The sequence below is a fragment of the Symphalangus syndactylus genome, chromosome 5 (assembly GCF_028878055.3).
Source record: "Symphalangus syndactylus isolate Jambi chromosome 5, NHGRI_mSymSyn1-v2.1_pri, whole genome shotgun sequence".
Taxonomy (NCBI): Eukaryota; Metazoa; Chordata; class Mammalia; order Primates; family Hylobatidae; genus Symphalangus; species Symphalangus syndactylus.
The window spans coordinates 30,932,968-31,003,454 of NC_072427.2; the positions used below are offsets into that span (position 1 = coordinate 30,932,968).

Here is a 70,487-nt window from a genome sequence, read left to right on the forward strand (position 1 = left end):
TAACCCTGCCTGGCCAGGACTTGGTCTGCCTTTCTGGCACCCCAGGGGACGTGCTACGTCAGGACCAAACAATGGAGTGATTATTTTTTGTGGGAGGTGGGGGTACGCAGCTTCAAATTGGTAAATCTTTAAGAGCTGTTGTCCATTGCCATGAATCTGCCAGAGTGTATTCACTGCACTGTTAGGGGCATACCTGGGCCAGACACACACACTGCCCACCCCCACCACCCCTTGCCCTTCATCTCCCAAGCTGATTAGTTCAGTTTTGGTCATTGCTATGCCCACACTGACCACTAGGTGATGCTCTAGTCCCTCTATTTCACTGAGATGTTGACACTCGCAGGTCTCCAAGAGAATGGTAGTTAGAAAGGCAAAGGAAAGGAAGGAAGGGAAGGAGAATGAAGGAAAGGAGGAAAATGCAGCCACAGGAGGGTCTCCTCGAAGGCATCAAGTTCCTTCCTTTCGGAGCACAGATACTGGTCTATAAGTGTGTCCTCATTAGTCTTATCTTTTGACTATTAGTCACCCTACTAACCCATGAGCCCGTGATTGACTGGATCCTGCCTGCCTTGCTCCCTGCCCAGCTCCTGGCACATGAGAAGCTCTTAGAGAGTTGTTGATTGAATGGACTTGCTGCTGGCCAGGCACAGTGGGTCATGCCTGTAATCCCAGCATTTTGGGAGGCCAAGGTAGGAGCTCTGATCACTTGAGCCCAGGAGTTCCGAGTCTAGCCCTGGCAACATGGTGAGATACTATCTCCACAAAAAAAAAAAAAAAAAAAAAGTTAAATAGTTGGATGTGGTGGTGTGTGCCTGCAGTTCAGTTACTCAGGAGACTGAGGTGGGAGGATTGCTTGAGTCTGGGAAGTCCAGTCTTCAGTGAGCCATGATCACTCCACTGTTTCAAACCAACAAAAGACTTTCTGAGCCAGGTTTCTGAACTGTGTTCTGATGTCACATCACAATTCTTAACCATCCAACCAATGGCCAAAGCTGCCCCTATCTCTTCCACAGCTTCTCATCCCATCTGAGCCCTTGGGTACCCCTGCCTTTGGAGAAGCTAGGGTCACCATGGCAATTGGGTTTGTATATTCAGCTTGAGGATTCCAGTGTTGTTTCTGACACCTGAATATTAAAGGTGCTATGAATTGAATTGCATGCCCCCCCACCAAGACATGTTGAAGTCCTAATCCCTGATACCTTATTTGGAAACTGTGGCGTGGCATGGTGGCTCATGCCTGTAATCAATCCCAGCACTTTGGAAGGCCGAGGCAGGTGGATCACCTGAGGTCAGGAGCTTGAGACCAGCCTGGCCAACATTGTGAAACCCCATCTCTTCAAAAATACAAAAATCGGCCAGGCGTGGTAATGTATGCCTGTAATCCCAGCTATTCAAGAGGCTGAGGCAGGAGAATGACTTGAACCCAGGAGGTGGAAGTTGCAGTGAGCCACCAGATTGTGCTACTGCACTCCAGCCTGGGTGACAGAGTGAAACTCTGTCTCAAAAAAAAAATAAAAAAGAGAAAAGGCTGGGCACGGTGGCTCACGCCTGTAATCCCAGCACTTTGGGAGGCCAAGGCGGGCGGATCACCTGAGGCTGGGAGTTCGAGACCAGCCTAACCAACATGGAGAAACCCTGTCTCTACTAAAAATACAAAATTAGCCGGGCATGGTGGCGCATGCCTGTAATCCCAGCTACTCGGGAGGCTGAGGCAGGAGAATCCCTTGAATCTGGGAGGTGGAGGCTGCGGTGAGCCGAGGTCAAGCCATTGCACTCCAGCCTGGGGAACAAGAGCGAAATTCTGTCTCAAAAAAAGAGAAGAAAAAGAAAAGAGATTCAGCAGATTTAATAAAGATCTAAATTAAGAAATTAGGATGAGGTCATATTAAGTAAAATAAGCCCTTAATCCAATACAATTTAATTCAATGAGGAGTCCTTATAAAATAGAGAAGAGACAGAGACTGATTACACAGAGGGAAGAATACCATGTGAACATGGAGGCAGAGGTTGGATTTATACACCTGCAAGCCAAGGAAGGTTGCAAATGACAGAAGCTAAGAGAAAGGCATGGAACAGATACTTCCCTAGAGTCTTCGGAGATCATGGCCCTACCCCACTTGATCTCAGACTTCTAATCTCCAGAACTGTTAGAGAATACATTTTTTTCTCTAGGCCTTTTTCTTTTCTTTTCTTTTCTTTTCTTTTCTTTTCTTTTCTTTTCTTTTCTGCGATGGAGTTTCGCTTTTGTTGCCCAGGCTGGAGTGCAATGGCGCGATCTTAGTTCATTGCAACCTCCGCTTCCAGGTTGAAGTGATTCTCCTGCCTTAGCCTCCTGAGTAGCTGGGATTACGGGCACCTGCCACCACACCCAGCTAATTTTTGTATTTTTAGTAGAGATGGGGTTTCACCGTGTTGGCCAGGCTGGTCTCAAACTCCTGACCTCAGGTGATCTGCCTGCCTTGGCCTCCCAAAGTGCTGGGATTATAGGCGAGAGCCACCGCACCCGGCCTCCTCTGGGTTTTTTTTTTTTTTTTTTTTTTTTTTGAGACGGAGTCTCGCTCTGTCGCCCAGGCCGGAGTGCAGTGGCACGATCTCGGCTCACTGCAAGCTCCGCCTCCTGGGTTCACACCATTCTCCTGCCTCAGCCTCTCCGAGTAGCTGGGGCTACAGGCGCCCGCCACCACGCCCGGCTAATTTTTTTGTATTTTTAGTAGAGACGGGGTTTCACCGTGGTCTCGATCTCCTGACCTCGTGATCCGCCCACCTCGGCCTCCCAAAGTGCTGGGATTACAAGCGTGAGCCACCGCGCCCGGCCTTCCTCTGGGTTTTAAGCCACCCAGCCTGTAGTACTTCATTATGGCAGCTAGGACTCTAATCCAACAGTGTTCTCACAGCCTTCAGTGGGAATAGGGAAGAGGAATGTGGGGTGTTTGCCAAGGCCCCTGTTATCAGAATTTCCAGCCCTGCACAGTGGGAAGGTCTCTACTTTGCAGTCTTGTGCCAACAAATGTTATGTCTGATATTGTATGGAAGAGATCATAGGCTTTGGAGGAAGTCAGTATGACTGAGGCTTTGGGCAAGTTAATTCTTCTCTGAGCCTCAGTTTTCTTGTTTGCAAAATAAACCAGATTGCTGTGGAGAAAAGGGAGATAATACTACTGGAACTCTCAATCTTGGCTCATTGTCAGAATCGCTTTGGACACTTCTTAAAAATACAGATTACTATCACTTCTCCACCTTTTGGCTAAAATCAAGTGTAAAAATACAGATTACTGGCCGAGCTTGGTGGCTCATGCCTGTAATCCCAGCACTTTGGGAGGCCAAGGTGGGCGGATCACTTGAGGTCAGGAGTTCAACCTGGCCAACATGGTGAAAACCCATCATTACTAAAAATACAAAAATTAGCTGGGACTTGGTGGCGTGGGCCTGTAATCCCAGCTACTTAGGAGGCTGAGGTGGGAGGACTGCTTGAACCCGGGAGGTGGAGGGTGCAGTAGGCTGAGATTGCGCCACTGCACTCCAGCCTGGGCAACAGAGTGAGGCTCCATGTTAAAAAAAAAAGAAAAAAAAAACAGATTACTGATTTCAAAAATTAACTGGGCATAGTGGTGTGCACCTGTAGTCTCAGCTACTGGGAAGGCTGAGACAGGAGGACTGCTTGAGCCCAGGGGTTAAAGGCTGCAGTGAGCCATGTTCACACCACTGCACTCCAGTCTAGGTGACAGAACAAGACCATGTCAAAAAAAAAAAAAAAAAAAAAAGCCAGCACAATGGCTCACTCCTGTAATCCCAATACTTTGGGAGGCCAAGGTAGGCAGATCATCTGAGGTCAGGAGTTTGAGAGCAGCCTGGCTGACATGATGAAACCCTATCTCTACTAAAAATACAAAAAAAAAAAAAAAAATTAGCTGGGCATGGTGGCCAGTGCCTGTAGTCCCAACTACTTGGGAGGCTGAGACAGGAGAATCACTTGAACCCGGGAGGCAGAGGTTGCAGTGAGCCAAGATCGTGCCACTGCACTCCAGCCTGGGCGACAGAACTAGACTCCGTCTCAAACAAAAACAAGCCAGGTACGGTGGCTCACGCCTAAAATCTCAGAACTTTGGGAGGCCAAGGTGGGCGGATCACTTGAAGTCAGGAGTTAGAGACCAGCCTGGCCAACATGGCAAAACCCTGACTCTACTAAAAATACAAAAATTAGCCGGGGGTGGTGGCAGCTGCCTGTAGTCCCAGCTACTTGGGAGATTGAGGCAGGAGAATCGTTTGAACCCGGGAGGCGGAGGTTGTAGTGAGCAGAGATCATGCCACCCCACTCCAGCCTGGGCAATAGAGGGAAACTCCATCTCAAAAACAAAACAGAACAACAACAAAAAAACAAGAAAATGAAACAAACAAACAAAAAACAGATTACCTGGGCTAAACTCTAAGCCAATAGGATCAGATTCTCCCAGGAGGGACCTGGGAATATACATTGTAATAAGATCTTCAGCTGATTTTGATGGCTCACTGCAGCCTGTAAGGCTTAAGAGATCCTCCTGCCTCAGCCTCCTGAGTAGCTTGGACTACAGGTGTGCACCACCACACCTAGCTAATTTTTGTATTTTTTTGTAGAGATGGGGTTTTGTCATGTTGCTCACACTGGTCTCGAACTCCTGGGCTCAAAGCATCTGCGCACCTCAGCCTCCCAAAGTGCTGGGTTTATAGGCATGAGCCACCAAGCCCATTCTAAAATTTAAAATAAGAAAAAAAAATCTATAACTTCTTAAATGGTTAGGGGAAAATAGAGGGAATAAAGAAAACAAGATACCCTCCCTTTTCCAAAAAAGGGCTAGGAAACGAAAAGCATTAAAGTAGAAATACACAAAATAAATAGTGAAAATACATTTCACTATATTGGCAATCACAGGGAATGTAAGTATCTATAAAATAGAAAATCATATAGAAGTCAAAACAAACCAATCAGATCTATACGTATCAACACAAACAAGTCTCAGATACATTGTACTGCGTTTATAAAATAAGATGCAAAAGGATATCATAGTAAGGGATCAGTTTGTAAATTTAAAAAATGACATAAAACAATGTTGTATATTGTTTATAGATACAAATATATGTAGCAAAATTATAGATGCAAAAATACACACCAACTTAATGATAGTGTTTATTTCTGGAGATGAGAGAGGGCAGGAATGGGAGAAAGAGATGAGAGTAAATTTTTTTTTTTGAGACAGGTTCTCACACCGTCACCCCGGCTGGAGTGCAGTGGCACAATCTTAGCTCACTGCAACCTCCACCTCCCAGGTTCAAGTGATTCTTGTGCCTCAGCCTCCCAAGTAACTGGAATTACAGGTGTGTGCCACCACTCCTAATTTTTGTATTTTTTTTTTTAAGTGAAGACAGGGTTTTACCATGTTGGCCAGGCTGGTCTCGAACTCCCAGCCTCAAGTGATCTGCCTGCCTCGGCCTCCCTAACTGCTGGGATTACAGGAATGAGCCACTGCACCCGGCCTATGAGAGTGATCTTAACTGTATGTGCAATTTTTTCCTTAAAAAACAAAAAATAATTCTGAAACAACACATAACTAAAAGTTAATGTGTTACATCTGGGTTGATCACAAATAGGTGTCTGTTATATTTATTTCTGGATTTTTCTGTGCATTTAAATTGTTTGATAATTAAATCTCTGTATTTTCTATTTCTTAATTACATTTTTCTAACGACATAGAGATGATGCAATCCTGCTCACACAGGTGCTGGCTGAGATGCTTATTAAAATACAGCTTCTAAAAATAGTGCCAGAACTATATTGGGTGGGGGGGTGCAGGTAAGGGAGCTGAGTCCTCATCTGTCATAGCAGGAAGACAATGGGTAATGTCTGATGCTGGTTATTTGTGGGCCTAGGGTCCCTCCCAGTTTCATGCTTTTCCCTGCTTCGCTGAGTCCAGTGGACTGCACTGTCCAGGCTTTCTTCCTAGCTGGCTTTTGGGTTCAGCCAGTGGGAGGCTCTGTGGGAAGATGGGAGGGTGGGATTCAATAGAGGTCAGGGTAGCTCTTCCCAGCTCTCTTTCTGCTTTGGCATGCTATATCTGATTGTAGCTGCATCCTAGGTACAACTCTTACTCACTGGGTTCTGGTAAGTGTTTCTTTCCCTTGTCTCAGTAGGCCGTGGAAGCGGGGAGGGTAGTAATAGCTTCTCACCATTGCTAGTCTCTAGGTGTCCTACCATACCTTGTTTGTTACCTTATCCAGTCCAGAAACTCTGTGAATAGTCCCTTCATTAAAGCCTTTTCATTTTAACCATCTGGGATGACACAAGAAACACTGTGAAAAGTAAAAATTGCTTTTGTTTGTTTGTTTGTTTCAGAACTCCTTTGCTGTGGATGAGAAGATAGACTAGGTGACTTGCTCCAAGTTCAAAGCCTGTTTGCATAAAACAACAATGACTTGTCTTTGTTTTGTTTTGTTATTTTGAGACAGGATCTTGTTCTGTCGCTCAGGTTGGAGGGCAGTGGTGCAATCATGGCTCACAGTAGCCTCGACCTCCTGGGCTCAGATGATTCTCCCACCTCAGCTGCCTGAGTAGCTGGGACCACAGCTGCATGCTATCATGCCCAGCTAGTATTTTTAAATGATTTTTGTAGAGATGGGATCTCCCTATGCTGCCCAGGCTGGTCTTGAACTCCTGAGCCCAAGCAGTCCTCCTGCCTTGGCCTTCCAAAGTGCTGAGGTTACAGGTGTGAGCCACCGCACCTGGTCACAACTTGATTTGAGAGCGTGTGGTTGACAACATCTTGATGGAAAGGGATATGGCTGGCCAGGCATGGTGGCTCACACCTGTAATCCCAGCACACTGGGAGGCCAAGGTGGGCAGATCACGAGGTCAGTTCAAGACCAACCTGGCCAACATGGCGAAACCCCATCTCTACTAAAAATTGAAAAATTAGCTGGGCGTGGTGGGGGGTGGCTGTAGTCCCAGCTACTCAGGAGGTTGAGGCAGGAGAATCGCTTGAACCCGGGAGGCGGAGGTTGCAGTGAGCCGAGATCATGCCGCTGCACTTCAGCCTGGGTGACAGAGACAGACTCCATCTCAAAAAAAAAAAAAAAAAGGATATGGCTAATGATACACACAGAAAGATCTACTCTCCTAAGACCTTGTGCCCCAAGAATTTTATGACTTCTTGGATGGTATCAATTGTGTTTTATGATTTATTTATTCATTTACTTGATAAGTTTTGATCGAGTGCTGCTCTGTACCAAGAACTGTGTCAAGAAATGGGGATACATTGTTGTGCAAGAGGAAGTCCTCATGTGCCAGTTTACAGTAGACAGGGGAAGATACGCAAACTCATTACGAAGAAATACGGTAAATGCGAGGGGAATGGAAGCAGAGGGTGCTCTGGAGTACTCAGGAGGGTTATTCAGCCCAGCCTTACACTGTCAGGAATAGTTTCCCAAAAGAAAGGACATCTAACCTGAGAGCTGAAGAATAAATACTAGTTAGCCAAGTTAAGGAGGATGGGTAGATGGGAGGGAGTGAGTTTTAGTTTTAAGGCATTCTAAGTAGAGAGAAAAGCAATTTGGGCAAATCTGGTAGGGGATAAAAATCATTTGGGAAACTCTCTTGAGTTGATTGCAGGAGGAGAGAGTGAGATAAGTTAGGAGAAGAAAAACAGGGATCAGATCACAAAAAGCCTTTTAAGTAAGATTAAGGGTAGGGGTATTATTGTGAGGTCAATACAAAGCCATTAGATCTTTCGAGTAGGTGGTATGCAGTGTAATTGCATTTGTATTTTTTTTTTTTTTTTTCTGAGACAGAGTCTCGCTCTGTCGCCCAGGCTGGAGTGTAGTGGCGCGATCTCGGCTCACTGCAAGCTCCGCCTCCCGGGTTCACGCCATTCTCCTGCCTCAGCCTCTCCGAGTAGCTGGGACTACAGGCGCCCGCCACCACGCCTGGCTAATTTTTTGTATTTTTAGTAGAGACGGGGTTTCACCGTGGTCTCGATCGCCTGACCTCGTGATCCGCCCGCCTCGGCCTCCCAGAGTGCTAGAATTACAAGCGTGAGCCACCGCGCCCGGCCACCTGCATTTGCATTTTTAAAAGATTACCTTGTCTATACAGTGAGAATAAACTGGAGGTGGATAAGAGCAGAGGCAGCTCCCTTAGGAGGTTGTTGCTGTAGCCCAGGGCAGAGATCATGAGTTGGACTTGAGGCTGGGGCTGGAGAGACGCGGCCAGGGAAGAACATATGGCTAAAGCAGGCAACCTGAAACCATTCAGGAAATTATTGTCATTAGAGGACAGCCCGGCCAAAGGCAAATTGTTCTGTGCTTATTTGATCTCAGCTGGACTATGAACTCTGGGGGGACAGGGACTATTTTGTATTCATCCCCGTTTCCAGTACTACGGAAGTACTCAGGAAATGAATGTTCTTCCTAAGTGAGTCTCAGTGACATGGTGTTTGGATAGAGTGGTAACCCTCACGCCTTTGCTGACCCACCTTTATTAGGGAAGTTCAGCAGCAATTGTGAAGTCGATGTGTAGCGCTACTGCGGCAGGGACATTAAGGTGCAGAAGCTTTACCCAGTTCACAGTGCACACTGAAATACCCAGGCTGGTTTTTCCTGACTCAGTTCTCTTCTGCCATCTGCTGGGACAGTCTTTCATAGCACATCAAAGCAAGATCACCAACGAAGACAAGCCTGAAAGCTGTGTGGGAGCCGCGGTGGACAATGCCTTGGATAAGTTTACAACTTAGTCAGAGATGCAAGTATCACATCCAAACCACTGTCCATTTGAAGCTAATCTTCAGTATTTATTTCCCAAAGACAAAATGTCTTTTTTATAAGAATGAGTTCATGTCCTTTGCAGGGACATGGATGAAGCTGGAAACCATCATCCTCAGCAAACTAACACAGGAACAGAAAACCAGACACTGCATGTTGTCACTCATAAGTGGGAGTTGAACAATGAGAACACATGGACACAGGGAGGGGAACATCACACACGGCCCTGTTGGGGAGTAGGAGGCAAGGGGAGGGAGAGCATTAGGACAAATGCCTAATGTATACGGGGCTTAAAACCAAGATGACAGGTTGATAGGTGCAGTAAACCACCATAGCACATGGATTTTTTTTTTTTTTTTTTTTTTTTTGAGATGGAGTCTCTCTCTGTCTTCCAGGCTGTGGCGTGCAGTGGTGCAAACTCGGCTCACTGCAAGCTCCGCCTCCCGGGTTCACGCCATTCTCCTGCCTCAGCCTCCCGAGTAGCTGGGACTACAGGTGCCCGCCACCACGCCCGGCTAATTTTTTTGTATTTTTAGTAGAGATGGGGTTTCACCGTGTTAGCCAGGATGGTCTCGATCTCCTGACCTCGTGATCCACCCGCCTCAGCCTCCCAAAGTGCTGGGATTACAGGCGTGAGCCACCGCGCCTGGCCCTGTGTGCTTCTTATCCCACACCAAACTAAGCTTTTTTCTAGAGTTCTGCAATTTACAGTTAGTATATAAGAGTGGTTCTCAAAAATGTAGTCTCTGGACTAGCAGCTCTAGCAGCACCTGGGAACTTCTTATAAATACAGATTCTCAGGCCCCATCCTGGACCTGATGAAATCGAAACTCTGGAGTAAGGTTCAGCAATCTGTGCTGCAGTAATCCCTTCAGGTGTTCAAGAACCTCCGGCATACAGCAGGTAGAAAAATGTGTTTCCTTCTGTAGGTCCAAAGCCAGCGATACTATATGTTCTGTCTCGATATGAAACAATGACATGCAATTAAAAGACATAAATCTCCTTCCTACTCCCACCCTCCAGCCAATGTGTTTTATTTTTATGAGTTACATAAGAAAACGAGTGGCAATCAGAGATTTCATCTAAAACGTTTATTTACAGGTATCAGTTCTCATCCAGCCTGATCTCATCCAATATCATTTATATTCTCTTACATGTAAAGTTTTAGAAAAGGATCTTCACAGTGTAAGACTCAGGCACACTAGGAGTTCTACAATAAAACACCAAGTAGAATAGAATGTCCAAACTTACTGGAGAAGAAAAGTGGAATCATTGGCAGTATTTTCAAATTGCATTCAACAGGAAATTAAAGTTTTGAATTTTTTTTCACCTTTATCCTTCCAAGTTAATAGAATTAAGCCAAAATACTCCAGTCTTCCAAAGCCTCTAGCCAGGCAAAATTTTACTATATTACTTCTTGCTTTTCCATGGCTATAAAGCAGGACTCCTCGTAGGCACATTTGGTATACCTGCAAAGATGAAGAACTAAACAGTTCCATCTGTTCAACACTGAAACAAAAGTCCTGCAAACCTCGGATGGTGAGTGTAATACTTCAGCACTAGCACCAAAGCCTCAAATATGAAAAGATACCAAGATCACCACTAGCAAACAAAACTAAACTCTCAGCCGGGAGCTCTAGTTCATGCAATAATCCCAGCACTTTGGCAAGCCAAGGTGGGAGGATTACTTGAAGTCAGGAGTTCAAGACCAGCCTGGGCAGCATAGTGAATTCACATCTCTAAAAAAAGTTTTAAAAATTAGCTGGGTGTGGCAGCACACTTCCCGGGGCTGCTGTGTCGTTGCTGGAACCTTCTCTATGGAGAGTACCTAGTACTTCTACCTGTAGCACTTTCCCTGGCTGGAATCCTGCAATTGTCACAGTGGCTCAAGATCCAAGAAGGCAGGGCAGGAGCATCGTGTCCCCTTCCCAGCAGGTGCAAGGGAGGCTGGGGGGTGAGGCACAAGCCCGTGGGAGGGTGAGGGGCAGGAGAGGTGCATGGTGAGCCTCTGTTGACTGCTTGCTGCCTCAGCTGGAAGGTCAGGACCCAATGTCTATTACAGGTTAAATTACATAAGTATTTCAGATTTTGGACTTTTTTCAGATTTTGGAATTCAAAAATCTGAAATCCAAAATGCTCCAATGAGCATTTCCTTTGAACCTGGCCTTCAAACATCATGTCAGCACTCAGACAGTTTTGGATTTTGAAGCATTTCAGATTTTGGATTTTTGGATGAGGGATGCTGTATTATCTTCTGAATGAGGCCACTCATTCAGGAAAGCCCAGAGTTTGGGGACATGGAGCTGCAAGCCAAAGAGGTGATTTCTGAAGTGGCTTTCAGTGCAGAAGGGCCTACAAAGTGGTTTAAAGTAAGCCACAAAATAGGAAACCCAATATTTAGCTAATGGAACACTGATAAAACCTGCTCAAGATGTCTGTCTCTACTAATTCAAATGGAGCCAAGCCAACGCATCATTATTATTTTAAAAAGGCACCAATCCCTCTGCAAAAGCACTGAATTGTATCATGAGGGATATAAAGAAGTGGTTTTCACGATACGTCGCACAACTCACTATCTTCCAAATCTCTAAACATTTCTCTCCACAGCCCAGTCCTCTCCATAGTTGTCCAAATCCCTCCCTCTTTTCTCTTGTTATCTCCAAAACTCAAAACCATGCTCTGACTTTCTATTTCCCGCCCTCTGCTTCTTGGACCACCTGGGAAGCCCCCTGCTTCCCTGGGGTGTCCCCTCCTCCCCTCCTGGGTTCACTCATCTTTCCTCAAATGGACCAATTTGGACTCTCTTAGTTTCTGCAACTCTGCATCTCAACCTTTCTCCCTTCACTACACAATAATGTCCAGGAGGCAAAAAGCCCACAAACCAGGGAACCTCCCTTTCCAGAAGGGAGGAGAGAGGGGACTACAAATATTTGGTTTTGATTTTCTTCCCTGCCACGCCTGTTTTCATGGGCAGTGCTGAGCCCCAGTAGTGGCAGAGCTCAGAACCAGGCTCTCATGAGCTGGGGCAAGTGGGGCCTAGGGAGCCTCTGGGTTGAGGAGCTTGCGCCCCACTCTGCAGCTGCCCTGCTGATTTGGCTCATGCAACCTCTGCCTCCCGGGCTCAAGAGATCCTTCTACCTCGGCCTTCCAAGTAGCTGGGATTTGGGCTACCATGTTTGGCTAATTTTTGTATCTTTTAGTACAGATGGGGTTTCACCTGTAGCCCAGGCTGGCCTCGAACTCCTGGGCTCGAGTGATCTACCCTCCTCAGCCTCCCAAAGTGCTGGGATTACAGGTGTGAGACACTGCGCCCGGCCTTGTGCCAGCTTTTAAATATCAACAAGGACAGATTAGAGAACAGTGGAAGAGGGTGAGCAGCATGATGAGGTGATACAGAAATAATTTCACATGAAGAACTGGGCATGCTTGGCCTTTTTTTTTTTTTTTTTTTTTTTTAAAGCCATTCTGGGTTGGGCGTGGGAGCTCACGCCTGTAAGCCTGTAATCCCAGCACTTTGGGAGGCCGAAGCAGGTGAAACCCCATCTCTACTAAAAATACAAAAATTAGCTGGGCGTGGTGGTGGGTGCCTGTAATCCCAGCTACTCAGGAGGCTGAGGCAGGAGAATTGCTTGAACCTGGGAGGCGGAGGCTGTAGTGAGCCGAGATTACACCACTGCACTCTAACCTGGGTGACAGAGCGAGACTGTCTCAACAACAACAACAGCAACAACAACGCCATTCTGTGAGGGTTAATTAAGAAAATAGGGCCAGGTGCAGTGGCTCACCCCTGTAATCCCTTTCACTTTGGGAGGCCGAGGTGGGCAGATTACCTGAAGTCAGGAGTTCGAGACCAGCCTGGCCAACATGGTGAAACGCCATCTCTACTAAAAATACAAAAAATTAGCCCTGCGTGGTGGCGTGTGCCTGTAATTCCAGCTACTCAGGCAGCTGAGGCAGGAGAATCGCTTGAACCTGGGAGGCGGAGGTTGCAGTGAGCTGATATTGTGCCATTGCACTCCAGCCTGGGCAACAAGAGTGAAACTCTGCCTCAAAAAAAAGAAAAGAAAAAAGAAAAGAAAATATATCTATGCACCAGAGCTCAACATTAGGTTAGGAGCATTTCTGAGATTTGGAGCTATTCAACAACGGAAGTTCCTGGCACACACATCAGGTATTCATAATACCCTTTCTCGGGTGTTTGGTCACTGCTAGTGAGCCTGCCTGGATCAGTGTTTCCCAAATGGCAGTCATTTGCATCTTTGTATTTTTTTTGGGGGGGTGGGGGGTTTTAATGTCAATTTTAAAAATTGACATTAAAAATAACATGTTTAAAATGTGTAAAGTGCACTAATCTAAAGTGCACTGGATGTATTCTTTATTCATGTAAATACTTTTGTTATCCATCACCCAGGTCAAAATACAGAACCAGCACCACAGAGGATTCCCTCCTCCTCCTTCCCAGCCAATAATCTTCTCCTCCTACCTAACCACTGTTCTTACTTCAATCACTGTCAGCTAGTATTTTACGTTCTTGAACTGCATATAAAGTGTCTCAATTTTTACTTAACACTTTTCTTGAAATACACTTGTTTTTTGCCACTTTTTATTTGACCTAAGAAATAACATTAATGAAACAATGGTTTGACGTGATAGGCATTTCCCTCCTAATGCGCACTAAAACACTTAACTATTTGAAAAAAGAAGTTTCTTCGTGTACCAACTAATATATTCTCCTCGGCCACCGTTGGTACAAGGACCACATTTTGTTTCTCAAAGCAATCGGATGATTTCTGAGGTCCTCTGCAGCTCGAACACGGAATGACTGTGGTGATCGAGTGGCCAAAAGTTCACGGAATGCACTGTCACAACTGTGATTCCGCTATAGCGCCGTGCATCCATCCAACACTTGTTTAATACCTATATTTAATACCTAATACCTTAGACTGTCCTAGGCTGTGGACACAGAAGACTAAACCCCACTTCCTGAGTTGAAGTGGCGGAAATAGAGGAGTAAATCATTTCACGATGTGTGTGTGGTTAAGTGCTACAGCTCAGGTAACCACCAGCACACAGAGAAAGGGCGGTTTCTAGAGACAGGACGGAGAGGAGACCGTGGGTGGGCATTTCCGAGAGCAGCGTCTGCCAACCACCCAACTTTGATCACTTTGCCACGGAGCAGCAACGGCGGTCAACCTCAGCCTCCCTTAGCAACCTGAGCGCCCCGCCCAGGTGCCTTACTATTGGTCCAGTGGAGCCGGATGGGCAGCTCTACCGTGCAATCCCAGCTCGCAGCCCTTGCTCTGCGTGTACTCACGGGAGGACTCGCAGGCGTTGTCGCCGTCTTGCGTGCCCCGCCCACCCCCGGGCAGCTTGTAGCCGGTGAGCGGGCTGGCTGGGGTTCTGTGCAGGGCCGGCGCGGAGCCAGAGCAGCAGCGGTGAAGTCCCTAGACTCTGCCGAGACCGCCGTGCCCATTGCTCGCCTCGCTCGCCGCCGCTTTAGCCGCAGCCGCTGCTGCCGCCGCCGGGGGAGCGGCCGCCTATTGTCTTTCTCCGCGGCGAAGGTGAGGAGCTGTCTCGGCTAGGCCCGCAGGGGAGCCCCGGGAGCCGCACGGTGAGAGCGCAACTTAGTTGGCGGAGTTGGGGGAAGTTTTGTGATTTGAGGAGGGGTCGGGATGCGGAGCGCGGCCAGTCCCCTGCTGCCGCTCGGTGGAGCGGGCCCCAGAGGAGGGTCGGGGGCTGCGCGGGGCTTCGGGGGCGGGCGGGACGGACGGGTAGCCGGGCGGCGCGGGGACCTCAGCTTTGCGGACCCCTCCTCCCTGCGCATCACCCTTCTCCCGCATTGTCTGCTTGGGGCTCGGCGCGCCTTCCACTCCGCAGCCCAACTTGGGGGCCATCGCCGCTTTCCGGGTGGGGGGCGCGCCCGGCCGCGGATGGCCCCGAACCCCTGCCCCGGGTCCCCGGGTTGGCGCCGCTGGGGAGGACTCATTCCTTCCCTGGGGCGGGCGGCCGCGGTGTGGAGTCCGCGCCGCGAAGAAGTGCTGCGGGCGCGAGGGAGCGGCTCCCCGGGGTCGAGGCGGACGGTAAACCTGTCCGGCGGCGCCCGCCTGCTGGGGCCTCTCCGCTGCTTCTCGGGGGCGCGGCCTGGCTGAAACTGCGCCCGTGGGAGGCGAGCGGCCCAGGAGACCCGTGCGGTCCCCAAGCGCTCTGGGACCCGTGCAGCCGGTCCAACTTGCAGCTATACTTTGAGACTAAACAATTTTTTTTTTTTTTGCAAAGGCAAACCGGTATGTGAAGTTGAAAAAAGCAGAAACTCGGCCGGGCGCAGTGGCTCACGCTTGTAATCCCAGCACTTTGGGAGGCCGAGGCGGGCGGATCACGAGGTCAGGAGATCGAGACCACGGTGAAACCCTGTCTCTACTAAAAAATACAAAAAATTAGCCAGGCGTGGTGGCGGGCGCCTGTAGTCCCAGCTACTCGGAGAGGCTGAGGCAGGAGAATGGCGTGAACCCGAGAGGCGGAGCTTGCAGTGAACCGAGATTGCGCCACCGCACTCCAGCCTGGGTGACAGAGCGAGACTCCGTCTCAAAAAAAAAAAAAAAGCAAAAAGCAAAAACCCTCAAATTTTCTTTTTTTTTTTTTTAATCAAGAAAGGGGGTAGATAGGTTTGTTTTGTTTTGGAAATAGTTCTGATAGCAAAGTGATACCGTCACATTTAATGATCCTACTGTGAACTCAGGAATTCACGATGAAAGTTGGATTGAGCGGTATTTTGGTGTTCATTCTTTGCTGATACTCATTAATGAAGTTAGTTGGAGAGTTTATTGCTTTAGTACAGTAAAAACCAGTGTGCCTTTTTTTTTGTTACTTCTCCCCACCCCCCCGCATTGTTTTATTTTTCGAAGAAGCAATTTATTCAGTTTTTCTAAGCCACTGGATTGCCCAGATGAGGACAGACGGTGCAGTTCTTGAAAGGTCATTGTTGGCAAGTTTGTGAAGGAGCTAAGATCAGTTGAGATAAACCAGTGTTACTGTTCTTGTATTCTGTCGTGGACTCTTGGGGATTTGCAAGCTGCATTAAGTACAAGTCTGGTCCAGTTTTGGGTGCACGTATTCCACTGAATTTGGTTCGTCTGGCTTATTATATGAACATGATTCTGTTTCAGTTCCCCAGATGGAACTAGCTTAAATGTCTATCATTCATAGTGACAAATGAACAAAATGGCCAGAGTGTCATTTATTAACTTCTTTTTTTTTTTTTCTTTTTTTCTTTTTTTTTTTGAGACGGAGTCTTGCTCTGTCGCCCAGGCTGGAGTGCAGTGGCGCAATCTCGGCTCACTGCAAGCTCCGCCTCCCGGGTTCACGCCATTCTCCTGCCTCAGCCTCTCCGAGTAGCTGGGACTACAGGCGCCCGCCACCATGCCCGGCTAATTTTTTGTCTTTTTCAGTAGAGACGGGGTTTCACCGTGGTCTCGATCTCCTGACCTCGTGATCCGCCCGCCTCGGCCTCCCAAAGTGCTGGGATTACAAGCGTGAGCCACCGCGCCCGGCCGTCATTTATTAACTTCAGTTGTATTCCTTTACCTTACCTTCTGCTAAATGAAAAATAAAAATTTGACAAATACTGTGTGTGTCAGTTTGCTCTGAGTGATTTCTCATGCTAAGTGAGTCCTGTGGAGAAGCGTTCCTGGGCTTTTCTGGTTTGGTGGGCCTTGTGTTATAAAACCAGTTTTCTTCACCTGATGAAGCTAAAGACAAATTTTCTTCAGACACAGGCATTGCACTTTTAAACTACAGAGCCACTTGTAGGATTCACATTACTCGCTCGACGGCTTCCCTTCCTGGTTGTGTGGTTTTGTGTGTGTGTGTGTGATTGTGGGGAAGGAGGTTGACAGAGGTTGGAAGGGATTGTCAGGGAGGGACATAATGTAAGCAAGTACTACTTATAACATAACGTGACGAGTGCACCAGTTGTTTTTCTTCTCTGGGTGGTGATGGCATGTTGTACTGTAGGTACTATTGTTTTAGGATTTCTCACAGTTCCTTTGCCTTGACTAAATGGTAACTGCACACATACTATACTATAAATGGACTCCTCCTCTAGTCCTTTAACTCCTTGAGGGCTGTGATAGACCTTATTTAGCTTTGTACCCTCTTTGCCAGTGGTCTTAACATAGTGCAGGCATGGTATGTGTTTGGGTAAATTATTTTTACTGCCTAGTGGTAGCTAGCGTACACAGGAGAGAGCCACCAACTCTGCGGACTTGTCCAAAATGACAGTTCACTTGCAGATCTCTGATGAAATTTACTTTAAAAGGATTTCTAACCTTTTTTTTAAATCTGTCGGTTATTTTTTGAAAAGAAGTGGGGCATAACTAGTGCTCTAAGGATTTTAACAAGAGTTTCCGATTTAGAAATCCGTCCCCCGCTTTTGGTGAAATGATTATTTTTTTAGAGTCGGAATCTCACTGTTTCCCAGTTGTCTCCCCGGGACCCAAGCCATCCTCCTACCTCAGCCTCCCACAGTGTTGGAATTATCAGGCCCCTGAGCCCAAGCCAAGCCATCGCATCCCCTGTGACTTGCACGTATACATCCAGATGGCCTGAAGTAACTGAAGATCCACAAAAAAAGTAAAAATAGCCTTAACTGATGACATTCAACCATTGTGATTTGTTCCTGCCCCACCCTAACTGATCAATATACTTTGTAATCTCCCCCACCCTTAAGAAGGTACTTTGTAATCTCCCCCACCCTTAAGAAGGTACTTTGTAATCTCTCCCACCCCTAAGAAGGTTCTTTGTAATTCTCCCTACCCTTGAGAATGTACTTTGAGAGATCCACCCCCTGCCCCCCAAAACATTGCTCCTAACTCCACCGTCTATCCCAAAACCTATAAGAACTAATGATAATCCCACCCTTTGCTGACTCTCTTTTCGGACTCAGCCCGCCTGCACCCAGGTGAAATAAACAGCCATGTTGCTCACACAAAGCCTGTTTGGTGGTCTCTTCACACGGATGTGCATGAAAGGAATTACAGGCGTGAGCCACCCCACCCAGCTGGTAAAATTATTAAAATTGTAGTGAAAACTCTCCCTCCATTGTGAAATTGGAAAAAAATTAGAAATTTTAGAAAAAAGTACACCCTTTGGAGCTAGGTAGAGTTCAGATCCCCACATTTCCATTGACTAGTTGTATAGCCTCTCAGAGCTTCAGTTTCCTACTCCATAAGGGTTAGTAACATGCTTTGCAGTGTTATTAGGAATCAGTGAAACTGTGTGAGATACTTAACTGTAGTATCTAACATGAAGTAGATAGCTATTTCCTGGTAGCTGTAATGATAATAATTTTGATATGTTTTTACATGACTTAAGCATTCTTAAAAGTCTGATGCTTCTGAGTATGGAGGCTTAGCTATTTCTTTCATAAAGAAGGGGCCCTGAGATTTGTGAGTCTTATCCAAATGCATTTCTTCAAAGGTGCCAGATGAACTGAAGGATAATGGAAACAATAGCGAATGTATCTTCTCAGTCACCTGTGAGTCTTCCTTTGAGAGTGGGACTTGCAGAGTGCTTGGTAGGGTAGAGCTCTTTGTGACTATGCTATTTAGGAAACGGTGAGAGATGGATTGTTTTCAGTACATCAGTCATAAGAGGATGTGAGTTAGTTCCAACTTTCCTTATTTTACCTTAGTCTTGACAAATAACAAGTATGGATTATGTCTGTATTTCTCAGACTTGTTTAAGGTAGAACTGGACTGGGTGTCAACAGTGTTAGTTCAGTACAGAGACATGAGCAAATCACTCACTTCCCCTTCAAGATAGCACTTTAAAGGTGCCACCATTTACAGAAGAAAGCAGTGATTTAAAGCAGCTATACTAGCAGTTTAGAATACTTACACTACCCGATGGAGTAGATACATTCTAGAAATATTTACCTGTAGTGGGAGTTGAACAGTGAGAACACATGGACACAGGGAGGCGGGAACATCACACACTGGGGCCTGTTGGGGGTTGGGGGGCTAGGGGAGGGATAGCATTAGGAGAAATACCTAATGTAGATGACGAGTTGATGGATGCAACAAACCTGCACATATACCCCAGAACTTAAAGTATAATAATAAGAAAGAAAAATAAATATTTACCTGTTAAGGACATTTCTGTGTATTTTATTCCATCTTTCCAATAGTTTTCTTATGAAGAGATTTCTTATGAAGAGATGTTCCAGGGTACAGAGCTTATGGAATAGAGTCCCCAGGTTTTGATGTAGGATCCTCTTTCTCCTGTCTGAAAATATCCTCTAGTATTTCCTTTAGTGTGAGTCTGCAGATAGAAAAAATCCTTATTTTTTATTTCATTATTGAAGAGTATCTTCATTGACTGTAAGTCTCTAGATTGGCAGTTTCGTTCTTTCAGCACCTTGCAGATATCATTCTCTTATGCTAGCTTCCATTGTTTCTCTTGAAGTGTTTATGGTGGTTAAATCTTGTGAAGTCTTTTTTTTTGAGACGGAGTCTCGCTCTGTCACCCAGGCTGGAGTGCTGTGGCGCGATCTAGGCTCACTGCAAGCTCCGCCTCCCGGGTTCACGCCATTCTCCTGCCTCAGCCTCTCCGAGTAGCTGGGACTACAGGCGCCCGCCACCACGCCCGGCTAATTTTTTTGTATTTTTAGTAGAGATGGGGTTTCACCATGGTCTCGATCTCCTGACCTCGTGATCCGCCCGCCTCGGCCTCCCAAAGTGCTGGGATTACAAGCGTGAGCCACCGCGGCCGGCCAAATCTTGTGAAGTCTTTAATCAGTTTTGGAAAATTCTCCGCAACCATATCTTCAGCTCTTGCTTCTGTCCCATTCTTTTTTTTCTTCCAGGGCTCTACATATGTGATAAACTTTTCAATATATTGTCTTTTATTTTCTCAATTTTCTACCTTTTTGTCTTTCTGATCTTTTTCCAGTTTTTTTTTTTTTTTTTTTTTCTTTTTTTTTTTTTTGAGACTGAGTCTCGCTCTGTCGCCCAGGCTGGAGTGCAGTGGCGTGAGCCACCACGCCCGGCTTTTCCAGTTTACTGAATCTGCCTTCTGCTAGGTTACTGCTGTGGTTAAGCTTATCCATTACATTATTAATTTCAGTTTTGGTAGTTCTAAATTGCAGAATTTCATATGGTTCATTTTATAATTTGCACTTCTCTGTCAGGTTTTCAGTCTTGTCCCGCCTTTCCTTGTCTTTCAGCAGAGTTATTTTGAAGTGTGTCTGCTAACTCTGTTATCTCGATCCCTTGTGGTTTTGTGTCTGTTGTTTGCTTCTCTTGTTTTCTGTTATGTTATCTTTAAGTCTCATGTAGCTTTTTATTTTTAGTGATAGACATTATATATGAAAAATTGTAGAGCTAATTTGAAGCCTTGGATGATATTCTTCTCCAGAGAGGATTTACATTTCCCCTGCCAGGGGCTTGGAAATTAACAATCAGGGATTGAGATGATTAAAGCTGGCCATCATTCCCTGTCTGGGCAATTTGCAGTTTGTTCTTCAGGTTCCCAACCTAAGGAGTGGGAGACTTAGCAGGGCCTCTCCTCGGTGGATGCTGAGCTCCAATGTTTATCTCCCTGTGAGCTCTGTGAGGCTGTGAGTTCTAGCTCAGCTTGTTAACCTCTTCTTCTCTGCTGTCATTGGAAGAAAACCCAAGGGGGAAAAAAGAAGACCCTGTTCTCTGCTATTCCCTTTTCTCAGCCCTGTAATCATTACATTTTGTCCACCTTTCTAGTTCTCAGTGAGAGGTTGATCTAAGTTACCTAGTCTATCATTATTGGAATGGTTCCTTTATATAGTTCTATTGAAGTGAAACGCCTTCATATGTTACATAAGTTTACCATAACACTGTTCTGTTTGGGCCTGATTTTAACTTCATTTTTATTTGCTTTGGTTTTCATTTCATTTTTTCTGTACTAATTTTACCTTTATGACTCTCACCCATTATCTGATAATAAATGTACATAGTCTTTTATAGATTCTTTTAAAATCTTCTAAATAGTATATAGTATTAACGATGTTCTTAAAATTAATTAAACTTGCTTATTTGCTTTTTAGGATAACTTTCCATTTGATCCTCCATTTGTTTGAGTGGTATTACCTGTTCTCTCAGGAGCATAAGTTTAAGTAATTACTTAAAAATTTTTTTTTTTGCCGGGCGCGGTGGCTCACGCTTGTAATCCTAGCACTTTGGGAGGCCGAGGCGGGCGGATCACGAGGTCAGGAGATCGAGACCACGGTGAAACCCCGTCTCTACTAAAAATACAAAAAATTAGCCGGGCGCGGTGGCTCACGCCTGTAATCCCAGCACTTTGGGAGGCTGAGGCGGGTGGATCACGAGGTCAGGAGATCGAGACCACGGTGAAACCCCGTCTCTACTAAAAAAATACAAAAAAAAAATTAGCCGGGCGTGGTGGCGGGCGCCTGTAGTCCCAGCTACTCGGAGAGGCTGAGGCAGGAGAATGGCGTGAACCCGGGAGGCGGAGCTTGCAGTGAGCCGAGATTGCGCCACTGCACTCCAGCCTGGGTGACAGAGCAAGACTCCGTCTCAAAAAAAAAAAAAAAAAAAAAAAATACAAAAAATTAGCCGGGCGTGGTGGCGGGCGCCTGTAGTCCCAGCTACTCGGAGAGGCTGAGGCAGGAGAATGGCGTGAACCCGGGAGGCGGAGCTTGCAGTGAGCCGAGATCGCGCCACAGCACTCCAGCCTGGGTGACAGAGCGAGACTCCGTCTCAAAAAAAAATAAAAAAATAAAAAAAATAAAAAAAATAAAAATTTTTTTTTTCTTTTTGAGACAGAGTCTCACTCTGTCGCCCAGGCTGGAGCGCAGTGGCGCAATCTCGGCTCACTGCAAGCTCCGCCTCCTGGGTTCACGCCATTCTCCTGCCTCAGCCTTGTAGAGATGAGGTCTCACTATGTTGCTCTGGCTGTTCTTGAACTCCTGGGCTCAAGTGATCCTCCCACCTTGCCCTCCCAAGGTGCTGGGATGACAGGCATGAGCTGCTGTGCCTGGGCTACATTTTTTTTTTTTTTTAATATAGTGTGCACCAGAATCATTTGGAGAGCTAGTCCCAGGGTTTCTGATTCAGTAAGTCTGTGGTGTTGCCTGAGCATTTACATTTTTAAGAAGTTCCCAGGTGAAACTGATACTGTTGTTCTGGGGCCTATGTCTGGAACCACTGGTTATAAAGCATTATGTTGATAGGTAGAGATTTTAGTGTTATATATATGTATATATATACATATATATATACACACACACATATTTACACATACACACACATATATATATATTCAGACATACGTTTTTATATAAAAACCAAAGGTTTTTCAAATGTAAATTGTGATTGAAGGTTTAGAGAATGTTATGATTACAGAGTGGTCCCCACATACCTGTGATCCTAATTAGTACTTCTAGGAATAATCATGGGAAATCTCATGGACCTATGGAGCTGGCTAATTACTTCTAGAGGTGATAGTTGCAGTGTAGTAGAATCAAATGGTAATTATCATGCAGTTTTACTGAAATTTGTATTGCTTCTTTTTTGTGATTGGAAGTCTTACAGAAGTGGGGAAAAGATCACAGTTTGCCAGGTTAGTTATGAAATGTTCTGTAGACCCTCAAAGTATGAGCAATTTAAAGTAACTTGAGGATTTTCAAACACTTAGCTGACTAATTCCATTATGTGACATAATCCACATTATGGTGATTAAAATCTAAATATCTCCAGCCCTTACTTTGATCATTTCTATGGTTGAGATAGTAATAGTTGCATTTAGGATAAAAATATGAGTGACTACTTCAGACTTCAGAACTTTCTCCAGAAGAGCTTTGTTGCTACAGTTATTTTTAGTTGTATTTGCTTTACATACTTATGTATGTGTTTTGGGGGCTAAGGTCCTGTTAAGAATCATTCTCTATAATCAGAATACATATTAACTGTGGTGTTGATACTACGGAATAGTTATTTGGACATGATATCCATGTGTAAAAGCTCAGAGAAACAAGAAGTGTGGGTTTAAACAAAGAAAACCTTAGTATTACATACGGATATGCTGAGCTCATTTTGAGTTTCCCCACACAGTAAAGGAATATTGGTTTTATTATTTAATTAATTAATTTTATTGAGACAGGGTCTTTCTCTATTGCCCCAGGCTGGAGTGGGTGGTGCAATCACAGCTCACTGCAACCTCTGCCTCCCAGGCTCAAGCCATCCTCCCACCTCAGCCTCCTGAGAAGCTGGGACTGCAGGTGTATGCCACCACACCAAGCTGATTTTTGTATTTTTGATAGAGACAGGGTTTCACCGTGTTGCTCATGTTGGTCTCAAACTCCCAGGCTAAAGCGATCCACCCCGCTGAGACTGACAAAGTATTAGGATTATGGGTCTGAGCCACTTTGCCCAGCCCAATGTTGTTTGTTAAAATTTTTTATTTCTTTACTTATCTTTTGCTTTTCTGTTTTAATTTTTAAATTTCTATTTTTTCAATATTATGTTTTAATAGTTTACTTACCTGATGCCTGCAGCCTAATCTTTGCCATATCTCCCCAAATGTTCTGTGAGTGCTAATATAGTGGTATGGTAATAGATATTTGTTTTGTGGGGATTGCAAGGTTTCAGGGAAGCCAGCTTCAAAATGTCTTTTACCAAAGGACTTCTTGGAGCCTTAATGCCATTTTCTATTTTTCCCAAATTTGTTTATTAGTGTTCCTGACAGCATCTCAGAGGATGGTGTCCTCTGGCTTACTCTCTGGGAAATGCTGCCCTTTGGAAATCTGGAGTTCTGAGTGATCCCCGTGTGTTTTCTGCTGCAGAGCAGGACATGCTAAAGTGATTGCTTCGTGAGCAGATATTAGAGGTCTCCCTTTGACAGCCTGTTACAAAGTTGATCACGAATATACTGTTACGGTGAGTGGAAGTCCCAGGTTGGGTGTGAAGCAGAGTTGTTGAGAATTGTGTACCAATTTGTTACCTTTAAAGCTTCTCGAGGCTGGGCGCCGTGGCTCACGCTTGTAATCCCAGCACTTTGGGAGGCCGAGGCAGGCGGATCACAAGGTCAGGAGATCGAGACCATCCTGGCTAACATGGGGAAACCCCATCTCTACTGAAAATTAAAAAAAATTAGCTGGGCATGGTGGCGGGCGCCTGTAGTCCAGCTACTCGGGAGGCTGAGGCAGGAGAATGGTGTGAACCCGGGAGGCGGAGCTTGCAGTGAGCCGAGATTGCGCCACTGCACTCCAGCTTGGGCGACAGAATGGGACTCCGTCTCAAGAAAAAAAAAAAAAAGAGGGCATTAGGATATAGGATACAGACGTGTGTTCACACAGAGGAAAGACCATGTGAAAACGGGAAAAAGATGTCCATTTATAAGCCATTCACAAGAAACAAGTGGGCTGGCCCGGCACTTTGGGAGACTGAGGTGGGAGGATTGCTTGAGCCCAGAAGTTCAAGGTCGGCCTAGGCAACATAGTGAGACCCTGTCGAAAAAGTTGTCCAGGTGTAGTAGTGTTCACCTGTAGTCCCAGCTACTTAGGAGGCTGAGGCGGGAGGGAGGATCACTTAAGCCCAGGAGTTCGAAGCTGCAGTGACCTATGGTCATGTCACTACACTCCAGCCTGGGCAACAGGGTGAGACCCTGTCTCTAAAAAAAACAAGACAAAGAAACAAAAATCAAACTAATCTCGAAATTTAATTGTCATTGTGTTGGTGTTCGGAGGTGGAACCCTTAAGAGATTTTTAGGTCATGAGGGCTCTACCCTCATGAATGGACCAGTGCCATTATTGCAAGAGTTCTTGGCCAGGTGCGATGGCTCATGCCTGTAATCCCAGCACTTTGGGAGGCCAAGGTGGGCGGATCACCTGAGGTCTGGAGTTTGAGACCAGCCTGGCCAACATAGAGAAACACCGTCTCTACTAAAAATACAAAATTAGCTGGTCATTGTGGCAGGTGCCTGTAATCCCAGCTACTTGGGAGGCTGAGGCAGGAGAATTGCTTGAACCCGGGAGGCAGAGGTTGTGGTGAGCCGAGGTCGAGCCATTGCACTCCAGCCTGGGGAAAAAAAAAAAAAAATGATTTGTTCATCAAGGGAGTGGGTTCACTCCCTCTTGCATTCTCTTTGCCCTTCCGCCATGTGATGCCTTCTGCCATGGGATGATGCAGCAAGAAGGCCCTCACAAGATGCCAGCACTTCGATATTGGACTTTTCAGCCTCCAGAAATATGAGCCAATAAATTTCCGTTCATTATAAATTACCTGTACAAAAACTAGCTGGGCGAGGTGGCACATGCCTGTGGTCCTAGCTGCTCAGGAGGCTGAGATGGGAGGATTGCTTGAGCACAGGAGGTCAAGGCTGCAGTAAGCCAAGATCACACCACTGCACTCCAGCCTGGGTGAGCCTGTCTCAAAAAATAAATAAATAAATAAATTACCCAGTCTCAGGTATTCTGTTATAGCAACACAAAACAGACTAAAACATCCCCATCTCACGACTTGCCCTGCCCCGCTACAATTTTACGACAAGAAAATGTTCTTTTAGAGAGCAACAGTAAGCATTTATTGAGCCATTACTGTGTACGAGCCAGGACATAGTGTTTTATGTGCATTTTCTGAGGTAATCTTCCCAACAATCTATTAACCTATTAGGTAGGTTCCATTATTATCCCATTCTTTATTTGTTTTTTGTTGTTTTTTTTTTTGGAGGTGGAGTCTTGCTCTGTCACCCAGGCTGGAGTGCAGTGGCTTGATCTCAGCTCCCTGCAACCTCTGCCTCCTAGGTTCAAGCGATTCTCCTGTCTCAGCCTCCCAAGTAGCTGGGACTACAGGCGCATACCACCACGCCTGGCTAATTTTTTGTTGTTGTTGCCCAGGCTGGAGTGCAATGATGCAATCTTGGCTCACCACAACCTCCACCTCTCAGGTACAAGCAATTCTCCTGCCTCAGCCTCCCCAGTAGCTGGGATTACAGGCATGCTGGCGCTACTTGGGAGGCTGAGGCAGGAGAATTGCTTAAACCCAGGAGGCAGATTATGTATTTTTAGTAGAGACGGGGTTCTCCATGTTGGTTAGGCTGGTTTTGAACTCCCAACCTCAGGTGATCCTCCCACCTCGGCCTCCAAAGTGCTGGGATTACAGGCGTGAGCTGCCATGCCCAGCTATTCCCATTTTTTAGACAAGGAAACAGTGGTTCAGGGAATTGGAATAATTTGCCCAAGGGCATAAGGCAGAACTATAGTTTAACAGTGGTAAGGGTGTCATTCTCTTGGGTGCCTTTTTTCATTAGGCTCCGTTTTCGAAGCAGTCTAGTATTGAGATCCCGTTCTGTGGAGATGCTCAAGTAGGGGCCTGAGGAAATGGAAACCATGTAGACTCAGTAGACTAATGGCCTCGGGGGCCACTTTCAGTCTTAAAGTGGTAGGATTCTTTCATTTTTTTTCCCCCTCTTTTTCCTGAGCACATGCTTAATTCCCACCAGAAAAAATAAGAGCTTTTCTAGCCTGGTGAGGTGGCTCATGCCTGTAATCCCAGCAATTTGAGGGACCAAGGCAGGAGGATTGCTTGAAGCTAGGAGTTTGAGACCAGCCTGGGCAACATAACAAGACCCTATCTCAACAAAAATGTTAAAAAAATTAGCCGGGAATGGTAGTGCGTACCTGTAATCGCAGCTACTTGGGAGGCTGAGGGGGGAAGATTGCTTGAGCCCAGGAGGTCAAGGCTGCAGTGAGCCATAATTCTGTCACTGCACTGTAGCCTGGGTGACAGAGCATGACCCTATCTCAAAAAAAAAAAAAAAAAAAGAAAAAAGAAAAAACAACAAAAAAGGAGCTTTTCTTGCATGTGAACTTAACCATTACTAGAAATTCACATGGTGGAACAGTGTCTTTATCCTCACAAACTCCTCAGTAATGTCATTCCATCCCCCACACACATCAGAGGGAATGCCTCATCACAACTTTTCCAGAATGAAGGCCCTGAGCTGTAGCAGAAAGCTGATAGGCTGATCCACTGGTGACGATGACATTTCTGAGCCATCAGAAGTCCAGCTGTTGTGTTTTAAAAAAAGAAGAAGAAGCAAAAGGTCTCCAGAGGGACAGCGAAGGATTTCAGGGTAGGAAATGGCAGGAAGAGACAAAAGACCCTGAAGACCTTGAGTGAGAACCAGGATGTCTGCTCTGAGCCCATCAGGGAAGGGGTACCCTCCAGAAGCAATGGTATGGGCTTCAACCTGCGGACACATCTGCGGGCCAACTAGGAAACAAGCAAGGACCCCCTGCCTTAGTGATATGGTAGGCTAAATTCAAAGATAGCCCCGGGATTCATGCCCCCTGTGTACATGCCCTTGTACAATCTCCTCCTCTTGAGTAGGGGGCAGAATCTGTGAATTTCTTTAGATATCATTCCCAAGACTAGTCTACTAGTCAGTCTACTTTGAGTGAATCAAAAAGCTACCGTGGTGGGCTTGACCTAATCAGGTGAGGTACTTTTTTTTTTTTTTTCTCTGTTGACTGAGTCGTCTTCTGTCCCCCTGGCTGGAGTGCAATGGTGAGATCTTGGCCCACCGCTGATCTGCCTCCCGGGTTCAAGCGATTCTCCTGCCTCAGCCTCACAAGTAGCTGAGATTACAGGTGCCCACCACCACGCCCTGCTAATTTTTGTATTTTTAGTAGAGACGGAGTTTCACCATGTTGGCCAGGTTGGTCTCGAACTCCTGACCTCAAGTGATCCGCCCGCCTCAAGGTGAGGTCTTTAAAAGCAGGTGAAGTGTCAGAGAGACACTTTACTGCTGCCTGGAATAAATAAGCTCCAGGATTGTAAGAAGGGCCTATGGAGGGAGCCATGTGGAGAGGACATGAAGGCACTCTCTAGGAGTTGAGAGTATCCTTGGCTGACAGCTATGGAGAAGAAAGGAGGACCTTGTCCCACCACTGCAATGAAATCAATTCTGCCAACAACCTGAATGACCATGGAAGAGGCCTCTGAGCTCCAGATGAGACTTCGAACCTGGCTGTGATCTTGATTTCAGTCTTGTGATAACCAGTAGAGAATCCAGTTATGCTATACCTGGACTTCTGACCTACAGAAACTGAGGGGTAATAATGAGTATTGTTTTAAGCCGCTTAATTTGTGATAAATTGTTAGGCAGCAACAAAAAATTAACACAGGCAATTAGGGCTGTGGACTGCTCTCAAGGTAGCAGAGAATTCAGAACTGACTGAAAGATAAGCAAAACCTACCTTCAGCAGTGGTGGGGAAAGAACAATTTCTGGAGTCAGACAAGTGGGGACTGAAACCTAAATACCACTATTTGTTAGCTGTATGATTTTTGGCAAGTGTCCTTTAAGTCTATTCCTTTATCAATAAATTAGGGATAGGCCGGGCGTAGTGGCTCATGCCTGTAATCCCAACATTTTGAGAGGCCAAGATGAGAGGATCACCTGAGGTCAGGAGTTCGAGACCAGCCTGGCTAAACACCGTCTCTACTAAAAATACAAAAATTAGATGGGCATGGTGGCGAGCACCTGTAGTCCCAGCTACTCAGGAGGCTGACGCAGGAGAATCACTTGAACCTGGCAGGCGGAGGTTGCAGTAAGCCAAGATCACACCACTGCACTCCAGCCTGAGCGATGGAGCGAGACTCCACCTCAAAAAATAATAATAATAAAATAAAATAAATTTTAAAAATAAATTAGGGATAAAAACTTATCTCACAAGGTTGTTATGAGGCATAAATGGGATAATAGTTTGTGGCATGTAGTGGCACATTGTAAATTATAGTCATAATTGTATTTTAAAAAGAAAAGAAAACACTTTAGCAGTCAATCTAAGTGACTGTAGGCAAAGTGGAGGGATTCTGACAGCAGGGAGACCAGTTGGGATTCAAGCAATATACCCCAGTGCTTTCTTACTTGCTTTTCTTACTTTTCTTACTTTCTTACCCTGACCTCATCCTAAGCTTCCAGCAGCTGGAGATTTGATGAACATTAATTGAACTACAGAGAGGTCAAAGCTTTCCCCGTTGCCCTTTGGCCAGTGTAGGGGCAGAAAGGGGTGATCCTTTTCCTCCCCATCATAAGGGTCATGGCTGACACTCCCATAACAAAAGATAGGTTAACAAGAAAAAAAACCACAACAAGTTTACTTGATAATAGTTTTTTTTTTTTTTTTTTTTTTTTTTTTTTTTGAGACGGAGTCTTGCTCTGTCACCCAGGCTGGAGTGCAGTGGCGCAATCTCGGCTCACTGCAAGCTCCGCTTCCCGGGTTCACGCCATTCTCCTGTCTCAGCCTCTCCGAGTAGCTGGGACTACAGGCGCCCGCCACCACGCCCGGCTAATTTTTTTGTATTTTCAGTAGAGACGGGGTTTCACCGTGGTCTCGATCTCCTGACCTCGTGATCCGCCCGCCTCGGCCTCCCAAAGTGCTGGGATTACAAGCGTGAGCCACCGCGCCCGGCCGATAATAGTTTTATGTGACATGGGAGGCTTCAGATTGAAGACCCATAGATACAAGGAAAATCGTCCATTTTTATGCTTAGGTCCAATAAAGCATATGTAGAATTGTGATTGGACAGAAAGGGTCCAAGCTAATGGAATTGGATTGAGTGGGAAAACCCAGCAAGGCCTGTCCATTCAAATCCTTCTGGCCTCTCTTTTGTAGCATTTCTTCCTCCCTACTATGGGGTATGATCCATCTGGAACGAGTGTCTTAATTTCTTTTCTTTTTTTTTTTTTTTGAGACAGTTTCGCTCTCGTTGCCCAAGCTGGAGTGCAGTGGCGTGATCTCGGCTCTGCAACCTCCACCTCCCAGCTTCAAGCAATTCTACTGCTTCAGCTTCCCGAGTAGCTGGGATTACAGGCATATGCACCACCATGCCCAGCTAATTTTGTATTTTCAGTAGAGACGGGGTTTCTCCATGTTGGTCAGGCTGGTCTCAAACTCCAAACCTCAGGTGATCCCCCGACATCAGCTTCCCAAAGTGCTGGGATTATAGGCGTGAGCCACTGCGCCCAGCCTTAATTTCTTTTCTTTTTTTTTTTTTTTTTTGAGACAGAGTTGCGCTCTGTCACTCAGGCTGGAGTGCAGTGGCGCGATCTTGGCTCACTGCAACCTCTACCTCCCGGGTCCAAGTGATTCTCCTGCCTCAGCCTCCAGAGTAGCTGGGATTACAGGCCTGCGCCACCATACCCAGGTAATTTTTGTATTTTTCGTAGAGATGGGGTTTCACCATGTTGGCTAGGATGGTCTCGAACTCCTGACCTCAGGTGACCTTCCCGCCTCAGCCTCCCAAAGTGCTGGGATTACAGGCGTGAGCCACTCACTGTATCTGACCATGTTTCCTTTTCTCTTTTTTTTTTTTTTTTTTTCAAACGGAGTCTAGCTCTGTCACCCACACCCAGGCTGGAGGGCTGGAGTGCAGTGGTGTGATCTTGCCTCAACGCAACCTCCACCTCCTGGGTTCAAGCGATTTCTGGCTAATGTTAGTAATTTTAGTAGAGATGGGGTTTCACCATGTTGGCCAGGCTGGTCTCGAACTCATGACCTCAAGTGATCTCCTGGCCTTGGAGGCTCAAAGTGCTAGGATTACAGGCATGAACCACCGTGCTCGGCCTTAATTTCTTTATGGCCAGCTGTTACACAGAAAGGCAAAGAGAAAGGTTAGAGCAATATTTTTAGGCTTTATGGCTGGCTTTGGGGCAAAGGGGTTCTACTTTCTAGACCCCCTCTTGGGGAGGCGGGATTCTAGTTTCTGTGGCATGCCTGGAGGGAGAGTAAAGGGCAAGAGTCAAGAGGGCAGAAGGTCAGAGAGAAACTGCTTTGTAGGCCTTCACTTTGTGGTATTGTTTTCTAAGCCCCAATACTAGGTTGGTGGGAAAAGGTGAGGGCAGGTGCTTTGAAAACATTTTAAAAATCCTTTTCCCTGCCAGGTTCCTACCCACTGAAGCCACATTGCTAGGGAGGAAAAAGAGAAGGGCAGATGCTGAGGCCCTGGAGAGTCGGCCTGAAGTGAGTAAGTGGCACATGAATGGCCATGTTTTCTTTCCTCAGTGTGCCCAGGGATAGAGAATGGGAGACAGCAAGACAGAACAGAATGTCTCATTAACTCTGGGCAGCATCCAGATACTTCAGGCCTGGGAGAAGTGTCCTCGACTGCCCAGGCGCTCAAAGTTAGGATGTAGCTAGTGAGATCAGATGCAACAACCTTAGAACTTGACCAACCCTATTTCAGAGCCATCGTGGATTCAGGAGCCCTCCTGTAGGAGATGGGGCAGAAACATTCAGGTGAGAGTCCTCGGAACTGGGGATGTGGTGAAAAGATCTTTGACTGCCAGCAGCAACCTAATTTCTGAGCCTCTTTCCTAATCTGTGAAATGAAGTAGTTGAACTCATTTTTTATGCAAGCTGGGTTTGTGATATAAGAATATATACTAATAAAGTCCCTTACACATAGGCCTTTTTTTTTTTTTTTTTTTTTTTTGAGATGGAATTTCCATCTTGTTGCCCAGGCTGGAGTGCAATGGTGCAATCTCAACTCACTGCAACCTCTACCTCCTGGGTTCCAGCAATTCTCCTGCCTCAGCCTCCCAAATAGCTGGGATTACAGGCATGCGCCACCATGCCTGGCTAATTTTGCATTTTTAGTAGAGACGGGGGTTTCTCCATGTTACTCAGGCTAGTCTCGAACTCCCGACCTCAGGTGATCCCCCCCCCCGCCCCGCCTTGGGCTCCCAAAGTGCTAGGATTACAGGCGTGAGCAACCGCGTCCAGTGGCATTCTTTCCCCCAATTGTTGTTTTATTTTATGCCACAATGAGAAGGCGGGGCTAAGCAAAGTAGGTTTTGTTTTGTTTGGTTTTTTGAGATGGAGTTTCACTCTTGTTGCCCAGGCAGGAGTGCAATGGCACCATCTTGGCTCACCGCAACCTCCGCCTCCTGGGTTCAAGCGATTCTCCTGCCTCAGCCTCCCAAGTAGCTGGGATTGCAGGCATGCCTTGCGCCACCACGCCTGGCTAAGTTTGTATTTTTAGTAGAGACGGGGGTTCCTCCAAGTTGCCCAGGCTGGTCTTGAACTCCCGACCGCAGGTGATCCGCCCGCCTCGGCCTCCCAAAAGTGCTGGGATTACAGACGTGAGCCACAGCGCCCGGGTGCAAAGTAGGTATTTTTATTATAGTTTGTTGTTATTGCTGTCATTCCTATTTTGAGGTGATTAAGTGCCCTCCTGGGCCTGACTCGGACAAGATCAGGGTCGGTTGCTCCTCCCTCGCCTCCATTCCTACTTCCAGGATGGCGGCTGCAGGTCACCTGACCAGAGCAAGGCGGGACGCGAGGCTAACAGTTTGTCCTCAGCGCGCCGCCGTAGCCCGCCCACCGCCGGCCGCGCGGTGGCCCCTCCCGCCCGCGCGCCAGAGTCGCAGTGGGCGGGCCTACGTGCTCCGCCCGCCGTGCGCCTGTCCGGCCCCCGCCCGCTCCGGAGCAACCTGAGAGCTTACACCGGCTTCTCTCTGTCTTCAGCCTGCGCGCCGCCATCGCCGTCATGCTGGGCGCCGCTCTCCGCCGCTGCGCTGTGGCCGCAACCACCTGGGCCGGCCCTCGAGGCCACCTGCACTCCGCCCGGACCCCCGGCCCCGCCGCGGGTAAGGCCCCTGCTTGCCGCTGCCCGCGCCCTCGTGTCCTTGCAGTGACCTGGGTCCCGCCGCCACTCCGGGGCGGGCTTTCCCCGGCCTAGCCCTTGCCCTACCCTGGTTACTGAACCCTGTGACCGCGGGCCGCCCTGGCCGCCGCCTCGAGTAGTGGGGGACCTGAGAGCGCGCCCCCGGGGCCTCCCCCCGCGCAACTTCCTGGCTTTGCCACTGCGGGCAGGTCAGATGTGGACCTGCTGTGGGCGCCGAGGAGGGGACGCAGCGCTCCCCTTCGGTTCCCGGGCCATGACCCTGCCCCGGCGCCGACCCTGCGGCCACCTGACCCAGAGTGGCCGCCGCCGGCCTGCAGCGCCTCGGCGAAGGTGACATTGAGCCTCTGGGCACGCCGCTCGGGGTCCGAAGACACAGTATGCTTCCGTATGGGACACGATTATACTTTTTAATCAGGCATTTCTCGGTTAGCGATTAGTGTGTCACCTTCACAGCCTTTTCTGTCATTTTTAGGGTCTGCTGTGCCACGTTCTAATTCTTCTACGTTTAAAATAGATCGACGTGTGTGGTTGTTTCCTGATCTCCGGAAGATAGCCTGAGTTTTGATAGGGCTTATGATGAAAATATCACTCTTTTGAAAATTGAATGCCACAGACTCGGGAATACTGGGTTTTGCAAGCATAGGAACGCTTCATGTTTTTTCCCTCTGGAATAGAAGCCTGATTGCTGGAGTATGAGACGTGCTGCTGATTTTTGTCTGTTTTCCTTCCCTTTATATGCGTGCTGGGAGGTTTTGAGTCCACCACCGTAGAATAATTACAGTAATTGCACTTCGAGCTTGGTCCATGATGATTATATAAGCTACATTTTGAAATTTAGCTCCTATGCATGCATATTATATTTTATTTTTGAACCTGCATCACTGACAACTATGCATGCGTATTTAAACATAAGAACTCAGAAACTCATTTCAGGATATGCTGAAGTTAAAAATTAAGAACTCAGCCGGGCGCGGTGGCTCATGCCTGTAATCCCAGCACTTTGGGAGGCCAAGGCGGGCGGATCACCTGAGGTCAGGAGTTCAAGACCAGCCTGGCCAACATGGTGAAACCCTGTCTGTACTAAAAATACAAAAAATTTAGCTGGGTGTGGTGGTGGGCGCCTGTAATCCCAGCTACTCGGGAGGCTGAAGCACAAGAATCGCTTGAACCTGAGAGGCGGAGGTTGCAGTGAGCCGAGATTGTGCCACTGCACTCCAGCCTGGGTGACAGAGCGAGACTCTGTCTCAAAAAAAAAAAAAAAAGAACTCAAACTCAAAACTAATAAGGCTGTTGCTTTTACTAAGTGTTTTAACACTTCAGAACCTAAATAATATGTTTTGCTTCATTCATTTTAGACTTTATCTTTTATCATTTGTCATAGAACCATAAGGCTGGAGGGTACTTTATTTTTGTTTATTTATTTGTTTTTAAATTAGAGACGGAGTGTCCCTATGTTGCCCAGGCTGGGCTTGAACTCCTGGGCTCAGGTGATCCTCCCACCTCAGCCTCTCAAAGTTTGGGATTATAGGCATGAGCCACTGCAGCCAACCTAGAGTGTACTTTAGAGATCGTGGAGGCCATTTTATTTTATAGAAAAAGAAACCAAAGTCCATCTTGGGAAACTGACTCCTTGTTTTTGTTTTGTTTTGTTTTGTTTTCGTTTGTTTGTTTTTTTTTTTTTTTTTTTGAGACAGAGTTTCGTTCTTGTTGCCCAGGCTGGAGTGCAATAGCGCGGTCTTGGCTCAGCGATTCTCCTGCCACCACGCCGGGCTACTTTTTGTATTTTCAGTAGAGACGGGGTTTCACCATGTTGGCCATGCTGGTCTCTAGCTCATGACGTCAGGTGATCCGCCTGCTTCAGCCTCCCAAAGTGCTGGGATTACAGACGTGAGACACCATACCTGGCCGAAACTGACTCCTTTTTAATGATGCAGCCATTTTTGTTTCTTATAGTTATGTTTAGGCCATGCTGATGTTTGTTCAGATTTTGTGTTTTGCTAAAGTAACAGTACAATTTACATTTTTCAGCCAGGCACGGTGGCTCACACCGATAATCCCAGCACTTTGGGAGGTTGTGGCAGGTGGATCACCTGAGGTCAGGATTTCGAGACCAGCCTGAACATGGCGAAACCCAGTATCTACTAAAAATACAAAAACTAGCCGGGTGTGGGCCGGGTGTGGTGGCTCACGCCTGTAATCCCAGCACTTTGGGAGGCCAAGGCGGGCAGATCACGAGGTCAGGAGATCGAGACCATCCTAGCTAACACAGTGAAAGCCCGTCTCTACTAAAAATACAAAAAATTAGCCAGGCAAGGTGGCGGGCGCATGTAGTCCCAGCTACTCAGGAGGCTGAGGCAGGAGAATGGCGTGAACCCCTGGGGGCAGAGCCTGCAGTGAGCCGAGATCGCGCCATTGCACTCCAGCCTGGGCAACAGCGAGACTCTGTCTCAAAAAAAAAAAAATTAGCCGGGTGTGGTGGCGCGCACATGTGGTCCCAGCTACTTGGGAGGCTGAGGCATTAGAATCGCTTGAACCCGGGAGGCAGAGGTTGCAGTGAGCTGAGATGGTGCCACTGCACTCCAGTCTGGGTGACAGAGCGAGACTCCATCTCCAAAAAAAAAAAAAAATTTTTTTTTTTTTAGAGATACTCTCACTGTGTTGCTTAGGCTGGAGTGCAGTGGCACCATCACAGCTCACTGCAGCCTTGACCTCCTGGGACTCAACTGATCCTCCTGCCTCTGCCTCCCAAGTAGCTGGGACCACAAGGGTGCGCCACCAATTTTATTTTCCGTAGAAACAATATCTCCCTATGTTGCCCAGGCTGGTCTGGGGACTCCTGGGCTCAGGAGTGCCGACCTTCCAAAGTGCTGGGATTACAGGTGTGAGCCACCATGCCCAGCCAAATTTTCTTTTTCTTCTTCTGTTGTTGTTTTGGTTTTGTTTTGTTTTTGTTTTTGAGACAGGGTCTTGCTCTGTCATGCAGGCTGCCGTGCAGTTGGCACAGCTCACTGCAGCCTTAACCTCCTGGGCTCAAGCCATCCTTCCACCTCAGCCTCCCAAAGTGCTGGGATTACAAGCGAGAGCCACTGTGCCCGACCTCAATAACTCGTTAATGTGCCCTTATTCCTAGAGTTACCACCACGAAAGTGTTCATTCTTTGGGCCTGTCAGGGTTGATTATTTATTAAATGGAAAACTATCTTATTTAACTAAATTTAAACCCAAAGGATTAATGAGCACTGTTATTTTTCTATATATGTTAGCCTTTTTTGTTTTTAAATGGATTGCTTAACTGAATGCCAAAAGCAGTGTTAGAAATAGCTTTTTAGGATGAAGCCCTAAAAATGTCCTCATTTTTCACAGCTGCTGCTTTTTTCTTACTTTGGGACTTTCAGGTTACGTAAAAGCTCTAATTGTTTTCCAAAATAATTTGCCTTTCAAGCTTCAATACTAGGTGGAGATCCTGTTCTTAAGTGGGGTGGGGTGTGTGGGGCAGAGAATGCTAGTATAGTTTACCTAAAAAAAGTTAAGCATGTGGGGGATGTGTCCATAGCTAATGGAATAGATCCTGCTCTACCCATTACTGGATTTAACAATATAATTTAAATCATGGCCGGGCGTGGTGGCTCACGCCTGTAATCCTAGCACTTTGGGAGGCTGAGGCGGGCGGATCACAAGATCAGGAGATCCAGACCATCCTGGCTAACACGATGAAACGCTGTCTCTCCTAAAAATACAAAAAAATTAGCCGGGCGTGGTGGTGAGTGCCAGCTGCTGGGGAGGCTGAGGCAGGAGAATGGTGTGAACCCGGGAGGCGGAGCTTGCAGTGAGCTGAGATTATACCACTGCACTCCCACCTGGGCGACAGAGTGAGACTCCGTCTCAAAAAAAAAAAAAAATTAAATCGTGGGGAAAGTCTGTTTTAGCCCTTCAGAAAGGGATGTATGGGTTTTTAAATTTTTATTTATTTTAATTTGTTTGATAGAGTATTGTTCTATCACCTAGGCTAGAGTGCAGTGGTGCAGTCATAGCTCACTGCAGCCTTGTTGCCCTGGGCTCAAGGGATCCTCCTGAGTAGCTGGGACCACCAAACCCCGCTAATTTTTTAAGATTTTTGTAGAGAATGGGGGTCTGTCTTTGTTGCCCAAGCTGGTCTCTCAGTCCTGGCATCAAGCGATCCTGCCTTGGCCTCTCAAAGTTCTAGTTCTGTTTTATAACTTTTTGGAATACAACCAGTTTGTAATTTGGTTTCCAGAAGACATCAAATCCTTGAAGGTGGTGATCTTGACTTGGATTTGCTGTTGCTGGTCATCTTATTCACAGTTAGGAAACAAAGCCTAGCACTCATGTAGTCAAATCCATGCCCAGCAGTGAACAAAAGGAAATGCTTATCATGAAGCACTATTGGGGATAGGACAGGTAATTACCTTTGGGGAAGGAGTACATAGACCTTTTATTGGGTAAATACTTACGAGTGGGATTACTGTGTTATATGGTAGGTTTGTGTTTAACTTGATAAGAAACTGCTTAAACAGTCTTCCAAAGTGATTGTATCATTTTATACTTGCACTTTCAGTATTCAGTTAAGGCTAGCTTTAGTTTTTGAAGAGGTAGCTTATAATTTTTTTTTTTTTTTTTTTTTTTGAGACAGGGTCTCACTCTGTCGCCCAGGCTGGTGCCACTGCATCTGACCCTAAGTTCTTGATAATAGTGTGTTAGACGGTTGTTCTAATCTATGTTTTTATATGTATGTATGTATATATAGATATAGATATATCTATTTTTTTTTTTAGACGGAGTCTTGCCCTGTTGCCCGGGCTGGAGTGCAGTGGCATGATCTTGGCTCACTACAACCTCCCTGGGTTCAAGCTATTCTCTTCCTTCAGCATCCCAAGTAGCTGGGACGACAGGGGTGTGCCACCACGCCTGGCTAATTTTTTGTGTTTTAGTAGAGACAGATTTTCACCATGTTGGCCAGGCTGGTCTTGAACTCCTGGCCTCAAGTGATCTGTCTTCCTCAGCCTCCCAAAGTGCTGGGATTACAGGTGTGAGCCACCGCACCTGGCCTTGTTTTCTGATATATTAAATTTGAATATTAGTCTTGTAAGACTTATTAAATATCCATGTAGTTTTGATTAAATGTTCGTACTTACCAGATATATTTAGGTGTAGAGATCCATTTTTTTCTTGTTGTAGAAATTAAGGCTGGGCACTGTGGCTCATGCCTGTTATCCCAGCACTTTGTTTTTTTTGTTTGTTTGTTTGTTTTTGAGACGGGTCCTCGCTCTGTCACCCAGGCTGGAGTGCAGTGGCGCGATCTCAGCTCACTGCAAGCTCCGCCTCCCGGGTTCACGCCATTCTTCTGCCTCAGCCTCTCCGAGTAGCTGGGATTACAGGTACCCACCACCACGCCCAGCTAATTTTTTATATTTTTAGTAGAGATGGGGTTTCACCATGGTTTCGATCTCCTGACCTCGTGATCCGCCTGCCTCGGCCTCCCAAAGTGCTGGGATTACAAGCGTGAGCCACCGCGCCCAGCCATCCCAGCACTTTGGGAGGCCGAGGCAGGCAGATCATGAGGTCAAGAGTTTGAGACCAGCCTAACCAACATGGTGAAACCTCGTGTCTACTAAAGATACAAAAAATTAGCCTGACATGGTGGCGCATGCCTGTAATCCCAGCTACTCGGGAGGCTAAGGCAGGAGAATCACTTGAACCCGGGAGGTGGAGGTTGCAGTGAGCCGAAATCGTGCCATTGCACTCTGGCCTGGGCGACAGGGTGAGACTCTGTCTCAAAAAAAAAAAAAAAAAAAAGAAATTAAAACGTGTTCACTTCTAGTCCATTTATGTACATGTTCCACTTCATTCTGGGCTTGGATTATGTAGGTAATTTAGGTCTCTGGGAAGATCTTTTCTGCTTTGTTTTTTTTCCTACTCTTCCTCCTGCCAGTTACTGCATTAAAGATATATAGGATATTACTAACGTTTAAATTTCAGAGTGTTCTTAGAACAACAATGTTGAGAGGTTTCTGGGTGAAGTTTTTAAAAAAAAAAAATATATATATATATATATATATATGTTAAGGCTGGGCATGGTGGCTCACACCTGTAATTCTAGTATTTTGTGAGGCCGAAGTGGTAGGATTGCTTGAGGCTAGGAGTTCAAGACCAGCCTGGGCAACATATCAAGACCCCCATCTCTAAAAGTAAATAAATAAAAATGTGTTAAGCCTTAAACAACTAGAAGTTACACCACACTTATCTAATACAGGTAGTAGGAAATGTGATTTGAGATAGGTTTCGTTTCTTTAAGTTATGATTTCTATAGACAATCAACTAAGACATTTTTAGATAAGGGTTAGTTTATAGCTACCATTTGTTTAATACTTACCAGTGCATAGTATTAACCTACCTGTTTTCACATTTAATCTTCATAATCTGCTAAGGGGGGTAGCATCCCCATTTTACAGATAAGGAAAATGAAACAAGTTAATTTTCCAGGGTCAAACAGAGAGAGCAAAGAGCCTAGAGGTATCTGAGTGCTAGGCTGTGCTGCATCCAATACCCAAAGATAAAATTTTCTGCCTCCTCCTATCCCCCTACCTGTTCCAGAGGCTGTTCAGAAGGAATTCAGATTTCCAGACTCAATTCAGTGTCCATTTGACAAGAAGAAAGAAAAAATGGGGCTGGGTGCAGTGGCTCGCGTCTGTAATCCCAGCACTTTGGGAAGCTGAGGTGGGCAGATCACTGGAGGTCAGGAGTTCGAGACTAGCGTGGGCAACATGCTGAAATCCCGTCTCTACTCAAAGTACAAAAATTAGCCAGGCTTGGTGGCTCTCGCCTGTAGTCTCAGCTACTCAGAAGGCTGAGGCAGGAGAATCGCTTGAATCCAGGAGGCAGAGGTTGCAGTGAGCTGAGATTGTTCCACTGCATTTCAGCCTGGGTGACAGAGACTCGATCTCAAAAAAAAAAAAAAAAAATGGAAATGCTTTTCATACAGTACTCTAAAGTATGTATTGATTGGGAGGCTCTACTAGCCTTCAGAATGCTGAAGGCAAAAAAACACGTGAAAATAGTTGTGTATCCTGTTTTCTTGACAATGTTACCTTTAAAATATCATTTCTTTTTTTCTTCGAGACAGACTTTTGCTGTGTCGCCCAGGCTGGAGTACAATGGCGTGATCTCAGCTCACCTCAACCTCCGCCTCCTGGGTTCGAGTGATTCTCCTGCCTCAGTCTCCCGCCTAGCTGAGATTACAGTCACCCGTCATCACGCCCAGCTAATTTTTGTATTTTTAGTAGAGACGGGGTTTCACCATGTTGATCAGGCTGGTCACAAACTCCTGACCTCAGGTGATCCACCCGTCTCAGCCTCCCAAAGTGCTGGAATTACAGGTGTGAGCCACTGCGCCCAGCCCAAAATATTCCTTGTAAAACAGTATTATTTTGCATTAGGTGTAGATTAGAGTGTATGTTCCCTTAGGGGATTTATCAGAATATTTTGGGAAGGGGCTGTAGTTTGATAAAGCAATTTGTATGTGTAATTTGTCAGGATGTGTAATTTATTTTGGAATATAATAACATGAGATTTTTTTTTGATGTGTCAATGAAGTATATAAGTTTGTTTAAGAACTTCAATGGTGCCAGGGCTGGTGGCTCACACCTGTAATCCCAGCAGTTTGGGAGGCAAGGGAGGAAGGAATGCTTGAGCCCAAAGAGTTTGAGGCTGCAGTGAGCTGTGATCGTGCCACTGCACTCCGGCCTGGGCAACAACAGAGCGAGAGCCTGTCTCAAAAAGAACTTGAATGGACATTAGTATAACTCTTAGTTTTTTTTGGTTGCTTCTTTGTTGTTGTTTATTGTCTTTTTTTTTTTTTTTTTTTTTTTTTTGAGGCGAAGTCTTGCTCTGTCGCCAGGCTGTAGTGCAGTGGCGCAATCTCAGCTCACTGCATCCTCCACCTCCTGGGTTCAGTTCAGGTAATTCCCCTGCTTTATCCTCCCGAGTTGCTGGGACTACAGGCACGTGCCACCATGCCCAGCTAATTTTTGTAGAGACGGGGTTTCACCATATTGGCCAGGATGGTCTTGATCTCTTGACCTCGTGATCCACCCACCTCGGCCTCCCAAAGTGCTGGGATTACAGGCGTGAGCCACTGCGCCCGGCCTAGTCTTAGTTTTTTAGTTTTTGTTTTTGTTTTTGTTTGAGTTGGAGTCTCGCTCTGTCGCCCAGGCTAGAGTGCGGTGGTGTGATCTCGGCTCACTGCAACCTCCGCCTCCTGGGTTCACGCCATTCTCCTGCCTCAGCCTCTCGAGTAGCTGACTACAGCCACCTGCCACCACACCTGGCTAATTTTTTGTATTTTTAGTAGAGACGGGGTTTCACCGTGTTAGCCAGGATGGTCTTGATCTCCTGACCTCGTGATCCGCCCGCCTCAGCCTCCCAAAGTGCTGGGATTACAGGCGTGAGCCACTGCGCCCGGCCTATTCTTAGTTTTTAGAGGTGGGGTGTCACTGTGTTGCCCAGGCTGGAATGCAATGGCTATTTTCTCAGGTTCTGTCATATTGTTAGCACCCTACAACCTTGAACTCCTGGGCTTGGGCAATCTTCCTGCCTCATCCTCTGAGTAGTTGGCACTACAGGTGTGTGCCCCACTATGCCCATCTCGGACATTTTTACTTAGGAATTAATACTCTGATTATGTGTAAAAATTCAAACAATATGGAAGTATATAAAGTAGTTTTTACCTCCCACAGATAATCACTGTTAATTTAAAATTAGAGGGAACCACTATTAATAATTACAAGCTAGTATTATACATTAGGGAGAAAAGTATAAGCATGCCTGTGTAATACTTTTTGTTCTACTTGATTTTATTTGCTTAATTTTAAATATATCTTCCTGTATCAATGTATAAGATGTATTTCATTTGACCTGTTGAATATTTTTTCTGCCACATACATACATAGTCAACTCAAAATTTTTAATGCATTAAACAAGATATATCAAGTACTATTTGTGTACATTGAAGTTATGGTTCTTTCACATTGTAGCTATCCAGTCAGTTCGCTGCTATTCCCATGGGTCACAGGAGACAGATGAGGAGTTTGATGCTCGCTGGGTAACATACTTCAACAAGCCAGATATAGATGCCTGGGAATTGCGTAAAGGTAATTGGAACATAGACATATTTGTCTATTTTGGTGTGTAAATATGAACTGCTTCTGCTCCTTTATTGAGAGCAACTGTTTCGAAAAATGCGTTGTTTAAACTGGTTACTCCATGCAACTTGCAGTTAGGAAAGTTTATGGCTACCTATAAAGCAGGATTTTAAGGCAGGCACTATTGACATTTTGGGCCAGATAATTCTTTGTTGTAGGGGACTGTCCTTTACACTGTAGGGTGTTTAGCATCACCTTTGGCCTCTACGTGCTAGGAGCCAGTATGCACACATTCATACCATGTGACAACCAAAAATGTCTCTAGACATTACCCAGTGTCTCCTGAGGGATGAAGTCACCCTTAATTGAAAACCACTGCTATAGCAATAAGGCTAGATGAGCAAAAGGTAACGGTTTTGTACATTTCAAACAATTTACACAGGCTGGGCTCGGTGGCTCACGCCTGTAATCCCAGCACTTTGGGAGGCCAAGGCGGGCAGGTCACGAGGTCAGGAGATTGAGACCATGCTGGCTAACACGGTGAAACCCCATCTCTACTAAAAATACAAAAAAATTAGCCGGGCGTGGTGGCGGGCGCGGTGGCGGGCGCCTGTAGCCCCAGCTACTCGAGAGGCTGAGGCAGGAGAATGGCGTGAACCCAGGAGGCAGGGCTTGCAGTGAGCCGACATAGCGCCACTGCACTCCAGCCTGGGCGACAGAACGAGACTCTGTCTCAAAAAAAAAGAATTTACACAAAGCAGTCATTTGGTTGCCTTCCCCTTTGGGTGATGGTTTGGGTTTTTTGTTATTTTTGCATTGTTTTGCCCTGAATAAGTATCTAAGTAAGTTAGAACTTGTCTTTCCTAAATTTGCAGATGCACACTTAACATGAATAAGTAGAATTAGGTGTAGGGTAATTTATCTCAGACCAAAAATTCAATCTCAATGACTGCATCGTATTCACTGGTATCCTTTGTTTAAATATTTTAAAGTAATAAAAGCAAGAAACCGAAGTGCTTTAAACTTCTCTGCAGAAATGTAATGATTCCCTTTTGCTACAACCAGTAGAATTCTTACTGAACAATCTGAAGTAGAAGTAATAAAAAGAACAATTATGTGTTCCCATTAAGAGAATCTTAAATTTTATGATGTGTCATTTTGTGCAGATCTGAAAGTAATCATGCCCAATCATTTTCTGGTTGAATGTTTGTGTACTAATGTTTCTCTGTAATATCTCCTTAATGTCCTCATTTAGGCTTCATTAACTCTCTTTACACATTTCTCTGGCTGTTTTTAGGCTATTTTCCAGTTAAATCTCTTTTTTGTTTTTTTTATTTGTTTGTTTTGTTTTGTTTTGTTTTGTTTTGTTTGAGATGGAGTTTCTCTCTTATCGCCCAGGCTGGAGTGCAATGGCGTGATCTCAGCTCACTGCAACCTCCACCTCCCGGGTTCAAGTGATTCTCCTGCCTCAGCCTTGCGAGTAGCTGGGATTACAGGCATGTGCCACCACGCCCGGCTAATTTTGTATCTTTAATAGAGACGGGGTTTTTCCATATTGGCCAGGCTGGTCTTGAACTCCTGACCTCAGGTGATCCACCCACCTTAGCCTCCCAAAGTGCTGGGATTACAGGCATGAGCCACTGGGCCCAGCCTTGAATCTCTTTTAAAGCATCCAAGATGTGTTCATTGTACTAAGAGTTAAAGATAGGAGGGCCAGATGTGGTGGCTCATGCCTGTAATCCCAGCACTTTGGGAGGCCGAGGCTGGTGGATCCACGAGGTCAGGAGTTCAAGACCAGCCGGGCCAAGATGCTGAAACCCCGTCTCTACTAAAAATACGAAAATTAGCCGGGCTTGGTGGCACCCACCTGTAATCCCAGCTACTTGGTAGGCTGAGGCAGGAGAATCACTTGAACCTGGGTGGCAGAGGTTGCAATAAGCTGAGGCGGTACCACTGTACTCCAGCCTGGGTGGCAGAGGTTGCAGTAAGCTGAGGCGGTACCACTGTACTCCAGCCTGGGTGACAGAGCAAGACTCCATCTCAAAAAAAAGTTAGGAGTTGAAAATGACCTCTTTTTCTCAAAGAAGGAAAAAAAACTCAGGATTTTTTCCTTCAATCTGCATGCTGTTGCATAGTTCTTTCTTTCCACTGATTCACTAAGGGAGATCCACTGTAATCTTATTATCTAGAATTTGTTAAAGGTAGATTTCTCTCGTTTTATAGATAAGAGAATGGAGACCCAGACAGATAAGATCATACATCAGTGATTCAGTAAAAATGTAAATAACTCATATTTAAGTGAGGCTCTTCGAGGTTGACATGGCCCTTCTTTTTAATTTTGCAGGGATAAACACACTTGTTACCTATGATATGGTTCCAGAGCCCAAAATCATTGATGCTGCTTTGCGGGCATGCAGACGGTTAAATGATTTTGCTAGTACAGTTCGTATCCTAGAGGCTGTTAAGGTCAGTGAAATAATAATGCTAAAATTGTTCTGTAAATGAGTGGGCTATTGCTGAGGTATCAGCATATTCTGTATTTTTGAATTTGTTAAAATGCCTAAAATGAGTCCTTATATAACTAGAAGGAATGTACATTGCGGTTAAAATCTTTCTAGAGGCTACTTTGGCAGCATTTATTCAAGGCGTTACAAATTGTACATGATACACTTTTGTTCAGCAATTCCATTTAAGAATTTATCTTTTTTCTTTTTTCTCTCTGTTTTTTTTTTTTTCTTTTTTTTTTTTTTTTTTTTTTAAGAATTTATCTTGGCCGTGTGTGGTGGCTCACGCCTGTAATCCCAGCACTTTGGGAGGCCAAGGCAGGTGGATCACCCGATGTCAAGAGTTTGAGACCAGCCTGGCCAACATGGTGAAACCCTGTCTCTACTAAAAATATAAAAATTAGCTGGGCGTGGTGGCACATGCCTGTAATCCCAGCTACTCGGGAGGCCGAGGCAGGAGAATTGCTTGAACCCGGGAGGTGGAGGTAGCGGTAAGCTGAGATTGCACCATTGCACTCCAGCCTGGGCAACAAGAGAGAAACTCCGTCTCTAAAAAAAAAAGAAAGAAAGGAATTTATCAAGGAAACAATTAAGGATATATAAAGATTTAATACAAAGTGTATTCATCTCCTTGCTATTTGTCATACGAAATGTTAGGAATTCTTTTTTTTTTTTTAAGACGGAGTCTCGCTCTGTCTACCAGGCTGGAGTGCAGTGGCGCTATCTCGGCTCACTGCAAGCTCCGCCTCCCGGGTTCACGCCATTCTCCTGCCTCAGCCTCCGAGTGCTGGGACTACAGGCGCCCACTACAACGCCCAGCTAATTTTTTTGTATTTTTAGTAGAGACGGGGTTTCACCATGGTCTCGATATCCTGACCTCGTGATCCGCCCGCCTCGGCCTCCCAAAGTGCTGGGATTACAAGCGTGAGCCAGCGCGCCCGGCCAATGTTTGGAATTCTTAAGAGGGAACTTCCCAAAACTGGTTATACTACACAACTATTGATACCGTAGAAATGTGTTTGACTTCAAACATATTTGCGTTGGCTGGTCGTGGTGGCTCACGCCTGTAATCCCAGCACTTTGGGAGACGGAGGCGGGTGGATCACCTGAGGTCAAGAGTTTGAGACCAGCCTGACCAACATGGAGAAACCCCATCTCTACTGAAAATAAAAAATTAGCCGGGCGTGGGGCTGCGTGCCTGTAATCCCAGCTACTCGGGAGGCTGAGGCAGGAGAATTGCTTGAACCCGGGAGGCAGAGGTTACGGTGAGCCGAGATGGCACCATTGCACTCCAGCCTGGGCAACAAGAGAGAAACTCCATCTCAAAAAAAATATATACGTTATATGAAAACATAGGAGGATATATACTAATTTTCCTCCCTCTTATTTGGTTATAATTTCTGAGTTTATTTATTTTTTTGAGATGGAGTCTCACTCTGTCACCCAGGCTGGAGTGCAATGGCGTGATCTCAGCTCACTGCAACCTCCGAGGTCTCCTGGGTTCAAGTGACTCTTCTGCCTCAGCCTCCCGAGTAGCTGGGATTACAGGCTAATTTTGTGTTTTTAAGAGACGGGGTTTCTCCATGTTGGTCAGGCTGATCTCAAACTCCTGACCTCCGTTGATCCGCCCGCCTCAGCCTCTCAAAGTACTGGGATTACAGGTGTGAGCCACCACGCCCGGCCGGCACTTTCTTAGTTCTTTTGACTTCTTATTCGTTCCTAAGGAACCTTGTGACAGCATAGGTGTAACTATATATTACAGTGAAAAGTCTCCAGCCCTGGACATATGTATTCTCAAAGTACAGCTCTCCATGAAAAGATACTGTGGTCTGTAAGAAAGAAGCTTAAGACCGTTAACAGCAAAAGTGTGACATTACTTTATCTATAATGGGTAAGATAACAAAGGGTTCTGTAGGCTATCAATCCATTCAGCACTGGTAGTTAATTCAGTTAGGGTCTCAAATTGGAGGCAAATGAAAAAACTTTTCCTGTGTTAACTTAATTATTCGTGTTGCCTGCTGGGCATGTCTAATTGCCTTCACAAAATTCTGTCATCACTACCTTGTTTTCCAGTAATTCTACACTTTAAGATGTTTTTTCTGGATTTAGTCCAATTGCAGTTATTCTCAAGGTATTTCAAAAGCCTACCTTGAACAGTACATATATAAGTTGCCCTCTTTATTTTTATTTAATTATTTATTTATTTTTTTGAGACGGAGTCTCGCTCTGTCGCCTAAGCTGGAGTGTAGTGTCATGATCTCAGCTCACTGCAACCTCCGACTCCCTGGTTCAAGCATTCCTGAGTAGCTGGGATTACAGGGGTGTGCCACCACAACCGGCACGGGGTTTCACCATGTTGGTCAGGATGATCTCAAACTCCTGACCTTGTGATCTGCCCGCCTTGGCCTCCCAAAGTGCTGGAATTACAGGCATGAGCCACAGCACCCAGCAAGTTGCCCTATTTACTGAACAAATGTGTTAACTTGAAAGTAGATGATCTGTTTTTTTGTTTTTGTTTTTGTTTTTTTGAGATGGAATCTTGTTCTGTCATCCAGGCTGTGAGGCTGGAGTGCAGTGGCATGATCTTGGCTCACTGCAACCTCCGCCTCCCGGGTTCAAGCCGATTCTCCTGCCTCAGCCTCCCGAGTAGCTGAGATTACAGGCATGTGCCACTACACCTGGCTGATTTTTGTATTTTTAGTAGAGACGGGGTTTCACCATGTTGGCCAGGCTGGTCTCAAACTCCTGACCTCAAGTGATCAGCCCGCCTCGGCCTCCCAAAGTGCTCGGATTACAGGTGTGAGCCACCCTGCCCAGCTGATCACCTGTATTATTCTGTCCTACTTGCCTCTGCATAAGTAATTAAAGACATTTTTAAGTTCATTTCATGAATTAATAGACATGGCTTTTGACAAGAGTTAAATGTGAATATTCTCTTTGCCATCAGGACAAAGCAGGACCTCATAAGGAAATCTACCCCTATGTCATCCAGGAACTTAGACCAACTTTAAATGAACTGGGAATCTCCACTCCGGAGGAACTGGGCCTTGACAAAGTGTAAACCCCATGGGTAAGCGACAAACCACTGAAGAAGGCAGGAAAACAATCCAGAGAGGTGTGGGTGGATGACATTTCAGTGTGCTGTAGTAAGACCTTTCAGTGTTCTTGTTAGAGGTAATGGCCGTGAGCATGAAGAGATTTTGAGAATACCAGTAATGGTAAATTTAAAGAACTGAAATGATTTCTAGTTGTTATCATTATTTTCTTTTCTTCTCTTTTCTTTCTTTCTTTTTTTTTTTTTTTTTTGAGACAGAGTCTTAATCTGTTGCCCAGGCTGGAGTGCAGTGGTGCAATCTAGGCTCACTGCAGCCTCCGCCTCCCGGATTCAAGCCTCAGCCTCCCAGGTAGCTGGGACTACAGGCCACATGCCACCACGACTGGCTAATTTGTGTATTTTTAGTAGAGACGGGGTTTCATCATGTTAGCCATGGTCTCAAACCCCTGACCTCATGATCCGCCTGCCTTGGCCTCCCAGAGTGCTGGGATTACAGGCTTGAGCCACTGCGCCTGGCATCATTATTTTCTTATTATTTTCTTACTAGTATAAAGGCAAATAAAAGCCATCTTAATTAAAGAAAAATCTTTATAAAATATTTTAGGCATAAACAGTAGCACAGATGATAATATAGTGAGTCTGTGTACACATATCCAGATTTTCAGATACTTTTATTGTTGTCACATTTGCTTTGGTGTGTTTTAAAGTATTTCTGTTTGGGCTGGGCACAGTGGCTCATGCCTGTAATCCCAGCATTTTGGGAGGCAGAGGTGGGTGGATCACAAGGTCAGGAGTTCAAGAGCAGCATGGTGAAACCTTGTTTCTACTAAAAATACAAAAATTAGCTGTGTGTGGTGGCACGTGCCTGTAGTCCCAGCTACTCGGGAGGCCGAGGTGGGAGAATCACTTCAACCTGGGAGGCAGAGGTTGCAGTGAGCCGAGACTGTGTCACTGTACTCCAGCCTGGGTGACAGACTGAGACTCTGTCTCAAAAAAAAAAAAAAAAAACACAAAAGAAGAAGACTCAGAACTTGGCTGGCAACAATGGTTCATGCCTGTAAGCTCAGCACTTTGGGAGGCTAAGGTGGGAGGATTGCTTGAGTTCAGTAGTTTGAGACCAGCCTGAGCAACATAGTGAGACCCTGTCTCTGTTAGTTAATTAAATACATACATACATACAAACAAAAATATTCAGAATTCAAGGAATTTTTATATTCAGTCTTCCTGTTGAGAAACTGAACAGAAAATGCCAAAAACTTTGTAATCTACTTTTAAGATTTTTTTTTTTTTTTTTTTTTTTTTTGAGACGGAGTCTCACTCTGTCACCCAGGCCGGAGTGCAGTGGCATGATCTCAGCTCACTGAACCTCCGCCTCCCGGGTTCAAGCTGATTCTTGTACCTCAGTCTCCTAAGTAGCTGAGATTACAGGCATGCACCACCATGCCCGGCTAATTTTTGTATTTTTAGTAGAGATGGGGTTTCACCATGTTGGCCAGGCTGGTCTTGAACTCCTGCCTTCAGGTGACCCACCCGCCTCAGCCTCCCAAAGTGCTGGGATTACAGTCATGAGCCACCGCCCCCAGGTGGGATCTCGTTTTAAAGCTTGCTTTAAAGGAGTGATCTTTTTGTTTGTTTTTGTTTAATTTATTTATTTTTAATTTTGTTATAGAGACAGGGTCTCACTATGTTGCCCAGGCTGTTCTTGAGCTCCTGGGCTCAAGTGATCCTTCCACTTTGGCCTTCCAAATTATTTGAGTTTCAGGTGTGAGCCAAAAGCAATGGTCTTTTCATTTTATCTTTGTCCACCCCCTCACCAGCACAGCCTCCCTGAAGTAGCTCATCTTTATAATACATGCAATGGTTTTAACTTCTGTGAGTACTTAAAACTAGTTGTTCAGAATGGAAATTTTCCTAGTTATACTTTTGAAGCTCTTGTTTGTTTTTTGTTGTTGTTTTGAGACGGAGTCTCGCTGTTGCCCAGGCTGGAGTGCAATGGCACCACCTCTGCTCACTGTAACCTCTGCCTCTCGGATTCAAACAATTCTCATGCCTCAGCCTCCCTAGTAGCTGGGATTACAAGTGTCCACCACCATGCCCAGTTCATTTTTGTATTTTTAGTAGAGACCAGGTTTTGCCATGTTGGCCAGGCTGGTCTCGAACTCCTGACCTCAGCCTCCCAAAGTGCTGGGATTACAGGTGTGAGTCACTGCGTCTGGCCCTGTGATTCATATTCTTTTTTTTGAGACGGAGTCTGGCTCTGTCGCCCAGGCTGGAGTGCAGTGCCGCGATCTCGGCTCACTGCAAGCTCTGCTTTCCAGGTTCACGCTGTTCATCTGCCTCAGCCTCCCAAGTAGCTGGGACTACAGGCACCCACCACCATGCCTGGCTAATTTTTTGTATTTTTAGTAGAGACGGGGTTTCACCATGTTAGCCGAGATGGTCTCAATCTCCTGACTTCGTGATCTGCCCGCCTTGGCCTCCCAAAGTGCTGGGATTACAGGCATGAGCCACCACGCCCAGCCCTGTGGTTCATATTCTATAATGGACTCCTAAAAGATTGTTTTAGTTTTCATTTTATCAAGTATTATTCCAAGGGGTCCAGAAGATCTTTTTGATGTAGGATGTATTCTAGCTATACTAACTTTTTTCTTTTTCTTTTCTTTTTTTTTTTTTTTTTGTTTGTTTGTTTGAGACAGAGTCTTGCTCTGTCATCCATGTTGGAGTGTAATGAAGTGATCTCGGCCCACTCCAACCTCCGCCTCCCGGTTGAAGAGATCCTTGTGCCTTAGCCTCCTGAGTAGCTGGGACTGCAGGCGTGGGCCACCACACCAGGCTAATTTTTTGTATTTTAGTGGAGACGGGGTTTCACCGTGTTGCCCAGAGTGGTCTCAAACTTCTATGCTCAGGCAATCCACTCGCCTCGGCTTCCCAAAGTGCTAGTGTTACAGGCATGAGCCACCGTGTCCAGCCCAAAAAAAATTTTTTTTGTTAAATGGCAACTACTGAACACTTTTCTGATTGGGAAGGAAGTACCAGTGTATAAACAACAAAAAAGCCAGAAAGCTAGTCCCTTGTGAGTTGACAGTAGGCAGGATTAAGTAAGAGCAGTAAAGGGTACAGAGAGACAGTGATTTCCCTGGTTGTAGCACTAATGGTTTTTTTAAAAAGATTTCTACCTTTTCTTTATTCTTTCCCAGCTAATTCTTTGTGTTTTCTCTTACAGATGGGCTTCCCCAAGGATTTATTGACATTGCTACTTGAGTGTGAACAGTTACCTGGAAATACTGATGATAACATATTACCTTATTTGAACAAGTTTTCCTTTATTGAGTACCAAGCCATGTAATGGTAACTTGGACTTTAATAAAAGGGAAATGAGTTTGAACTGAAATTAGGTATTTGTTTCATGTGTTTGCATTAATAAGCAGAAAATTAAGTGCTGTATTAGTTTCATGGTTTTGCTGCCCTGTTACATGCTGAGAGAACTGTGTTAATTCTCTGGAAACCATCTGACATGAAAAGCAGCTTCATATGTTTGGGTGCCCTAGCTTGTAAATTAGCTGAAGGCTAGAAGTCATTTATATAGAATTTTCTTGTTGACACCCTAGGCTTAGGGGACTGTGGGATAGATCAAATTGTGTACCTTCCAAAACAGGTTTTAATGATGTTTAAAAGTGGTCACTGAGATAGTCTTGAGGATGTGCTATGCAGTAGCCAAGCCCTCTTATGGTGTGTTCCTCTCTTAGTGCCCCTTTCCTTCCCTACCTGTTCTTCCCTTGCAGTGGCGTATTAGCCTTGGACATTAAAACATTTGCTTTGTAAATTTGGAGGCATTCTGATTAAACAGCTGAGTAAAACAAATCCTGCTTGTGTGAGAAGTACCATAATACTAGAACCAGCTGCTGGATAAAGAGGTTCTAGATCTGGGTGACTTCTAGTACAGCCAGTGCAGACTGCAGTATCAGGGAAATCGGATTAATATTAGCTTGAAATTTAGATGTCTTCTTTCCTAGAGCCATGTAAGGGATTGTTACTAAAATCAGTTTTGGTGAAGTTCTAATACTAGTGAAACCTTTTATAAAGGCTGATCCCCTACCAGAAAATCCCCTGTCCAGTTTTTAAGACGTAGAAATGTGAAATAAACTAAAATGGCACATATTTTTAATGTATAGTTGGTAGGCCATGGTTCTTAGGTTTGATCCCATTGTGGGCCAGCGCTTTCCTCCTCACTGTCGTAAAAATGGTCTCTGTTCCTCATGTCATGGGAGGAGCAGAGGAAGGAACATAGAGTCACAGTTATCTATGAGGGTGAGATAAATGCTGGGATGGTCTTCATGCTACAAAAATTTGTCAAACACCTACTGTCTTTTTTTTTTTTTTTTTTTTTTTGAGACGGAGTCTCGCTCTGTCACCCAGGCTGGAGTGCAGTGGCGCGATCTCGGCTCACTGCAAGCTCCGCCTCCCGGGTTCACGCCATTCTCCTGCCTCAGCCTCTCCGAGTAGCTGGGACTACAGGCGCCCGCCACCACGCCCGGCTAATTTTTTTGTATTTTTAGTAGAGACGGGGTTTCACCGTGGTCTCGATCCCCTGACCTGGTGATCCGCCCGCCTCGGCCTCCCAAAGTGCTGGGATTACAAGCGTGAGCCACCGCGCCCGGCCTAACACCTACTGTCTTAACAAACATGCCAGGCACTGAAGGTAAAGCAGTGAACAGGAGAGACAGTGATATTGGAACCTGGAGACACTGGAGATAGGGATAAAAGTTAGGCACAGTGTGGTTATAACTTAATGGGGATTTTGAATTAGGGTAGTAGACATAGGAATGGAAAGGGATGAATTTTGAGAATCACATTATTGAGGTGTAGTTGATAACTAATTCGATGAGGGGAAATGAGAACTCTGGGAAGGCCATTTTTGAGATTTGAGTGGTGATGCCATTCATACAGGAGTCAGCAAAAGGAGGACCTTGGTGCAGAGTGGAGAAATTGCTACATTTGATTCTGGATCTGTTAAATTTCAGGCATCCGTGGGCTAGTTACGACAAGAGCTCTGAAAAGAGACTGAGACTAGAGAAAAGAATTTAAGGTTTGAAACAGCAAAAAGTAAGACTTCCAAGGAGGCTGTTTGGAGGCAGATGTGAACTAGGCAGATGTGAACTAGGTTGAAGGCCGAAATTGTGGGAGCAGGTACATTTAGAGGGAAAGAAGAGAGCAACTTTAGTAAGGTATAACTTACATGCAGCCAAGTATGCAAATCTTAAAGTATGTAGCTTGAGCTTTTACATGTGTATACCTGTGAAATGCTGAATGGAGGACTTTTAAGAGCCATTTTTGTCAGGATTAAATGACACTAAGTGAAGCTAGTAAGCATATACAGATGCTCAGCAAAAAATTTTTTTTTTTTTTAAGACAGAGTCTCACTCTGTTGCCCAGGTTGGAGTGCAGTGGCACGATTTCGGCTCACTACAACCTCCCCCTCCCGGGTTCAAGCGATTCTTGTGCCTCAGCCTCCCAAGTAGCTGGGATTACAGGCATGCACCACCATGCCCTGCTAATTTTTGTAATTTTAGTAGAGATGGGGTTTCACCATGTTGGCCAGGCTGGTCTCGAACTCCTGACCTCAGGTGATCCGCCTGCCTTGGCCTCCCAAAGTGTTGGGATTACAGGCATGAGCCATCGTGCCTGGCCAGATGCTCAAGAAATTTTAATTTCTTGGCCATGTTTTTGTGGGCGGTTGAGGCCAAATTGCAGGAGGCGAAGGAGTGATCTTAGGCAATGAGGGTGATTTGAAAGATGGTGAGGGTTGAGGCATTAGCTTTTCTTTTACAAGCAGAAGATATATTTGTAGCTGGATAGAACTAGTAGATGGAAAGTGATTCTTGTTGCCTTTGCTTTTTTTTTTTTTTTTTTTTAAACGTGTTTTTGTTTTGTTTTGAGATGGTCTTGCTCTGACACAGGCTGGAGTGCAGTGATGTGATCATGGCTCACTGTAGTCTCGACTTCCCGGGCTCCAACAATCCTTCCATCTGAGCCTCTAGAGTAGCTGGGACCACAGGCGTGCACCACCACACGTGGCTAATTTTTGTGGTTTTGGTCTCATGTTGCCCAGGCTGGTGTCAAATTCCTGAGTTCAAGCTCTCTGCCTGCCCTGGCTTCCCAGAGTGCTAGGATTACAGGCGTGAGCCACCACAGCCGGCCTCCTTTGTATCTTAGGTAAGGTTGAAATTTCAACATTTTATTTTATCTGATTCACTCATCTATATCCTTAGAAGGAAATGGGTACTCTGGTAAGGTTTTTTTTGTTTGTTTGTTTTTCTGAGACGGAGTCTTGCTCTGTCGCCCAGGCTGGAGTCCAGTGGCACAATCTTGGCTCACTGCAACCTCTGCCTCCCAGGTTCAAGCGATTCTCCTTCCTCAGCCTCCTGAGTAGCTGGGATTACAGGATGTGCCACTACACCTGGCTAATTTATTGTAGCTTTAGTAGAGATAGGGTTTCACCATGTTGGCTGGACTGGTCTTGAACTCCTAGCCTGAAGTGATCCGCCCACCTCACCCTCCAAAGTGCTGGGATTACAAGCATGAGCTACTGTGCCTGGCCTGCTCTAGGAATTTTTACTTTTTTTTTTTTTTTTATTAATTTTTTTTTGCATACAAAAACAATAAACATTTTCTAAAAGTACATACAAACAAAAAGATGCGTATCAAACATATTAGGAAGGTTGCACATGGGAAGTCGGGGAATAGAAATGGGGGTGGGAGTTAAAATAAATGAGAGGGACTTTATATGGATCAGTGATAATAACTCAATCCTCTATTTGACAAAGAAGAGGGAGAAGGAAGAGGAAGAAAAAGAAAGTGGGATAAAGGATCAGAAAGGGAGGAAAATAGAAAAAATTAGAGTATGACTCCAGGGTAGACCTGTTTTGTTGTCACTGAGTTGGTTGGTTGGTTTGTCTGTTGTATTCTTCATGTTTCGCCAAGTTGGCCAGACTGGTCTTGAACTCCTAGCCCGAAGTGATCAACCCGCCTCGCCCCCCAGAGTGCCGGGACCACAGGCGTGAGCCACCACGTCCAGCCCCCACATTGCTTCTGGCCTCCGTGGTAGACCTCCCAGACGGAGCGGCCAGGCAGAGGAGCTCCTCACTTCTACCCAGACACGGGGCGGCCGGGCAGAGGGGCTCCTCACTTCCCAGACGGGGCGGCCAGGCAGAGACGCTCCTCACTTCTTCCCAGACGATAGGTGGCCGGGCAGAGGCGCTCCTCACTTCCCAGACGATGGGTGGTCGGGCAGAGGCGCTCCTCACTTCCCAGACGATGGGCGGCCAGGCAGAGGCGCTCCTCACTTTCCAGACGATGGGTGGCCGGGCAGAGGCGCTCCTCACCTCCCAGACGATGGGTGGCCGGGCAGAGGCGCTCCTCACCTCCCAGACGATGGGTGGCCGGGCAGAGGCGCTCCTCACCTCCCAGACGGGGCGGCCGGGCAGAGGCGCTCCTCACTTCTTCCCGGACGGGGCGGCCGGGCAGAGGCGCTCCTCACTTCTTCCCGACGGGGCGGCCGGGCAGAGGCGCTCCTCACTTCCTCCCGGACGGGGCGGCCGGGCAGTGGCGCTCCTCACTTCCTCCCGGACGGGGCGGCCGGGCAGAGGCGCTCCTCACCTCCCAGACGGGGCGGCCGGGCAGAGGCGCTCCTCACTTCCCAGACGATGGGTGGCCGGGCAGAGGCGCTCCTCACTTCCCAGACGGGGTGGCTGGGCAGAGGCGCTCCTCACTTCCCAGACGGGGCGGCCGGGCAGAGGCGCTCCTCACCTCCCAGACGGTGGGTGGCCGGGCAGAGGCGCTCCTCACTTCCCAGACGATGGGCGGCCGGGCAGAGGCGCTCCTCACTTCCCAGACGGTGGGTGGCCGGGCAGAGGCGCTCCTCACTTCCCAGACGGTGGGTGGCCGGGCAGAGGCGCTCCTCACTTCCCAGACGGTGGGTGGCCGGGCAGAGGCGCTCCTCACTTCCCAGACGGGGCGGCCGGGCAGAGGCGCTCCTCACTTCCCAGACGGTGGGTGGCCGGGCAGAGGCGCTCCTCACTTCCCAGACGGGGCGGCCGGGCAGAGGCGCTCCTCACTTCCCAGACGGTGGGTGGCCAGGCAGAGGCGCTCCTCACTTCCCAGACGATGGGTGGCCGGGCAGAGGCGCTCCTCACTTCTTCCCAGATGGGGCGGCCGGGCAGAGGCACTCCTCACTTCTTCCCGGATGGGGCGCCTGGGCAGAGGCGCTCCTCATTTCTTCCCGGACGGGGCGGCCGGGCAGAGGCGCTCCTCACTTCCGAGACGGGGCGGCCGGGCAGAGGCGCTCCTCACTTCTTCCCGGACGGGGCGGCCAGGCAGAGGCGCTCCTCACTTCTTCCCGGACAGGGCGGCCGGGCAGAGGCGCTCCTCACTTCCCAGACGGGGCGGCCGGGCAGAGGCGCTCCTCACTTCTTCCCGGACGGGGCGGCCGGGCAGAGGCGCTCCTCACTTCTTCCCGGACGGGGCGGCCGGGCAGAGGCGCTCCTCACTTCTTCCCGGACGGGGCGGCCGGGCAGAGGCGCTCCTCACTTCCCAGACGGGGTGGCCGGGCAGAGGCGCTCCTCACCTCCCAGACGGTGGGTGGCCGGGCAGAGGCGCTCCTCACCTCCCAGACGGTGGGTGGCCGGGCAGAGGCGCTCCTCACCTCCCAGACGGTGGGTGGCCGGGCAGAGGCGCTCCTCACCTCCCAGACGGTGGGTGGCCGGGCCGAGGCGCTCCTCACTTCCCAGACGGTGGGTGGCCGGGCCGAGGCGCTCCTCACTTCCCAGACGGTGGGTGGCCGGGCAGAGGCGCTCCTCACTTCCCAGACGGTGGGTGGCCGGGCAGAGGCGCTCCTCACTTCCCAGACGGGGCGGCCGGGCAGAGGCGCTCCTCACTTCCCAGACGGTGGGTGGCCGGGCAGAGGCGCTCCTCACTTCCCAGACGGTGGGTGGCCGGGCAGAGGCGCTCCTCACTTCCCAGACGGTGGGTGGCCGGGCAGTGGCGCTCCTCACTTCCCAGACGGGGCGGCCGGGCAGAGGAGCCCCTCACCTCCCAGACGGGGCGGCCGGGCAGAGGCGCCCCTCACCTCCCAGACGGGGCGGCCGGGCAGAGGCGCCCCTCACCTCCCAGACGGGGCGGCCGGGCAGAGGCGTTCCCCACCTTCCAGATGGGGCGGCGGCCGGGCAGGGGTTGCAATCCCAGCACCCTGGCAGGCCAAGGCAGGCGGCCGGGGGGTAGAGGCTGCCGCGAGGCCAGACCACGCCACCGCACTCCAGCCCGGGCAACACCGAGCACTGGGTGAGCGAGACTCCGTCTGTAGTCCCAGTACCTCGGGAGGCTGAGGCGGGCAGAGCACTCGGCGTCAGGAGCCGGCGACCAGCGTGGCCAAGATGGCGAATGCGTGCCTGCATCCAAAGGAGAAACGGCAGGCAGCGGTGGCGCGCGCTGGCAGTCCCAGGCAGTCCGCGGTGCGGGCAGCAGCAAGCCGAGTAGATTGCAGCCTGGGCCAGAGAGGGAAAGAAAGAAAGAAAGAAAGAAAGAAAGAAAGAGAGAGAGAGAGAGAGAGAGGGGGAGGGAGGGAGGGAGGAAGGGAGGAAGGAAAGCTTTTTTTTTTTTTTGAGAAGGAAGGAAGGAAGGAAGGAAGGAAAGCTTTTTTTTTTTTTTTTTTTGAGACAGGATCTTGCTCTGTCACCCAGGCTGGAGTACAGTGGTGCGACATCAGTTACTGCAACCTCTGCCTCCTGGGCTCAGGCAATCCTCCTATCTCAGCCTCTGAGGAGCTGGTACTACAGATGCAAGCTACCACACCCAGCTAATTTTTGTATTTTTTTGTAGACCATGTTGCCCAGGCTGTTACGGGTTTTTTGTTTTTTGTTTTTTTTGAGACAATTTTGCTCTGTTGCCCAGGCTAGAGTACAGTGGCATAATCTCAGCTCACTGCAAGCTCTGCCTCCCAGGTTCACGCCATTCTCCTGCCTCAGCCTCCCGAGTAGCTGGGACTACAGGTGCCTGCCACCACGCCTGGCATATTTTTTGTATTTTTAGTAGAGATGGGGTTTCACCGTGTTAGCCAGGATGGTCTCAATCTCCTGACCTCGTGATCCACCCGCCTCGGCCTCCCAAAGTGCTGGGATTACAGGCGTGAGCCACTGTGCCCGGCCTGGTATGTTTTTAAATGGTTGAAAAATCAGTGAAAAATATTTCAGCCAGGCGCGGTGGCTCACACCTGTAATCCCAGCACTTTGAGAGGCCAACGCGGGTGGATCACGAGGTCAGGAGTTCGAGACCAGCCTGGCCAATATGGTGAAACCACGTCTCTACTAAAAATACAAAAATTAGCTGGGCATGGTGGCACGCACCTGTAGTCCCAGCTACTCGGGAAGCTGAAGCAGAAGAATTGTTCGAACCCGAGATGTGGAGGTTGCAGTGAGCCGAGATCGTGCCACTATACTCCAGGCTGGGCAACAGAGCAAGACTCCGACTCAAAAAAAAAAATTTCATAATATATAAAAACTGTATGAAATTCAGAATATGGGCCAGGCACGGTGGCTCAGGCCTGTAATCCCAGCACTTTGGGAGGCCGAGGTGGGTGGATCACAAGGTAGGAGATCAAGACCATCCTGGCTAACACGGTGAAACCCCGTCTCTACTAAAAACATAAAAAATTAGCCGGGCGTGGTGGCTGGCGCCTGTGGTCCCCACTACTCGGGAGGCTGAGGCAGGAGAATGGCATAAACCTGGGAGGCGGAGGTTGCAGTGAGCCGAGATCGTGCCACTGCACTCCAGCCTGGGTGACAGAGTGAGACTGTCTCAAAAAAAAAAAAAAAAAATTCGAATATGGTGTCCATAAATAAGGTTTTATTGGAACACAGTCACACTCCCTCGTTCATTTACATATTATCTGTGGCTTCTTTTTTTGCTTTTTAGTAAATTATGGTAAGATCATACATAAAACTTATCATCTGGACTTTTTTGAGACAGAGTCTTGCTCTGTTGTCCAGGCTGGAGTGCAGTGGCGCGATCTCAGCTCACTGCAACCTCTGCCTCCGGAGTTCACGCCATTCTCCTGCCTCAGCCTCCCAAGTAGCTGGGACCACAGGCATCAGCCACCACGCCCGGCTAATTTTTTGTATTTTTAGTAGAGATGGGGTTTCACCATGTTAGCCAGGATGGTCTCGATCTCCTGACCTCGTGATCCGCCCACCTGGGCCTCCCAAAGTGCTGGGATTACAGGCGTGAGCCACCGCGCCTGGCCTCATCTTGACCATTTTTGAGTTTACAGTTCAGTGGCATTAGGTACATTCACATTGTGCTTTATCTATAGCTGCTTTTGCATTAAAATGACATAGTGAGTAGTTGGACCAGAGAGTACTAACTATTTGCCTGTTTACAGAAAGTTTGCCCACCTTTAATCTAAAATAATAGAAATAATTTTCACAAGAAGCAAACTTACAAAAATCACAAGGCATGTTACTAGGAGCCAAAAGTGACTAGATAAATTCAATCTACTGGTGAATTTGTCTCATCAAACTTTCTTCACACACACACCCATTAGGCAAATTGAATCAACTCCTTTGTTGTGCTGGAAAAAGTAGGTACATCTTGGCCAGGCGCAGTGGCTCACGCCTGTAATCCCAGCACTTGTGGAGGCTGAGGTGAGTGGATCACCTGAGGTCAAGACCAGCTGGCCAACACGGTGAAACGCTGTCTCTACTAAAAATACAAAAAATTTACTGGGTGTGGTGGCGAGTGCCTGTAATCCCAGCGAGAGGCTAAGGCAGAAGAATCGCTTGAACCTGGGAGGCGGAGGTTGCAGTGAGCCAAGATCATGCCATTTGCACTCCAGCCTGGGTAACGAGTGAAATTCCATCTCAAAAAAAAAAAAAGTAGATACATCTTTTAGCTTGATGAATCCTAGCTCTACCTAAAGAAGTAGATGGGCCAGGTGCAGTGACTTATGCCTGTAATCCCAGCACTTTGGGAGGCTGGGACGGGCGGATCATGAGGTCAGGAGTTCAAGACCAGCCTTTCCAACATGGTGAAACCCCATCTCTACAAAAATTAGCTGGGCATGGTGGTGCACGCCTGTTGTCCCAGCCACTCAGGAGGCTGAGGCAGGAGAATTGTTTGAACCCGGGAGGCCGAGGTTGCAGTGAGCCGAGATCGTGCCACTGCACTCTAGCCTGGCAACAGATCGAGACTTTCTCAAACAAAAGAAGTAGATGGTAAATATGAGGATCCTTCCACAGCTTGGCTTGGATGGACAGGGCTTCTACCCTAACAGGATGGGGTCTCTAGCCTTTTTCGTTCCTACAGTTTGTTTTAATAAATTTCAAAGCAGGCCGGGCACAGTGGCTCATGCCTGTAATCCCAGCACTTTGGGAGGCCAAGGCAGGCGGATCACAAAGTCAGGAGATCGAGACCATCCTGGCTAACACAGTAAAACCCATCTCTACTAAAAATACAAAAAATTAGCCGGGCGAGGTGGCGGGCGCCGGTAGTCCCAGCTACTTGGGAGGCTGAGGCAGGAGAATGGTGTGAACCCGGGAGGCAGAGCTTGCAGTGAGCCGAGATCGTGCCACTGCACTCCAGCCTGGGCGACAGAGCCAGACTCCATCTCAGAAAAAAATAAAAGAGGCCGGGCGCGGTGGCTCACGCTTGTAATCCCAGCACTTTGGGAGGCCGAGGCGGGCGGATCACGAGGTCAGGAGATCGAGACCAAGGTGAAACCCCGTCTCTACTAAAAATACAAAAAATTAGCCGGGCGTGGTGGCGGACGCCTGTAGTCCCAGCTACTCGGAGAGGCTGAGGCAGGAGAATGGCGTGAACCCAGGAGGCGGAGCTTGCAGTGAGCCGAGATCGCGCCATTACACTCCAGCCTGGGTGAAAGAGCGAGACTCCGTCTCAAAAAAAAAAAAAAAAAAAAAAGAAATTTCAAAGCAATTAATAGTTTGTCACATTTGTTTATATGTTATATACAGATATATACGTATATATCTGTATATATATACATATACAGATATATACGTATATATATACAGATATATACGTATATATCTGTATATATATACATATACAGATATATATGTATATCTGTAGATACACACGTCACTTCACCCCTGAATACTAAAGCAAAAATCTGAGAAAAAGGACTTTTGCTTCCTACATAAACACAATTCTGTTCTATTTCAAGAAGTTTAGCATCAGGCTGGGCGCAGTGGGTCATGCCTGTAACTCTGGCACTTTGGGAGGCTGAGGTGGATGGATCACCTGAGGTCAGGAGTTCGAGACCAGGCTGACCAACATTGAGACACCCCATCTCTATTAAAACTACAAAAACTGGCTGGGCGTGGTGGCTCATGCCTGTAATCCCAGCTACTCGGGAGGCTGAGGCAGGAGAATCACTTGAACCCAGAAGGCGGAGGTTGCAGTGAGCCAAGACTGGGCCATTGTACTCCAGCAACAAGAGTGAAACTCCGTCTCAAAAAAAAAAAGTTTAGCATCAAATACATACAGTTCATATTTCTGAAGAGTCCAGGCCAGTTGTAGAATGTCCTGTAATCTGCCTGTGTCTGTTTCCTAATTATTCAAATCCAGCTAAACATTTTTGGCAAAAATACCATGTGAAATTCCAATTGTATCCCCTCAGGAGGGACATGATGTCAGTTTGTCCTCGTGTCTTTTTATTACATACACCTACCAGCTGATGGAAGGCAGCATAATGTAGCAGTAAGATGAGAAAATGGGGTTTGGATTCAGACTTGTGTATAAATCCCAGTCTACTGTATAACAGCCATATGACTGTTTATACGTTGCCAACACTTCGTTTCGTTTCCTTATCTGAAAATGGGAGCCACCTCACAAGGATATAACAAGAATGAAAGGTTACCAGATTATGTCCTATGTGTTATAATCATTTTTTTGGTTGTGCTTGGGAAAATGGCTTAAGCCTAGTCATTCTCTCCCAAGTTTTGCTAACTATCACTTCAGTTTTTCCTGGCTGTTTGTTTAACTGGATGCCAGAGAGCTCGTCCTTAGCAGCAGAGTCTATTAGTCTATAGTCACATTTTGCAGTAACATTGTTTAGTTTGCCATTTTGCTGCATTGGAGAAGTTTGGTTGAATGCCAAGTGAGATGACTGTGCTTGGCTTGGCCTTTGTCTTAAATGGGTTTAGTGTTTAGTGTTTAGTAGGTGTTTAGTGTGTTGCTGTAAAGGGATACCTGAAGCTGGGTAATTTTTTTTTTTTTTTTTTTTTTTGAGACGGCGTCTCGCTCTGTCGCCCAGGCTGGAGTGCAGTGGCGTGATCTCGGCTCACTGCAACCTCCGCCTCCTGGGTTCAAGCGATTCTCCTGCCTCAGCATCCCAAGTAGCTGAGACTACAGGCGCCCGCCACCACGCTCAGCTGATTTTTATACTTTTAATAGAGACGGGGTTTCACCATGTTGGCCAGGATGGTCTCAATCTCTTGACCTTGTGATCCACCCGCCTCGACCTCCCAAAGTGCTGGGATTACAGGCGTGAGCCACTGCGTCCGGCCTGGGGCTGGGTAATTTTTAAAGTAAAGGGGCTCATGCCTGTAATCCCAGTGCCTTGGGAGGCCAAGGCAGGAGGATTACTTGAGGCCAGGAGTTCGAGACCAGCCTGGGCCACACAGTGAGACCCGCCCCCCCCCATCTCTACAAAAAAAATTTAAAAACTAGCTAGGTACAGTGGTATGTACCTATAGTCCCAGCTACTCAGAAAGGTGAGATGGGATGATTGCTTGGGCCCAGGAGTTCAAGGATACGGTGAGCTATGATCACAGTGCTGCACTCCAGCTTGGGCAAGACCCCATCTTTTTTTTTTTTTTTTTTTTTGAGACGGAGTCTCGCTCTGTCGCCCAGGCTGGAGTGCAGTGGCGCAATCTCGGCTCACTGCAAGCTTCGCCTCCTGGGTTCACGCCATTCTCCTGCCTCAGCCTCTCCGAGTAGCTGGGACTACAGGCGCCCGCCACCATGCCCGGCTAATTTTTTTTTTTTTGTATTTTTATTAGAGACGGGGTTTCACTGTGGTCTCGATCTCCTGACCTCGTGATCCGCCCGCCTTGGCCTCCCAAAGTGGTGGGATTACAAGCGTGAGCCACCGCGCCTGGCCAAGACCCCATCTCTTAACAAAAAATGTTTATTAGGCCGGGCGCAGTGGCTCGCGCCTGTAATCCCAACACTTTGGGAGGCTGAGGCGAGCGGATCACCTGAGGTCAGTTCAAGACCAGCCTGACCAACATGGAGAAACCCCATTTCTACTAGAAATACAAAATTACAGGCGTGGTGGCACATGCCTGTAATCCCAGCTACTTGGGAGGCTGAGCCAGGAGAATCGCCTGAACTGGGGAAGTAGAGGTTGGGGTGAGCCGAGATCATGCCATTGCACTCCAGCCTTGGCAATAACAGCGAAACTTGGTCTCAAAAAAAAAAAAAAAAAAGTTTATTAGCTCACGGTTGTTTTGGCTATACAAGAAGCATGGAACTGGCATCTACTTAGCTTCTGGTGAGGGCCTCAGGCTGCTTCCACTCATGGCTGAAGGCAGAGGGGAGCAGGCTTGAGCAGAAATCACTTGGTGAGAGAGGAAGCAATAGGAAGGGGAGATACCAGGCTCTTTAATATCCAGCTCTCTTGAGATGATGGGGCCACCTTTTCCTGGCCAGTTTATCCTGACCTATTCTGAATCCACCAAGGCCCTGAATCTCAGCTCCATCTCCTCTGCCTCCCACTATACCCCACAGACAAAGTGGTCATTCCTTTCTGAAGAACAGGCCGAGACTTTTCTGGGACGTGCTTTTTCTGGAGCCTCTGATGTTCCCTGTCTGGGTCTCCACATGCCTCCTTCCTGGTTCTTTTTCCTATTGAGGAATCAGCTTCAATGTCACCTCCAAGTGTGGTCTCACTGATGACACAGCTCAGCACAGACCTGCCTGCTTCTCATTTATCTCAAGTAATTAACCAACCTACACCACGTGGCTGAATTCCCTCTCACGCACGAATGTTTGTGTGTGTGTGTGTGGTCACACCATTTTATGTGACATTAATACCTAGTTATCTATCTATACAGATAATATATATTCACACATAAATATATATCTAAGATTATCCCTATAACTAGTAAATTTCCACTGCTAAGTTTTTATGTTTTTTGGCTCCTCAGCTAAATCCACACTTCAAGAAAGCAGAGATAGTTTTTGTTTGTTTGTTTTGAGATGGAGTCTCACTGTGTTGCCCAGGCTGGAGTGCAGTGGCACGATCTCGGCTCCCTGCAACCTCCGTCTCCTGGGTTCAAGCAATTCTCCTCCCTCAGCCTCCTGAGTAGCTGGAATTACAGGCGCACGCCACCACACCCGGCTAATTTTGTATTTTTAATAGAGATGGGTTTTCACCATGTTGGTCAGGCTGGTCTCGAACTCTTGACCTCATGATCCACCTGCCTCGGCCTCCCAAAGTGCTGGGATTACAGGCCTGAGCCACTGCGCCTGGCTGCAGAGATAGTTTTTATGGCCCACTATATATATATAATCGATATTTTTTTAAAAACCCAGGTATCTCAGGAACTTACTACCTTCAGAAAACTTACCACCTTCAGAGAGCTTACTACCTTCAGAGACCTTATTACCTTCAGAAAATAAGAACTTAACCACCTTCAGAGACAGCATTAATGTATTCGTGAGGGATCCACCCCCATGACCAAGATACCTCCTATTAGGCCCCACCTCCAACACTGGGGATCAAATGTAAACATGGGGTTTGGTGGAGACAAACCACAGCAGCCCTCCACATCTGTGGCCATACCTTTGCATATAACTGTGAGGAAAATGGTGGGTCTGGTAACCTGGGAACCCAGAAAGACCTGCAGATTCATAGGTCCTATATAGTTATCTGTACTCTACCAATAATGAGAGAAGTTCTTTGGGCTAGAGGCCACAACCTGGTGAGGCAGTGGCTTCTGAGATGGAAAAGAGCTTGAAAGGGAAGTAGCAGGATAAAAAAAAATCTGTCCTCCATCCCTTTTAATGCTTAACCCCAGATACTTGCCTGTATGAAGTAATTCAGCTCCAGTCAACAGCAGAACCAGAATTCTCAACTGATGATGGAGTTGTATCTGTCCCAGGACCAAGAAAGTTTAGGGAATAACTTAGATTTAGAGCCAGGGATAAAGAGTAACTGCCCAGTGAAGGTTCCAAAAGCCAGGATAGTAGTCCTTGCTCCCAACAGCCAATAATCTCTCCCCGAGGATTCACTACCCCTCAATAACACAGGAACAAGACTGGGAACTGGGAGATACCTTGTCATCATTAGGTTTGTAGGACCCAGCATAGCACCTGTGACACAGTAGGAGATGAATAACGCTATGCTGAATTGAGAAGCCCCAGGCCCAGCAAGGCAGCCAGCACAAGCACTGGGTTAAGGTCTGAGCAAGGGCAAGAAGAGGGGCTTTCTGCTCTTTCTGCTGTGGCAGTTCTTGCTCTGGAGACTCATCCCCTTGCAACCTAGAGTTGGTTGGGGGTATTTTTGGTGGTGGGGTGGGTATTTGTTTTTCTTAGGTTCCTATTGAACATAATTTCTTTTTTTAAATTGTAAGTTATTTTTTGAGATAGGGTCTCATTGTCATCTAGGCTGGAGTGCAGTGGTGTGATCGCAGCTCACTGCAGCTCCACCTCCTGTCAGATCAGCCTTAACCACCTGGGCTCAGGTGATCCTACCACCTCAGACTCCCAAGTAGCTGAGACCACAGGCACACACCACCATGCCCAGCTACTTTTTCTATTTTTTTGTGGAGACGGGGCTTTGCCATGTTGCCCAGGCTGCTCTTGAACTCTTGGCCTCAAGCAATCCACTTGTCTTGGCCTCTCAAATTGCTGGGATGACAGACGTGAGCCCTAGTGAACATAATTTCTTAAGTGGAAAAGGGAACTGCCCACATCCAGGCCAGGGTCATTGAGCACAACTATCACAAGACCACAATTTCTTCATTAGTGATGACTTTAAATTATATAATCTCTAAGATCTCTTCCAGGCCGGGTGCGGTGGCTCACACCTGTAATCCCAGCACTTTGGGAGGCCGAGAAGAGCGGATCACGAGGTCAGGAGATCGAGACCATCCTGGCTAATACGGTGAGACCCTGTCTCTACTAAAAATACAAAAAAAAATTAGCTGGGCGTGGTGGCGGGCACATGTAGTCCCAGCTACTCAGGAGGCTGAGGCAGGAGAATGGCATGAACCTGGGAGGCAGGGCTTGCAGTGAGCTGAGATTGCGCCACTGCGCTCCAGCCTGGGCGACAGAGCAAGACTGTTTCAAAAAAAAAAAAAAAAAAAAAAAATCTCTTCCAGCCCCAAAGTTCTATGATACTAATTAACTAAAAGAGGGGAAATAGGATATTAATTCAACAAATACTTATTACTATAACCTTAGGCTAAAAAGTGAATAAGGCAGTCTGCCCTTGGGGAGTGTAAAGTCAAATGAGAATGAACACTAAATCCTTGTAATGCTGTATAAGGGTTGTGTAAATAATAGCATATATTTCTTATTTGCCAGGTGTCATTCTAAACACTTTACAACTGAACTTCACAATTCCACTTCCATTAGATGGGTTTTCTTATCTCCACTTAGCTAAAGAAACTGAGACATAAAGAGGTTTAATAATATGCCAGTAGGTAATAGAGCAAATAATTTGGCTTCAGGGTCTATGTTCAATCACTCAGCAGTTAACAGCATTACTGATGGAAGATTGGGAGGAGCGTGCATGAAGGCTCTCACACTTTTGCTACAAGTTCCTAGTGATTTTGTGACATTAAGTGGGTTTACGTCGGGGTTCCCAAGCCCCAGGCCATGGATGGATACTGGTCCATGAGTGAGCAAAGCTTCATCTGTATTTACAGCGGCTCCCCATTGCTCACATTACCACCTGAGCTCCGCCTCCTGTCAGATAAGCCGTGGCATTAGAGTCTCATAGCAGCATGAACCCTATTGTGAACTGCATATGCAAGGGATTTAGGTTGTGGGCTCCTTATAAGAATCTAATGCCTGATGATCTGTCATTGTCTCCCATCACACCCAGATGGGACCGTCTAGTTGCAGGAAAACAAGCTTGGGGCTCCTACTGATTCTAAGTTGAGTTGTATAATTATTTCATTATATATTGTAATGTAATAATAAAGTGCACAATAAATGTGCTTGAATCATCCCAAAACCAGCCCCCACATTTCCACCCCGTGGAAAAACTGTCTTCCACAAAACCAACCCCTAGTGCCAAAAAGGTTGGAGACTGCTGGTTTAAATCACATTTTCTTTGGCTCTTGGTGAAGTCCCCATCAGCATAACCAGGAAAAAACCACTTCGTTGTTTTTTTTTGTTTTTTTTTTTTTTGGCTGGGGGGTGATTTGTTTTTGAAACAGCATCTTGCTCTGTTGCCTAAGCTGGAGTGCAGTGGCCCAATCTCGGCTCACTGCAACCTCCGACTCCTGGGTTCAAGCGACTCTCATGCCTCAGCCTCCTGAATAGCTAGGATTACAGGCACCCGCCACCACACCTGGCTAATTTTGTATTTTCAGTAGAGATGGGGGTTTCACCATGTTGGCTACGCTGGTCTTGAACTCTCTACCTTGGGGGATCCACCCGCCTCAGCCTCCCAAAGTGCTGGGATTACAGATGTGAGCCACTGTGCCCAGCCAGAAAACTACTTCTTTGGAGTCCACAGGCAACTGGGTACGAATTCCAGGTTTATCACTTAACTGGTAAACTTGACCAAGTCTAAGCTTCATTTGTTTAACAAGAATAACTATTGGCTTCATTGGGAGGTTATAACAATTAAATACTAAGTTGAGCTATATGAACCTGCTGTTTCTGGAGGCAAAAACAGTCTAACATCATGGGGAGCGGGGGGACTCTACCAAAATGGTAAGGATTCCTTTGTGCTTTTGATTTTTGAAAACTTTAGCCCTAAATTCTTCCTTTTCACCTCTCTTGCCCAAGTCATAGTGCCACCCAACGGTCTGCGTGGCCCTGGGAGCTCGGAGGTTGCATACTGTTGACCTACCCTATTGAGGCCAGTAAGTTAGTCAAGGGACAGCCTCATGAGATTTGGGAGTTCTACAAGGATTTGGAGTTTCTTTCCAGCCAGTCACAAGCACATCCCTTGGGGGCTAGAGAAGTCAAGAGCCCTGACACACAGCCTACCACACACAGACTCAGAGTGCACTTTCACCCTCCTTTTCAACGCCTATTTGCCTCACTGTACAATGAGTAGTGACATTGGCTCTATTTTTAAATGTGGAAACTGAGGCCTAGAGAGGGTCAGGTCCTGTCGAAGGTCACAGGCACCGCTTGGTGTTGGAAAGAAGGTGGGGTTTGGCGTCAGATGGATCAGCGCAAGCACTGCCTCTAGATGTGTCACCTTCACAAGGTTCTTTAACTTCTGGGGCCTGTTTCTTTTGCTAGAAAAGGTCGCTGATAACGCTTGTCCTCATATGACTCTTCAACCACCCAAGTCTGCTCTCTGGCAGCCCCGTATGTGGGGAGACCTCCAAGGAGACACTGCGAGAAGCAGAGTGCGGCGCACCAGGACTCAAACCGTGGGCGCCCGACCGAGGCACACGCGCAGCCCCACAACAGTATCAGTATTTAATTTCCACTAGAGACAAAACTGAGCCTAACCATCACCAGGCTCAAGCTACCTACCCCAAAAGCGAGAACGGAACTGCCCGACCCCCCGAAAAGAAGGGCGGAACATTTCGGCCAACTCCTCAGACTACCGAACCGGAGAGTTCCGGAAGGGAACCACCTGCGCCTGCGCACCGCCATCTTGTTAAAAGAGCCCGCTTCTCCCTCGGCAGGTCGCTTGTTTGCCACGGGCGGGGTTGCACCATCCGGCAGGGCGGGGCCCGGCCATGGCGACCGCGGAGCCCAGCGGTCGCGCGGTGCGGTTGTCTTCCCCGGGCCCCCGGCCCAGCGGGGCTCGGGACCGCGCGCCGGGAGCTGCGGGGCCACCCTCCGGGCAGATCGGTAATAGAGCCCTTCGTCTGGGGGAGCGCACTCCCACGGCCGTGGAAAAGCGGGGGCCATACATGGTGACGCGCGCACCCTCCATTCAAGCCAAGCTGCGTGAGTGTGGCCCGATGGTCGGGGGAGGTCTTTCCCTGGGCGGGCGGCCGCGTCCCCAGGGCGGGCTCCGGAGCTCCGCTGGGCCTCGGCCCCGGAGGGAAGGGGTTAGCTGCAGCCTGCTCTCGCCCCTCAAAATACGTTCGGAAAGAGCGGCCTCCCAGCCTTCGGGAGACGCGGCGGAGTGGGGAAGACCCGGCTGACCCGGGTCCTTTAACTTCCAGAGAAGCACCGGGACCTGGCCAAGGCCGTTCTGCGGAGAAAAGGCATGCTGGGGGCCTCGCCGAACCGCCCAGACTCTTCAGGGAAAAGGTCTCAGCAGGCGCCACCTCCTCTGTGCCAGCAGCTTTAGAGAAGGCTTTAATCCCCAGGACGGAGACAGGGTGCTCTGGTTTAAGGCCGAGCTAGCGATTCCCCTGATGCAACCTGTCAGGTTCACTATCTTTAAAATGGGAAGAGGAACAATCTCCTCTTTTCCTTTAAGGATGTGATAGGATCAGAGAAAGGGCTTCGGAATAAGGGAGTTCTGTGAGTGCACAGGCTCATTCACTAACATTCTCCTCCTCTGTTAGGGAGGAGAATGGTGACTGGAGTCCCCAGGAATGAGGACGAAGAGCAGTGTGGGAATGGCTAGACCTGTTTTTGTTTGTTTGTTTTTAACAGAATAGTAAACTCGGAGCTGCATAGAACCTTATTCAGTGCCTCCTTTTACAGATGAGGGTTGAAACTCGGAGAAGTGAAGGTTAACCCTAACCTTTTACTCAAAGACTTGCAGTTTTTGTGTCCTCTGATTAAATAAGTGGGGAGAAGGTGCTTTTCCTAGTTCAGGCAAGGGGAGGTGTGCTTTTTTCCAAGACCTATGAGAGGAGTAGAATACAGGCCAGGCGTAGTGGCTCACGACTGTAATTCCACCACTTTGGGAAGCCGAGGCAGGTAGATCACCTGAAGTCAGGAGTTCGAGACCAGCCTGGCCAACATGGTGAAACCCCGTCTCTATTAAAAATACAAAATTAACTAGGCACGCCTGTAGTCCCAGCTACTCAAGAGGCTGAGGCAGGAAAATCACTTGAACATGGTAGGCGGAGATTGCAGTGAGCCAAGATCGCGCCACTGCACTCCAGCCTGGGTGACAGGGCCAGACTCTGTCTCAAAAAAAAAAAGAATGAGGACGTACACACTCTGAGGCACTTAGCCAGGTACATGGAGCTGCAGGCAGTGGTGGCTGTGACCAGGGAGAAAGCAAGTCAGTAGTGCAGTTAATTCTTTCTCCTTCAGGGCGAGGACTCTGGCTATCCCTGTGAAATGCCTATGCTTTCATCTATGTTTGGTCTCTTCTCCCCCATCTCCCCTCAGGTCAGTGAAGTTTAACAAGGGCTATACTGCTCTTAGCCAGAGTCCAGATGAAAACCTGGTGTCCCTCGACTCTGACAGGTGAGTGCTCCCCTTGGAAATACCCCCTTGGGAAGCAACTTGGCTGGAACTGAAGATTGCCTGATGCCTTTGCTTGTTCCCTGTCTCCTCCAAGGCCCTTCATGTATATTCCAGGGCTGTTCTCTTCTGAACAATATCCCTTCCCAGGATGGCTTGGTTAGAAGACTCATAGGTAATCATGCTGCTCTAGAATTCGGAGCATCAATGTCCGGGGGATCATCCTGCCCTGTTATGTTTGCATTGTTAGTGAGAGTGACCCTGTCCCTGCCAGAACCAGTTGAGGGAACCAGTATTACTCAAGGCCTATTCGGGCTTGAGTTCTGTTGTGTGTGGCCTTTGCTTCACAAGTCTTCCAGATGCCCTCGCATGCTCTCCGCCTGATGATTTACAGCCGTGCGCCACAGGTACCTTCCGGAACTGACTGTTTTCCTCTTCTCCTAGTGATGGGGAGCTGGAATCCAGATACTCCTCCGGGTATTCATCTGCAGAGGCAAGTCCAGAACACCTTTCTGTGCAGGGCCAGGCTGCAGGCAGCATTACTACCACTGTCAAATGCTTGTTTGGTGCCCGTTGTGAGCACAGCACTGTGCCATACTTCTGGTCTGTTCTACGATCTTCCACTCTGCCCTCTTCCCCCGGTGGAGGTATAGGTGACCAAGGAGGGCTGTTGAGAATCGAGGAGACCATATAGACTCAGGGCTAGAAATG

General features: G+C 47.2%; 2 protein-coding genes across 14 annotated transcripts in view; both read left to right on the forward strand.

Annotated features, from left to right (window-relative positions):
- The first annotated feature begins 14,093 nt into the window (after positions 1–14,093).
- Positions 14,094–50,574, forward strand: COX5A (cytochrome c oxidase subunit 5A). 12 transcript variants are annotated; one of them, XM_063638749.1, is made up of 10 exons: positions 14,094–14,395; positions 23,509–23,711; positions 30,723–30,805; positions 31,025–31,077; positions 31,878–31,947; positions 32,308–32,429; positions 41,517–41,633; positions 43,969–44,090; positions 47,076–47,198; positions 50,407–50,574. In XM_063638749.1, exons 4-9 carry the CDS (start codon positions 31,059–31,061, stop codon positions 47,187–47,189), a joined length of 564 nt encoding a protein of 187 aa, XP_063494819.1. In that variant the 5' UTR covers positions 14,094–14,395; positions 23,509–23,711; positions 30,723–30,805; positions 31,025–31,058; the 3' UTR covers positions 47,190–47,198; positions 50,407–50,574. The 12 variants fall into 12 exon arrangements, with proteins under 12 accessions (XP_063494819.1, XP_063494821.1, XP_063494829.1 ...); XM_063638750.1 differs by having other exon boundaries at positions 14,149–14,395; positions 23,618–23,711; XM_063638753.1 differs by lacking the exons at positions 31,025–31,077; positions 31,878–31,947 and adding an exon at positions 29,849–29,986 and having other exon boundaries at positions 14,162–14,345; positions 30,723–30,801.
- A 17,454-nt stretch (positions 50,575–68,028) lies between these two features.
- FAM219B (family with sequence similarity 219 member B) overlaps positions 68,029–70,487 on the forward strand; it is a 5,926-nt gene continuing 3,467 nt past the window's right edge. Inside the window, exons 1-4 of one of the 2 annotated variants that reach the window (XM_055277760.2) lie at positions 68,029–68,351; positions 68,573–68,660; positions 69,702–69,779; positions 70,221–70,269. In XM_055277760.2, the coding sequence (XP_055133735.1) occupies positions 68,138–68,351; positions 68,573–68,660; positions 69,702–69,779; positions 70,221–70,269 (429 nt within the window). In that variant the 5' untranslated portion in view covers positions 68,029–68,137. The remainder of the gene's footprint in view (positions 68,352–68,572; positions 68,661–69,701; positions 69,780–70,220; positions 70,270–70,487) is intronic. The other variant, XM_055277761.2, reaches the window with a different exon arrangement.

Bases quoted from the DNA above. Each gene is read 5' to 3' on its own strand.
- COX5A (XM_063638749.1), top strand. The intron at 31,948-32,307 runs GTAGGTATTTTT...CTCTGTCTTCAG, and splicing joins CCACAGCGCCCGGGTGCAAA to CCTGCGCGCCGCCATCGCCG. The intron at 32,430-41,516 runs GTAAGGCCCCTG...TTCACATTGTAG, and splicing joins GACCCCCGGCCCCGCCGCGG to CTATCCAGTCAGTTCGCTGC.